Source organism: Medicago truncatula, chromosome 3, assembly GCF_003473485.1.
Source record: "Medicago truncatula cultivar Jemalong A17 chromosome 3, MtrunA17r5.0-ANR, whole genome shotgun sequence".
In the NCBI taxonomy this organism is placed as follows: domain Eukaryota; kingdom Viridiplantae; phylum Streptophyta; class Magnoliopsida; order Fabales; family Fabaceae; genus Medicago; species Medicago truncatula.
In genome coordinates this window covers 5,086,322-5,158,410 of record NC_053044.1, presented here as the reverse complement: position 1 = coordinate 5,158,410, position 72,089 = coordinate 5,086,322, and the positions used below count along the sequence as shown (strand labels likewise).

The 72,089-nt window shown below is 31.8% G+C and overlaps 5 protein-coding genes across 6 annotated transcripts; 2 read left to right on the top strand and 3 right to left on the bottom strand.

Annotated features, from left to right (window-relative positions):
- Nucleotides 1-12,401: 12,401 nt before the first annotated feature.
- LOC11424187 (probable ADP-ribosylation factor GTPase-activating protein AGD11) lies at nt 12,402-18,963 on the top strand. Of its 2 annotated transcripts, XM_003598578.4 has the most exons (11): nt 12,403-12,571; nt 12,667-12,726; nt 12,917-13,048; nt 14,152-14,241; nt 14,384-14,468; nt 15,415-15,490; nt 16,012-16,175; nt 16,301-16,538; nt 17,251-17,367; nt 17,454-17,549; nt 18,035-18,963. In XM_003598578.4, the coding sequence occupies exons 3-11, from the start codon at nt 12,994-12,996 to the stop codon at nt 18,314-18,316; spliced, it is 1,203 nt and encodes a 400-aa protein (XP_003598626.1). In that variant the 5' UTR covers nt 12,403-12,571; nt 12,667-12,726; nt 12,917-12,993; the 3' UTR covers nt 18,317-18,963. The 2 variants fall into 2 exon arrangements, with proteins under 2 accessions (XP_013458995.1, XP_003598626.1); XM_013603541.3 differs by lacking the exon at nt 14,152-14,241 and having other exon boundaries at nt 12,402-12,571.
- A 2,669-nt stretch (nt 18,964-21,632) lies between these two features.
- Nucleotides 21,633-24,193, bottom strand: LOC11419762 (uncharacterized protein At5g39865). The gene is made up of 2 exons (XM_003598577.4): nt 23,333-24,193; nt 21,633-22,292 (listed from the first exon to the last, which is right to left on the bottom strand). The coding sequence occupies exons 1-2, from the start codon at nt 23,822-23,824 to the stop codon at nt 21,933-21,935; spliced, it is 852 nt and encodes a 283-aa protein (XP_003598625.1). The 5' UTR covers nt 23,825-24,193; the 3' UTR covers nt 21,633-21,932.
- Nucleotides 24,194-29,143: 4,950 nt separating this feature from the next.
- LOC11419761 (protein SENSITIVITY TO RED LIGHT REDUCED 1) lies at nt 29,144-32,703 on the bottom strand. Its single transcript, XM_003598575.4, has 2 exons — nt 32,409-32,703; nt 29,144-30,229 (listed from the first exon to the last, which is right to left on the bottom strand). The coding sequence occupies exon 2, from the start codon at nt 30,175-30,177 to the stop codon at nt 29,344-29,346; it is 834 nt and encodes a 277-aa protein (XP_003598623.1). The 5' UTR covers nt 30,178-30,229; nt 32,409-32,703; the 3' UTR covers nt 29,144-29,343.
- A 4,740-nt stretch (nt 32,704-37,443) lies between these two features.
- LOC11430724 (uncharacterized) lies at nt 37,444-40,765 on the bottom strand. The gene is made up of 3 exons (XM_003598572.4): nt 40,594-40,765; nt 40,443-40,480; nt 37,444-37,769 (listed from the first exon to the last, which is right to left on the bottom strand). Exons 1-3 carry the CDS (start codon nt 40,664-40,666, stop codon nt 37,665-37,667), a joined length of 216 nt encoding a protein of 71 aa, XP_003598620.2. The 5' UTR covers nt 40,667-40,765; the 3' UTR covers nt 37,444-37,664.
- An 18,016-nt stretch (nt 40,766-58,781) lies between these two features.
- On the top strand, nt 58,782-65,632 carry LOC11424184 (F-box protein At3g54460). The gene is made up of 8 exons (XM_039831367.1): nt 58,782-59,375; nt 60,846-63,455; nt 63,568-63,781; nt 63,880-64,152; nt 64,259-64,318; nt 64,418-64,548; nt 64,937-65,051; nt 65,233-65,632. Exons 1-8 carry the CDS (start codon nt 58,909-58,911, stop codon nt 65,359-65,361), a joined length of 3,999 nt encoding a protein of 1,332 aa, XP_039687301.1. The 5' UTR covers nt 58,782-58,908; the 3' UTR covers nt 65,362-65,632.
- Nucleotides 65,633-72,089: the final 6,457 nt, after the last annotated feature.

The window sequence follows — 72,089 nt, the reverse complement described above, 5'->3', positions numbered from 1 at the left end:
GGAGACTTATTGTTCCGGTTGCCTGTTACACAATTAAATTAAAAGAATGACGTGGACCACTGTTTAAGCGTGTGACAGAAAGTGAGTGTCTAAGCGTTTGTTCTTAGCATCACTCTAGGTAACAAACCCATGATCACATAGCTATTCTAGCACACGTTAGCTGCATAATCCAACTCCCAATTCTCTCACAATTAATTAGTTGGTAATTAAATACGAGCTGCCACTCTTCTTTGATTTGGAGCATTTTACCTTTCACGTAAACGAGCCTTTATTTTCCAAATCTTAAACATTCCATTATTACTTTAATCCTTGTGCACTCAAATTTAGTTCTTCTAATAGATGATCATTATATCCCTCTTTGGTTTCTCGACATCACAAAGTTTCTCAGCCATATTCGTTCTCAAGCTACACAAATATCACCCATTATTCTCATCTCCCTCTTTGTAATTTCCTCACTCAGTGACACGACATTATTATATTCTATTGTCCTTTCAATTTATTCCATAAGCTAATAAAGCACTCCCTAGTGTCTTCTTTGTTCATAAATTTGGGTAAGTTCATAAGTCATTATGTTATTCTATTTCTATTTAATTCTTTGTTCAAATTTCCGAAACTCTAATAGTTCGACCCTTTTTCTTGAAGCTTTAGTTTTTCTCCTTTGTGAGTTACTCTTCACGATGATTTAGAGGTCGATAGGAAGTAAAGCGGCGTTTTCACTGTGGTTTAGTGGTTTCTAGGAAGTAAAGCGGTGTTCAAGGTAAGGGCTTTTTCCCCATACGTTCTTACTAAGTACTAGGATTATGTTATGAATTAGAGGTAGAGATTCTTGTCTTTTGAAAAGAACAAAACAACTAAAATATGAATTTATATGGTGAAATTTAACCTTTTATAAAAGTTATTAGTTTAATTATATTTTATATGATGTCTGTATGATAATGTTATGTGGAATGACATTTATTTTATTTTTCTATTCATATATGTTTTTGTGGTATTGTAAAGAAGTGTTAGACTTTGCTGATAAACTAAATAAATGAAAATACGAGTTTTACGAAAATATTTCAGTTTGGTCCATGTGGATGATGATGTGTTAATATCTTACTGTATTTGTCTATGAGTTTGCCTTAGTGGCGGGTTAATAATATATTTCTTTGTGGTGCCTTAGTGGCGGGATAACATCATATTGCATTATTGTGCCTTAGTGGCGGGTTTTAGTCTGCATTTTCATGATCATGCATGGCATATGCATCTGTGTGGTGCCTTAGTGGCGGGAATTGCAATTATATTCTCTGTGGATGCCTTAGTGGCGGGAATTGCAATTATATTTCTGTGTGGCGGGTTATATCCGGATCATGTAGTATTTAAGAGCATGCATTTTGCACATCATTGCATTGCATTGGGTCTATAATACATCTGTGTGTTGATAAATGATTAAACTGTTATGTATATACCAAGGAAATGTGTATGAACTTTACCTTAAAGACTTAAATGTATTTTTCTTATTTCTTTTTGATTGAGAAGTTTTGATACTATCTATTTTGTGGTATTGTTCTTGTGCTTTGAGTATGAACCAATTTGGATAAGGAAATTGACCCTTACACTAACATTTTAGGTACCAAATAAGAGATGATCTATGCTTTGAAGTTTTTGCTTGAAGTGCGTACGGGGGACGAAATTGGGTTTTTGATTGAATTGTAACTTTAGTAGAAATTTTTGAAGGATATTAGTTAAGAGTTTTAATTACATTATGTTAAAAATTTTGTATAGGTTTTGCTAGAATATAATATAGATGAAATAAATAAATAGTAGTGTTTTTTAGAAAAGGAAAATGATTTAGGCGTAAATGTCTTGGACCAAAATCCGGGGCGTTACACCTCCAGTTTCCATACAAATGTCTGACACAGAGTCTGTGTTCAACATGCTCACCAATAGCAGCAATGGTATTAACCAAACCCTTGAAAAAAACATACACTAAATTAGATTAATCATTGTAAATCAAATTAAATGAATTAAATTAATTAAATGAAATAAATGAATTAAATGTTACCTTTTGTTGGTCTGATATGAAAGACCATCTTTTGAATTCAATTCCATTCAAATCAGATAGAAGCAGCTCCATAAACCAATCCCAACTTTCTTTAGTTTCAGCTTCCACAACAGCAAAAGCTATGGGGATCATTTGATTGCTACCATCTTTACCAACAGCTGATAACAAATGTCCACCATACCTCCCTTTCAGAAAACAACCATCAAGTCCTATCAATGGCCTACAGTTACTCACAAAGGCCCTCTTGCAAGCATTGAAACAAACATACATTCTTTGAAAAAATAACCCCCCAACACCAGGCCTGGTTTGAATCTTAATACTACTCCCAGGATTTCTTCTGAGCAACTCTTCACTATAGTTTCTTAGATGAGCATATTGTTCTTCACTAGCACCATGAATCATTTCTAAAGCACTTAATTTTGCCCTATAAACCTGGAAAGAGCTCAACATCACATTCCACCTAAGCTTACAGTGATCTTTCAGAGCCTTAAGGGTCATAGTAGGTGTATGCTTAAGTAATGGAACTAGTTTTCTTGCCAACAACTTCCCATTTAACACTCTAATTTTACCAGTTGGAAAGCAATTGTGAACAGACTTCAAGCTAGCAAGAACATAATGACTTTGAGGAGGAACCCTACTAAATCTAATATGATATGGACATCCTGGAGAACACTTGACCACAATTCTTTTCTTCTCATTCTTCTCTAGGTACACATTCTTCTTGTTCTGCAAACCATACTCTTTCACATCAGTTTTAACTAAAGCCCCAGTGGCAAAGATCTGACCCTCCTCAAACACCACAGGTTCATCATTAGTACCCAACTTAAACCTATTCAGTTTCCTCTTTCTTAATCCCTCTTCTTCCTCAGATGAACCAAGACTTTCTAGCACATCTGAGTCTTCATTCTCATCTTCAAAGTCTTCCAAACCAGTCACTTCAGTGTTCCTAGATACTTCAACACCAACTAAAGATTGATTACCAAGGGTTGGGTTCACAGTCTGGCTAGGCAAAACAGTGGTCCAGTCCCATTCTTCATCAAAGTCACTGTCATCAACAGATACCCCATCTACACTTCCATCCTCATCTTCTAATTCATATTCAGGAACCTCTCCCTCCTCACCAACTGTGTAATCAGGATCAGACTCATCCCCTTCATCAGATCCAGCTGGTTGTTTCCCTTTGTCAACTACAACAACCTCTTCAACCTCACTATCATACCTACAATCTTCAATTTCAACATCTTTAGCTTCAACATAAAATTCAGCTCCTACTGCTTTTGTATGCTCATTTATGAACCTAACCACATCCTTATCAGTTTTCAACAACCTTAGACCATCAACTATGTCAAAACCTGGACAGATATACCACAGCTTGTACTCCCCTTCCACCCCAATCTCTCTGATCAGTTTGTCCAAATCTTTTAGGTTCACCTCATCAAGGTCCCACTCACCCCCATATTCATATATTTCACTCTTCTTATAAGATACAACAGGGTCACAAATGAAGTAACCTTTGTAGTGAAACCTTATCTTCAAGTAGTGGTCCTCATAAGACCTACAATGAATGAATAAATGTTGGGTGATTATTTAATTCAAAGTACAGTGTTATACAGTATACATAAGGTATATACATACTCTATACATACAGAATATACCATAGAGCATACACATACACATACACATACATACGATTTTACACATAAAAGAGAATCTACAGTTGGCATTTTCCCTTTTAGGTTTTAGGTTCCAAATTTAACACAGTCTTCAATACATCCATCAACCCTTTTTTATTCAAAAAAAAAAAAAAAACATGCATGTGCTTTCCAGCTATAAAACAAACGAAAAGCAACAAAAGGTCACTTACTTTGATAGATTGCTGTCAACACCAACCCTATTTGGCATGTTTCCCATAGTTCTTGTTGATTCAGCACTCTTCTTCGCTGTCGAACTCGTCTTCTCTGCTGCCATTGCCTTCTTTGAAATCGTCTTCTCCGAACTCGCAATCGCCTTCGACATTCCACTTTCCAGCCACTTCATTTTCAACGAAAAATTAAACACTGGAATTTGGATTTTGTTCTTCTTGTCAAGAATCAAGTTTGGTAGCTGATGAAGATTTGGATTTGGTAGAAAAATGGTTTGAGCGATTTTAGGGGGCCAAAAACGCAAACACAAAGTTACCCTAGAATTTGAAACATCTGAGAAACTCTCACGTGCCAAAGCAATTTGTATTTTCTTTTTTATTTTATTTTTTAATTCCATTAAAATCCGGCGTGGCTTAAAATTAAATAAAAAAATAAATATTTACCCACGTGGATTGTCATCGTGTGCCAAATCATCATTGACTGAGTCAAAATAGAGCAAAAGGACGAAATAAGCAATGGGGCTAATTCTTAGGGGGGGGGGGGAAATTGTGGTTTTGGTACTTAGGGGGCCAAAATTGCAAGATTTTGAAAGATAGGGGAGGAAAAGTGCACTTTAGCCTATTTTTTATTACTACTTAGGAGCCACAGTTAGTCATCCGAACCATTGCTATAACTAATTAAATTATAAGAACGATACTGCATTTCATGATATTTGAAATTAACTATTTGCAAAAGGATTACACTGATATCAAACAAATCCATTTATTTGCATATTAAAGATCAATACAGTTAAGGCTACATGTAAAGTTGAATGTTCAATAGCTTTAGTGACTTTGCCATTAACGGATGCCAAATAAAAAAAACGCCGTAGTTTAGAATGGAAAAGAAATTTGATACTTAATTAAACTGAAATTGTCTTTATGGAGTAACATAGTATAAAGCGTATGTCTTCATGGAGTTACATAGTATAAAGCGTATAAATAGCAAATTGCTTTAGTGACTTTGCCATTAACTGCATTGAATAACAATTTTACATACGACAATGACTCTCATTCAAATATTCGAAGTTGTAACCGTAACGAAACATATAGTTAGCAGCATAATTCGACAATCACCTAATTATCTAATATCAGCTTATAAAATATACATTATATATTGTTTGACGTGTGCGGTACAGAGATCCTTCTTGAAACTACGACATAGTTTCATCAATATCATACTGCATCAATTGTCTTCACATTCTCTAAATTATGATGATCGTAAATTTTTAAGTGTAATTCTTCTTTAAATCTAGAGTTTAAACCTTAAAAACCTCAATTCATTCCGTCTAAAACAATTAAGCATCAAGACATAGACAAAGTAAGCAGCAATATCAAATTACCATTAAATTGTTTCATAAGTTTTTAAAGGGAAAATTGTCTCCCACATTCATAGCTAATAAAATTGGCAGAGACTAATAACAATAAAGTCTGATGATAAACTATGCTGGATTTATTCGCAAAAGCTTTCGTGACTTTGCAATTAACAAATACCAAATAAAAAAAAACACCACAGTTTAGAATGTAAAAGAAATTTGATAAATGGAGATGAGTTCAAACTTATGAGAATATATGACAGTACCACACCTAATAATTTTGTGGAGCGGATTCGTAATATATTCCCTCAATGTATAAGTAGCATGAAATTATTTGAAACTCATTCTATCTTCACTTGTAATTGTGAATTCCAAATTAAGATGTAATTTAAACTATTAAAAACTGATAATTAGAAAACAATTGAATTTGTGACTATTAGTTCTTCTGTTATCATAGGACACAACAATAATAGTAAACAACACAGTGCAGAAAAACTTTTAAGTAAATGTTGTTATATATAAAGATTTCAAGAAACAAATTCATCAAACAAAACTGTAAAATAATCTCAATATATGTATATGTAACCATTAAAATAAAATATATCAAAACTATACATTAGTAGTTTGTCGGCCAATCTTTGCATTTCAAGCACACAATATGTCAAACAAACAGTAAAGTTAAATTGGTAACCCTTTATGTATAATGTTCTTTCCCTTCGTACATATTATCTCAACCATATTCATGGATCTGACTTCTGAGGACGGCCTTAAAGGATTCTAGTTATAGAGAAGATGTTTTGTTTATAATTATTCCATCAAACCCTCTTGTATCATTACTGGAACATAGTGATTATTTTTTCACCGGTGGGCATCAAGAAATACTTCTCTTCCAAAAATAAAGCCTCTTCTACAAAGTTAAAACAGAAAGGTATGCCAAAACTATGTTAAATTAAACAGATGAATATCCAGCATCTAAGACTGCATCATATTCCAACCTGACGAAATATTTGAAATAATTATGTTAGATGAATAAATATGGCCAATAAAAGAAAAAAAAAATGTAGAATTGTGTTTTTCATACCTGTAGTGCAGAATTGACACTAATAGAAACTCAATATTTGGTCATTTCATAAACTAAATGATCAATATATAAAATTTAACATGTAAATCAGTAAGTATCCATTATAACTCAAATCACATCCATAGCCCAGAATTCCATTAAGTGATCAAAACAGAAATTCTAGGGCAAATAGATATGAAAAAACAGACCAAATCAAAATGTTTAAAAATCTGGCCAAACATATGCAAAGTGCAGAATTTACAAAATCCAGGCCAAATAAAAAGATGATATTGACTTACTGTCTTAAAGTAGTGATTGCACCTATAACCAAATCAATAGAAAAATCGAATATGTAACAAAAAAAACTTTTAACAGGAAAACGATAAAATCTCACAATACTCAAGATTTTCAATCAGAAAGAAAGACCTTATCTCAAATTCATCTGACACTATTCATTAGGACAATTTCTATGGGCCTTGGGGAACCTAGCTTCTGTCTCATGTTGTCTGTATTTGGTAACGAAAATGAAGAGAAGAAATGGAAAACATAAGTTTTGGAAATGGCGAGGGGCAACAGCGGGAAGGTAGAACAAATAAAGGAGGAGAGTGGTCGGAGGTTGCGGTGTATCCTATCTTCTTCTCCTTCAACAGAAGTGTGTGTGAGAGAGTGGGACATAGCTGTGTACAGAGAGATAAATAAAGGATTTTAGAGATTCAAATTTAAAATTCAAAATAAGGAGAGTGAAGAGCGATGTATTGGGAAGATGTGAATTCTCATTGAGAACCAAACTATATGTTTTACATGGCATGACATTGAAAATAAGCGTATTCCAATAACACATGTATGGATATCCTCAATCAGTCGATCCATTAAAAGGTCTAATTAAAATGCCACCGATTTTTCACTTATTTTTAGGAAAAATTCAAACTGGCATGGATTTAGGAGGGAAATATTTTTAGAGTTAACCTAATTAGCATTTAATGCTGCCAAATTAGAGCCAAAATTTTAGGGTTTAGTGGTTGCACTTGCAAACCTAACAACTTTTAAGAATAAGGGATTTATTAATAAACATATATAAATAAATGTGTGCCGGCAAGACAAAGGTAGTTGAATGCAAGTATATTAACAATCAGGGGAAAGGTATTGATGCCAAGCACTCATCATCTTGGATGTGCGGTGGTAATAATGCTCAACCTTAGTCTCGAAATGCATAGATAACAATTGCATATATAATCATCAAATATAACAATTATATTTGAATAAAAGTTTAAACTAAACAAAATTTGAAAGGAAAAAAAAGGTAGAATCATCAGTGACATACAATCAATAATTCAGATGATTGAAATTGGGAAAGACATGCAAAGTTAAATGGAAGTTTTAAGGATTTAATTTAATGATGGAGGAGTTTTGTGGGAGGACAAAATTGAAATGAGGTGGCAACAAATGGAGATCAAAATAAACAAATTGGATATTAGGGTTTACATCACTATATTCCAATTTATAATAGTAGATAGATAGATAGATAGATAAATAGATAGATAGATGATACAACAACGTCATCATTCTTCTTCAGCAAACTGTTTAAAGAAAGTCAGGTGCTAACATGACACATGCTTCCTCTGACCTCCAATATAAGTAACAAAATAGTCATTTTGGGTTGTCTAAAATATAAGCTAATGTGTTTGTTCGTACCTTATTGATCGCTATTATTCCTAAATTACCTTTTAATTGGAGTGCTCTGTCAGTGTAAAGTATACTTTACACGGTCATCCAATAAAATTCAGCCACGTCATTCTTTAATAGAATTAAAAATTAATTTTAGAAACAAATTAGTGCAAACCATCCGGAACTTCACAAAACCGGCGATGCAAGGCACCCTTCATACAGATGTGAGATTTTGGAATTGGAGATGATGTATTATTATTTTTGGTTACATGATGAAATTGGGGGATAACACCCACCATGAGAGTTCAAAGACTGATGTGTGGGAAAGAAAGCCATGGATCTTCTACCTTTCTCTTCCAATATAATGAGGTCAATATCAACCACCGTCTTATTTTCTCTGTTTCAAGCAATCAACCACTCCTTCAATTACTTTGCCCTTTGTTCCTCTAATAACATTTTCTTTCTCATGGAACAAGTTCCCTTAAGAACAATTTAGGATACACAGATACTCTCTCGTTCACATAACCTACTTTGATTGTACCTGTTTTTTTGTTATTTTGAAGGATTGATCGTATCTTTTGACTATTATATAAAGACTTGTTAGTATATAATATGTTGTTAGCTTTGATCCAATGAGTATTTTTTAAAATATCAATTTTTTTATAATAGATATTTTAAGATATTAATGATCAAAATTTTGTCCTAACATATATGAAGTGATCAACCCTAACATGTAAAACCGAATGAAATGCTTATTAAATGAGTGCAACTACTTTTTTTTAAAGGCTTAAATATGATTTTCGTCCCTGTAATTTGGGCTCGTTTTGATTTTCGTCACTGTAAAAAAAAAGTTTGAAAAACATCCCTGTAAAAAAAAATTTGTTTGAAAAAGGTCCCTGACCCCACATTTGTGATGATATGGCATGGGTTTTGCCACGTGGCAGTCCACGTAATTAAAAAATTAAAATTATTTTTAAAGTTTTGAAAATTATTTTTTTAAATTAAAAAAATATGAAAATAAATCAAAAATCATTTAAAAAAATCGAAAAAAAAAACTGTTAAAATTAAATTTTCGACCATTAATTTTTTTTAATTTAAAAATTATATTTTTTTCTTCATATTTAAAAAAAAATTAAAAAAATCATTTCATTTTTTTTCAGAAATTTCAGATTTTATAATTTTAAAAAAAATATAATTTTTTTTGAAAATTATATGATAAAAATAATTTGAGAAAATTATTTTAATATTTTTGGGTCGTGGACCTTTTTCAAACAAATGTTTTTTTACAGGGATGTAATTCAAAAATTTTTTTTACAGGGACGAAATTCAAAACTGACCCAAATTACAGGAACTAATATCATATTTAAGCCTTTTTTAACTGGTTAAAAGAATTCGTGTTCTAGAAAGTTTTGTTCATTTTATTATCTCAAGTTGGATTATTGAGTAAATAAAATTGAGAATCCAAATCTCTCAAAAAAATAATAAGGGTAATAATTGAGAAACCAATATCACAAGTTATATTATAAGTGCCGTTCAAACAAACTCTTGTTCCCTTATCAAAATCTTGATAAAACAAAATCTCAACGACTAACATAGAAACGTGCAGACCTCAACCTTAGAAGATGTTAGTATGGATTATTTAAGATCCATGTTGGGGGACAAGAATGGTCTTTTACCAAGTTTGGTGAAGAACAATATTTTGTCGAACCACGTTTTTAAAACATCGCGCATGATTTTTGAAGTATACTACTTTTAGAGAATGACAAAGTATTGTTTTAATCCAGAAGTACACATGTAGAAGGAAGACTAAAACAATGTGTACTTCCAAAGTGAATCAGATCGTTGTTGATTTGGTTGCGTTGCTTCGCAAATAAAGTAAAAAATTCTAGATGATTGATTGTTCTTTAGGTCTCATGTGGTGTCCAAAACAGATAAAATATAGGAGTACTATAGGAAGATATCTTCCAATATATACAAAATGAGTAAAACAAATCTTTTGATAAATTTGAAGGGTTTCGCAGCAACATGGGAATCTAAAGAGTAATTATCAAATTCAAAACTGTGCAATTTTGAAAATAAGCTTTCAAACTGTGTAAGTTTAGCTGTGTAAGTTGTAACTTAAAATATTGAGTTTGAATTTTTTGGAGACGGTTGTAAAATAATCTCAAGTATCGACAAAATAAAGATAAATATTTTTCAATAATAATCTCAATAATCTGAAGAAAAAAAAATTTAACAAGCTAAAATGGAATATAATATAACACAAAGAGTGGTTCATCTCGCACAAGGCGTGCAAAAGAGAACCACCCACCAAAAAATACAGTTAGAATTCTGATGCCATACAATAGCACACCTGAAGAAAGACAACAAATAGAACTATATCAAAACACCCATGCAAGGTAGAGGGTGTCACCACCGGTCATTGTAACTGAAGGCAAAAGTAGACATATTTGCCTTTAGCCAAGAATAAGACATAAATTTTATGTTGTCTACTAAATGATCCAAAGTGTCAATCTTCTGATTAAAAATCATGTTGTTTCTTTCCTTCCAAATAACCCAGACAATAACCATCCAGATTACCGTCAGAAAAGAGTGTGTAGATCACGGTAGCCCCACCAAATGATCAAACTGATGAAGATAATCGCAAACGGATGCTGGGACAATAAATGAAATGCCTAGCCACTAATAAATATGATGCCACATCATACCAAAGTGATCACAACGAAAGAGGAGATGATCAGTGGTCTCGGAAGAACCGCACCCTCTTATACAAGAAGTGTTGTTGATGGGAATGATATGCCTACGAATAAGGTTGTCCTTAGTTGGGAGTCGATTGCGAAGGAGTCACCAAACAAATACAGAGACCTTAAGCGGAACTTGCTTATTCCACAAATCGTCAAACATACCACTCGCGGAAGGAATACTGGACGTCGTGAGATAATGTCCCCTTAACGGAATAACCATTAATGGGGTCAAGAATCCACTGCCACCTGTCAAGAATATGATCCTGCAAAACAACATTATGCAAGGCAGCCCCAAATACACAAAAGGGAGATTTCCCACACGGCAATTCAACACCAATGCGGCCTTATATAACCAAGAATCTGAAACATTGACACATGTTAGAAGACTTTTATTGAAATTCACCTTCAAACCACACACCTGTTCAAAAATCATCAACACATCCCGTATGGAACGCACATTGGACCAACTCTTCTCACCCGTAATATTATAAAATAGTATAAATAAAATTAACAATATGTACCAATATTTTGACATCTATTTAATCTGAGTATTGACAAAATAAAATCTAGGGTTAATTAAGTTTTTGGTCCCTATAAATATCTGCAGTTTTGTTTTTAGTCCCTATAAAAATAAATCACACTTTTTAGTCCATACAAAATTTTTCGTTAGTGTTTTTAGTCTCTATTAAATTAAAATTTGTTTAATTATGCTTAAAATTTTAAAATTTTTTAATGATTTTTTACATACTTGTTTAAAATATTATAAAAGGTTCCGCCACAATAAATTAGCTCAAAATTTTATTTTTAGGTCCAAATTTTCGTTAGTTTTATCTTTAATTTTTGGCGTTTTAAAAACATTATATTTAATTCATTACATGTTAAAAAATTCTAATTTTTTATAAAAGAGATTATTATAATGTTCTTAACATGTCTGTTAAAAATCATTTAAAAATATAAAAGTTTAAGTATAATTAAACAAATTTCAATTTAACAGGGACCAACACATACTTTTAGTCCTTGTAAAATTAAAATTTGCTTAATTGTGCTTAAACTTTTAAATTTATAACATATTTTTCACATACTTACTTAGAATATTATACAAAGTTCCTCTGCAAAAAAGTAACTTAAAATTTTATTATTAGGTCTAAATTTTCATTAATATAATCTTGAAAATTTGGCTTTTAGAAAAATTCATATTTAATTTATTACATGTTAAAAAAATTTACAAAAGAGTATCTGATGATGTTATGAACATGTATGTAAAAAATCTTTCAAAAATTTAGAAGTTTAAGCATAATTAAATAAATTTTAATTTAACAGGGACTAAAAACACTAACAAAAAATTTTGTAGAAACTAAAAAGTATGATTTATTTTTATAGAGACTAAAAACAAAACTGCAAATATTTACGGGAATAAAAACTTATCTTATGAGAGATAAAATCATATACTCTATTAATTAGAAAAAGTGTAGTAAAAGAAAAAGAAACTGAAAAATACTATTTATGGGTTATAGTTGAGAAATTGATGAAACCAAATTGTTAAATAAATACATGTCACTTTGTAATCTACAAAATTTAACACGCTCCCATGTAAGCGCGTTCAATCTTCCTTTGGTGAGTCAAACAAACATTGATCACAACAACAAAACAAAAGAAAAACACAAAATCAATAATATTTTATTTAATGCAATTCTCTCATTGACTTTTCATGCAACTCCAATCATTTCCATATCCTTCAAATCAAAATCATAAACTATATGCAATTTGTCAGAAATATATTCTTTGGATAATTCAATTCCCTCAGAGATTGATTTGGAAAAATTCTATCTTTTCTAGTACATTGTATGTTTTTTATTTTTATTGATTCATAAAAACCATGTTTTGATTTTGATATTTCTCTTTTGGATTTTGACAATAACTTTTTTTTGTTGTTGTAGAGAATAAGCTGGTATTGGCTCATGCCTAATTTCAAGTGGAGGATATAAATGATCTGATCTGTAAGATTTTTCTGTTGGAATATATATATTTTTTTAATTCAAACCTAATTGCCATTTTTCATGTTTTTTCCAATCTTGTATTATGACATTTTCATTGAAACCTTTGTGTTTTTTTGATGTTGAGTTGCATTTTTCAATTGCAAGATTATGAAGATAAAATATTTGATGTGTCCTTTTTATCTTCATGCAGAGAAAGGGTATATAAATACATGGCTGTCCTCAGATTATAGTGGTATTTCTTGATTTTGGTTTTAAATATTTGAGGATATGGAGATGATACATCAAGAAAAATCTGAAATCAATGGTATCAGCGGTATACCAGGTAAAAACTTTCTATACCTATTCCCTCATTCTTTCTTCCTCCCCATCAAAGTGATGTAAAATGGTTGATATTATGAACAACAAGAATAGAGTCATTGGAATATGATAGAACCTATGCAACACCGACACTTCAGATTGAAGACATGTATGTGTTGGTGTCCTACACAGACACCGACACAGGTGGTTATATTCGGTCATTTATATTTTCTTAAATTATTATCTATGTCTGTGTTTTAGTGTCAGTGTCGTGTCTGTGTCAATGCTTCATATGATAGAATCTGTGTTTTAGTGTCGGTGCCGCGTCCTTGTTGATGATTCATATCATAGATTATACCAAATTTATTCACATTTTCCTTTCCCCTCTTCTTCTTTGTTTTGGTTAAACATGTTTATGATAGACCAATCCATGGTTGAGAAGAGATGTTGCAATTTGCTTGCTCTCAAGTAACTACAAATTTATGACAAGTATTTTTGAATTTTAAGTTAATTAGGGATGTTACTACAATGGCACTATTGAGTTCCTTATAGATTAATAGGATAGTTTTTTAGTAAAATGTTTAATTTTTGTTTTGAATTTTGAGGGTGTATGAACAATAGATATTGTGCCTTGCACCATGTGGTAGTGACTAATGCAGACACTAGACACGATATTGACACATACTTGCCAGTAATATTTAAGAAAATGGAACTAATTGAATATAACTATACGTGTCAACGTCGGAGACCTGACACACCTTTAATTTGAAGTGACAGTGCTGCATACAAAGGGAGGAACCATCTGTCTCCTTTACTGTTTCTGCTTTACTAAAATGACTTTGAGAATTTAAACTTGAGGTTTCCTTATCAAAATAAAGTCGAGTTCCATTTGTTTTTAAGCATTTGTAAGTTGAGTTTTCAAGGGAATAAAAGAAAATCTTGACTTGCAAGAAGGTGAACCCTATTTATACATAAGTACTAAATTACTACTATAAGAGAAATGAAATATTTATTGAAATTTGTAATGATAAAAGTAACTTCAAAGAATGCTTTGTTACAATTTCACAAGTCAGAGTGTATAATGGTATTTTGATAGGCTAACTATAAAATTAAATGTCTCAATTGTAGGGTCAGGATCTTGTTGCCTTTATGATCTCTTTTGCACTGAAACACCAAGTTTAAATTCTCAAAGTCAAAGAGAGCGATGGATGTTATCTGGTATTTTTCCCTTTTAATTGTTACATTTATCAAATAACCAACATTATCCGGTCTCACAAGTGTTTATGTTAGTATATAAGTTAATCCAAACAGACTCTTAATCTTTGAGCTTACACTATTTCTGCATACTTCCAATCACTAGGTCCACAGGAAAGGTTAGACAATCTGATGCGTCAAGCAGGGAACAAGTTCTGTGCTGATTGTGGATCATCAGAGCCAAAATGGGTGTAAGTGTTCACTTTATTTTTAAATGAATTTGATCTATGTGCATTGCTAAGTGCTACATTGTTTGAATAACATTATCTTGGATCAAGAACTAGTTATTAATACAGTGTCTTTCTACATAAATCTTATTGTTCCTTGTCTAAGTTCTAACTGAGAAGCTAAAGATGCCTTAGGACCTATGAAACACGTATACGGACACGGACACCGAACACGACACGGAGACTGACACTCCGACACCGCTAATAGTTTGAGAAAATTACATAATTCAGTGTAATTACAAGTGTCGGCGTCGTGTTGGTATCAGACACGTGGACACGCCTAATCCGAGGAGTGTCCGTGCTTCATAGCTTAGGACCATGACCATCAGTTTCAATTTGCTTCTTATTTGCTTGCTATCTTTGTGAAACTGCAGCATGATTTGTATAGTTTTATGTTTTACTTGTAAGTTTTAAATTACACGAATCCAATTGAGTTCTGATAAATTTTGTGTAATACATTTACTTCTTAATTAGGCCACGCTTGGATAAAAAAAAAAAATTAAAACTAAGCGCTTATAGCATAAACTTTGTTTATGTATAAGTTATTTCTGTATCAAAGGATAAAATGAAGTCAAACTTTTTTCATATAAGTGCTTATGGACATAAGCTGAAAGCAACTGTTGGACATGTCATAAATTGTTGCCATAAGCTCTCACAAGTGCTAATGCCAGTAGTTCAGATCAAATAAGTCAATCCAAACAGTCCCTTAGTGTGGTTTATCTATCCTATTTGTAAGGTGCTCTTAGTAACATTGTCCTTGGACAAATTTTTTTATTTTGTATTTCTAGATCACAAGTTTAGAATGAGGAAGAACCTTGAAGACATGAAACTTTCTATTCAGAATTAATTGACAATTTACTTTTATCAGCATATCATTAGTTCATATTATTTGCATTTGTTTGAATATCAGGTCTTCAAGTCTTGGAGTATTTATTTGCATCAAGTGCTCTGGTATACACAGAAGCCTAGGAGTCCATATATCTAAGGTACGTTCGTAACATAATATGTAAAACACATGTTATTTGACAGTTCATTTATTTTGTCAAAAAGATATGTCCCTTTCCTCAGCTATATTTCTTCATGGACAAAAAGGAGAAGGTCGAGTGTTAAATTTGATAAAATTGCTTCTTCAATATAACTTAGTTATATTTCCTAGATTGTTTATTTGAGTGCATGTTTGGATTGACAGTGAGTGTAGTAGAATCATGGTGGATGATGTGTCATCGTAATTTTGCAAAAGCTACACTTAGAAGCTTCAAAAGAATTATGGTGGTACTGCGATTTCATCAAACTCACCTGTGATTCTAAACATGCAAATATAGTTTGTCTGTGTTTACATTCGTATAATCCATATTTCAGCTAAGGTTATCTTTTAACAAAAAAAGTAATTTAACAAACGTTCTTTAATATACTTTGTATTCTATAGCCCTGTTTGAGTTTCATTTTACTAGTGGCACACTTTGTTCGTAGATTATGAGAAGTTTAACATGATTTGACATGATTATAGGTTCTGTCACTGAATCTTGATGATTGGACAGACGAACAAGTTGATTCATTGGTCAACTTGGGTGGAAATACACTAATCAATAAGAAGTACGAAGCTTGCGTGCCAAGTTACGTAAAAAAACCAAAACCGAATTCTTCCATTGAGGAGCGTTCTGATTTCATTAGGTAATTAACTGGATGAAAAGCGTCACGAGTGCACAAACACACACGCACACAACAAATTCATATTTATCTTGAGATATAATACCATTGGGTTTCACATTTTTTATTTTTTTTATTTTATCATTCAGGAGAAAATATGAGCTCCAACAATTTTTGGATTCCGAGGAGAATTTGATTTGTCCCTTTATACCATCCCACTCAAGAACAACTTCATCCAGTCATAGCAGTTCCTCAAGCTACAATCCTCCACAAGAAAAAAAACGTTATGATAAACAAACAACTAGAAATCGTATTGGGCTATCGTTTCGAAACAGCTGGGGAAGAAAAGATTCTGAGAGTAAGAGTACAAAGAAGAGTAACTCGTTGGTAATGTTTCATTTCGTTACTTCTTTAAAGTTAGCCAATACAATAAATAATGCTATCTATGTCGAGAATTCTGATAGACTTAAATATGTTATTTGTCCCAGTAATATCCATCTTTAGGTTTTGTCGAAACGGTCCCTGTAATTTTTTTGTGCTATTATAGTCCCTATTTTTCCATTTTAGTCGATGTAACATTTGGTTTATCTTCTTCTGGTCCACATATGTTTGAAAACTCAGTATCCGGCTCAAGGACCGACTAATTAGAGAGACCAATCTTACAGTCCTCTAGTGGGGGCTCCCATTTAAAGCCAGAGTCAAAACCCTATATGTTAGAGACTCAAAACAAAAAATATATACTACAAGGAATAAAACAAAATATAAAAAAAAAATATATTATAACTTCATAAGTACTAAAACAAAATGTTACAAGGACTGGAAGAGAAAAAGAATAGCGATAAAGGTATATTACGGGGACGAAAAACATGTTTATATATAAGCATATGTGATACGACAAAAAATAACAGCTTATGCAAAATTAAGCTTTTAGAGCTTGTTTCATTCGGAATTCTATTTTCCCGTGTGCTTCAAAGCTTTACTGAGATTCATCTTGAGAATGGGAACATTCATGAAATTTTAAGCATGATAAGTATTGAAATATTACATTTTTCTTTGTTCTTGACTACTGAATATTGTTTCTCCCTATTTACTGTTATAGGCAGGTATGGTTGAATTTGTTGGATTGATTAAGGTTAATGTGGTTAAAGGCACTAACCTAGCTATCAGAGATATAGTGACTAGTGACCCTTATGTCATCCTTTCTCTTGGTCACCAGGTGAGTTTCTTCATGTCACAAATACTTAATACTTATCATAATGCTTGCAAAGGAAAATGTAACATTTTTAACATCTGATCTTGCAGTCGGTGAAGACGCGTGTTATAAAGAACAATTTAAATCCTGTTTGGAATGAAAGCCTAATGCTGTCAATCCCTGAGAACATCCCTCCTCTTAAAATAGTAAGTTGAATTGTTCACCATTTTTTGTGGGCCATCATTTGAAAAATAAGCATGAAATTGATCATTTGGTAACTGATACTTTAAATCTTACTTCTGAAATGATGTATGGTTCCACTTTTGAAGGAGCCAAAATTGATGCTAGAGGTGTAAATTGAGTATGCCTCTAGTGTTGCTTCTAGCTTGTAGCTAGAACTCGTAGCTTTTGCCTCTAGAATTCATTTGGAACATTGCATGAACGCATACAAACAAACGTCACTTTTTATTCGATTCACTTCTAGCTTTAATAGATTTTACACGATCATTTTATTCAAAGTCAATTTTTGTTACGGCAAAACCAAACACATGCACATGATTCAATTTTTGTTCATGACAGTCTGAGAAAAGAAAACAATAATATATAACTTCGGCCACATCTATTATTGTGATCGTTACTTTCCTGCAATCACAATGAATATTTATTCAATGTTGTTATCCCTTACATGCAGATTGTATACGACAAAGATTCATTCAAAAACGACGATTTTATGGGAGAGGCTGAAATAGACATTCAACCATTAGTATCAGCAGCAAAAGCATATGAGAAATCATCAATCATGGAGTCAATGCAGCTTGGAAAATGGGTAGCAAGTGGTGACAATACACTTGTCAAAGATGGAATAATTTCTCTTGAAGAAGGGAAAGTGAGACAAGAAATTTCATTGAGGCTACAAAATGTTGAGAGAGGTGTTCTTGAAATTCAGCTTGAATGCGTTCCTCTTACTCAATAGATGAGATAGGAGTTATGAAGCACGGATACGGATACAGACCTAGAACACTGACACGCCGACACAGCTAATAATTTGAAAAAATCACATAATTCAGTGTAATTACAAGTGTTGGTGACGTGTCGGTGTTGGACACGACACGTGTCCGACACCGGGACACGCCTAATCCGAGGAGTGTCCGTACTTCATTAGGAGTAAAAGGGTCATAATGTAAATTTGCAAAATTACATTTTTGAAGCATTTATTTATCAGTGTAGATTGTCCTGTCTCAGTCTCAGTTTTCACTTTGTATATTAATTCTGTGAGACTGTGACCATCCTTATGTAGTAGATTAAGAAAATATGAATTATCACTAAGGGTGTGTTTGGTTTGGAAGAGAAGTTGAGAAGAGAGAAGTAGGTAAGAGAGAGTATGAGAAGAGAGAAAAAGATGAGAAATAGAGTAGATTTGATGTATTGTTTAGTATAAAAAGAAAGAGAGAAGAGAGAAGTATAATTGTATTTTAAATTGACAATAGTATCCTTTAACTTGTAAAACAAAACAATTTTATATTATTTAATTTTTGTCTTATATGAGGCTTAAAATGGAAAACCATATGCTGGAGCTCTTTCTCCACGCTTTCTCTCCATCAATGGAGAGATTGATTTTTATGCGGGACCCATCAACTTTTAGCATTTCTCTCTTGTATCTCTCTTCTTCCAAACACAATGGCTTTACTCTCTCTCACATTGCTCTCTCTCTTCCATCTCTCTTGTTCCAAACACAGTGTAAGTGTTTTTTTGGAAGAGACCTTATTGATAAATTTCAACCTTTTTGCTTGTGAAAACAGACTTATATATTGAAATACTACTCGTTACTTTGTAGGACACTCTCAAATTACGTCCTTGATATGATGAATAGTTCAATTAAGTTTATGACTTTTTCAGTTGTTCTTCACTTTCATCGTTTTGTTAGTGTTGGTTGATTAACTCGGTTTCAATAAAAGACTTGTCCAATAAATGACACAGTAGTCCCTATATTTAGCTTCACGTTGTAAATTTGGTCGCTATAACGTTCAACTTACTATCAATATACCGCACATTATCATCGAATTTGCAAACTTATGAAAGGTCTATAGATGTCAAAATCAGTAGGATACGTGTAAAAACGATCCCGACATATTCAAAACAAAACCAGTAAAAAATCATATGCAACATAACAGTTAAGCTAATAAAACATGATGCAAGATGAACCAATAATTCACAGCTTCCACAACCTGACACAAGAATTTAGAGCTAATAAGAGCAACAAATAACAATGTGTTAAAATGGGGACATTAACATCATGCAAAAATATGGTAAGACACACTAACCTTAAAAATGAGACTGTTATTTTTTTAAACCTTTTTTATGACATAACAGTTGCCATAATCTCAAGGAATCTCACCGACAAAGTTCATTGTCAACAGTTAGGTTTGAAATTTGATTGAGACTTTGGAGCTCAAAATTTTCTACTTTCGGCAAGTAGTGTCCTATATTTACATTAAAATTACAAGAGTTTGTGCCGCAATTTAAACAAATTTTGATATACAATCAAGAATAAAATATCTTCTCAGTTTTCAATTTTATTTTTTTATCGGTCAATAAATTTCTTTCATTTTCTTTTGACGAGTACAAATGTCCTCAAAATGATAGATTATACTTACCTTACGACCAAACTTTGGATTATCAAAACTCTTCCCTTAAAAACCGGAGGATTAACACCGGAAAAAAATGCTCTCACAATCCTAATTATTTAATTCAGATACCTCACACTAGTTTCCTTTTCTTTCTTTTTTTTGACAAAAGCTCGCACTAGTTTCCTAAATACTATTTAAATGATGTTAGGATTTCTTAGGTAATATCTAGTTAATTTTTTTTATATAATTAATTTACATTTAGAGAAGCGTGCTCTTTGCAAATTCAATGAAAGTGTGTAGAACAAAATTTATCATATGACTTATCAGATGATAAATTTGTTTAAGTCTCGAGGGATTAGTCTCTACACTTATAAGCATATGATATCTCACACATGATCCATGAAAAAAATGCGAGTGAAATGTTTGGCCATCTATGTCTTTGTAGCCTTTAATCATTTTTTTTTTTTGGTAGTGAGCCTTTAATCATTTAATATTATTATTGGAGCTTAATTAATTAATTTTTATAACCCGAGCTTAATTTGTTTAATTATAAGGAGTGAGCCAGACACTTGAATCACTTAGATACTTTAATCACTTCATTATAAATATGAAGAAACGCCTAATTGTGGTGATATTTGTTCATTAAATTCGATTTGAAACCTTCTAAAGGGTGACTTATCATCTAACCCTTAACTTGCTAAACACTTAAGAAACTGATAGCATATAATTCTACCACTATATATGAAAATTGCATTACAAATTACCCATGATTGTGTCAAAACCACGTTTATTTTACGACAAACAAAATGCTAACAACACTCATCAAATATATCAACCTTTTATTTTTGACAAAACCTATATTATGTACAACCTTAATAATGGCCCAAATTAAACCATTGACTAATGAAAGAGGAACAGAACCGTATAACCATCAACAAACACAAAAAATGACAAGTTAAATTTATAAAATCTTCAACAACAAAAGAAGAAGAGTTTAATGGACATACACCAATGTAAAATAGTTTTAGTGTGTGTTTGGTATGGCGGTGGGGAGAATTGATTTTGATATAATTGAATTTGAGAAAATTGATTTTGGTTAAAAGTGAGTTAGATGTGAATTGATTTATGTTTGGATACACTCGTTTAAAAGTGATTCTTATGCATTAATTTTGTTTGTATATTTTCAACAAAAAATCATATCAATGTACATGTTATACAACTAATTTCAAAATATCTTTGTGATTTGACGGATAATAAGATATTTATCAGATGTCAATGTAAAACTATTTTACATGTCGGTTCATCTTTTATTTTCTCAAAACAAAATTATAAAAAGTTTTATTATAAAATGAACAACCCATTTCAAGAATTTTAGCTAGTTTTTTTATTTATAAAAAGGCAGAATAATATGTGGAATCACTTGAAGCTTATGGGCATGGAAAGAATAATAACAAATGTTCTTTTCTTCATTCCTTCTTTCTTTCTTATGCTCTATGAATTCACAATATCTACTTATAAAATAACATCAGGCTCATCAACATTAGTAATAGAAAAAAAAACATTATTATTCAATAATTACAAAAAAAAAAAAAAAAAAAAAAAGTCCAAGTCGCAATTTTATTCATAAACAAACAAGAGTAAAGTAAACACAACATCAGAGAATAGGAGGAAAAAGGGAATAAGACATTCCATTCTTTATCATTACATTATCTATAGATGTTTGCATAATCTTATACATCATTTGATATTTACATATACACATTATGATACCATTTTTGCAGTTATGTTTAATGTTAAAGTAAAAAAAAAACGCACTTGAACAAAACAAAACCATGTTCAAGGCGCAAAAAACACCGCTGTCATGGTTTTAAATTCCGGACTGCAACCATAATCGCTTCTGTAATATAATGATTTTGAAGTCTCTGCAACAGCATCGCAGTTTCGACTAGATTTTGCCACATTTTACAGTATAAAGGATCGGTACACACCATCGCCTTCATTTTCATAATCGCAGAACATCATTCCAGAACAGGCGCAACAAGGACACCTAACAAGTCCATTCTCATTGCACTCCAAGCATCTTTTCGACAACCCTTCGTCCTCATCGAATAATTTCCTACTACCACTGCAATTCTCACAAGGTATAAACCTAGCATCGCCACAACTCTCGCAAACAAAGCCAGGCTTCATCCTGGGAAAACCTTCAAGAATCCTTTTCAATTCACCAGTTTCAAATAGAGACTTAATCACATCAGCGCCACCAATGTACTTTCCTCTAACGAACACTTGAGGTAGTGTCACGTTTTCCTCACCCATCACAGACTGCAGCAACAATTGATCGACAAAATTAACAAAACAAACTAGTGCATATTACAACAAAACATGGACATAGGTTAAAATTGTACAGAGTATGCTATATAAAATTATGTTCTATATTGGATATTAAATGTATATTAACAAACATGATATCATGAAAAAGAAAATATTAACAAGCTTTCAGAAAAGATCAACGATCGCAATTAAAAATTTGCTGCAACTGTATGGATCCAGTTTTCCAGCTGTTAATTTGATATCAGACATTACACGATAACCAAATCAGTTTTAAATTATCACTATCATTGATTTAGATCAGAGTCTAGCTAGATTGAAAACTGTGTGACATAATTACAACACCAAATCAATTTCCAAAATTCATAGCTTTTTTATTTGAATTCAACCAATCACGCAATCCTCGATATGAACATTGTCATATTCGATCAAGATTAGACAACTCAAGGCTGGGTTTCAAAATGCAGTCAAATTCAGCAAAATCTAACCATCAAGACAACTTTAAATGCAGAATTTAGAGGACTAAAACCTTTATTATGCATCAACAATCACCACCACAAGAACAATTTAAAACCCCGTCTACTAAAATCAAAACGCAAGACCAAAAAAAACTGGGACAATTTTTTTTACCAAAATTTAAATAAAAAAAAGGAAATTTCAGAATTTCATATCCTTCATTTTTAACCATACGTTAAAAAAATTGTAACCATCTTTAAATCATTAAAAATTTAAACAGTAAAGATAACATCAATATTTCTACACCAGACCAAAAACAAATCATGGGTATGTATGTCAGAATCACGATGAGTCAACTCAACCTGATTATACAAACGAGTCAACATAATCATACAAAATAACAGCCACTCTGACATATCTATCGTAATATCAAACATGCATTAAATTATGGACGAGACAATGTGTCAACATGATCATACAAAATCACGGTGACTGACATATCTATCGTAATATCAAACATGCATTAAATATTTCTGGACTTGTCATAAAAAAGAACAAGAAGAAAGAAGGTTTAGTACCTGCAATTCTTTTCTGAAAGCACGATCCATAGAAACATCTCTTTCATCAACCCAAACCCTAAACCCTTTCAAAATCATCTTAACCGCATTACAATCCTCAAACGTTCTTCTTATCCCTCTCAAACTCGTCAAATACACAACAATCCGATCATCAGCATCCGCCAACCGGAACAACATCCCCGCTTCATCTTTTTCCGGACCAGAACGCGGCTTCTGACCTAACTTCGAAGCCGCACGTGGTTCGGAAGAAGGTTTTAAATTCGACGACGATGATGATAATTCTTTTGTGGTCGTCGTCGTTGGTGATTCGAATAAAGTGCAGATCTTCTTCACCATTCTTCCACGTAGAGATGATTTCATTGACTCCATTGAACCGTAGAATTTGCTTAACGAACCGGACCGGTCTAGAAATTCGTTGAATGGTTTCTGTGATTGTTCTTTTGATGACGTGTGCATCGTGTTCGATCGGTTGAAGAATTGAAACCTCGACATCTTTGAAAATTCTTCGAAAAATTCGATAATTCAACTTTTTTTTCTTGTTCTTTTCTGAAAATCACAAAGAAACACAAAGATTCTCAATTTTTCAGAAAAAAAATGTTCTGGCGACGACGGAGGAAGAAAAAGCGACGGAAATGTTTTTTTTTCTTTTTTGTTTTCAATATTTATTTTTTTTGTTTTTGTTTTTGTTTATGGCTATGGAAAATTTTGTTTCTGTTGAGGTTGTTTTTTTTTTTGGTTGGTTAATTGGTTTTTTTGTGTTGTTGAAGAAAAGTTGTTTGAAATGTGTGGAGGATTTGAAAGAAAGAAGTTGGATTTTCTGTTTCTGTTGTTTGTTGTTTATGTAGTTGGCTTTGAGACAGATAGAAAGAAAGAGATAAGACTTTTGAAGAAGACTTTTTTTTTTTTTTTTTTTACAGAATGGGAAAGTTGAAAATTGTTTAAAGGTATTTTAATTATAAATGGAAATTTAATTAATTTATTTAAATGTTAAAAAAAGGAAAAAATATTTCTTTTATTCTTTTTTGTGGTACATAGTGAGAAGGGAAAAAACTTTGTGTGTTGTTGTTTTGTTGCTTGGATTTAAGGGAGGTGAAGACTTTGATGATTGATATTTATAAAAATAGGCTTACGTGTATATTCATATAATTCAATATATCATTAATTATGTTTGATTATTGGTTAATTTTAACATAATTTGTGTTCAAATATTCATATAAAAAGTTCTGGTCAATTTGAACACATAAAATTTGTATTTAATAAAACTCAAAATCATAATTAATTTTTTATACTTTTTTTTTTGTCAAGTAGCCTAATAGATATAGCTCACACATATAAATATGGAGAAGTCAGGTATCCGAGTTTGAATTGACCCCTGCATATAACATGTAATATCTCTACCATTGATCATTTGAGTTAAGCTTGCGATGATATTTTTTTTATACTCTGACCACGTTTATAAACAACTTTTACTTTTTCAAATTCATTAAATAATTTATGTATCTAAACTTTATTATAGTCAAGATACATCAATTATTCAATTAATCTGAAAAAGAATGTTTTCTCATTTATGAGAAAACTTTTCTTTATAATTTTACTTAAAATTAATTTTCTCTCTCATTAAGTTTTACATTTTTCTTGATATATGTGAAATAAGCAAATAACTCATTAATCTGGGACGAAGGGAGCACTCCATTTGGTTTTACATTTTTCTTGATATATGTGAAATAAGTAAATAACTCACTTAATCCGGGACGAGGGAGCACTCCATTTGGTCACATTTATGAGAAAACATTTTTTTCTTCTTCGGATTAATTGAATAATTGATGTATCTTTACTATAATAAAGTTTAGATACATAAATCTTCCGATCGCAAATATAAGCAAAATGTGAATTTTAGATTTAGATTCATATTTATTGTAGACAACATATAACATACACCCTCCGGTCATATAACGTACAATAATAATGTATGTAGTCTTTATAAGCAAAAAATAAGCAAAAATTCATATTTTAGATTCATTCAATAAATGATGTATGTAGTCTTTATTATAGACAACATATATCATTTATTGAATGAATCTAAAATATGAATTTTTGCTTATATTTATGACTAGAGGATGTATCTTTTACACAAATGGTTTATTCAGATAACACACCCCGTGTCAAAAAATTGCTAGTTGAACAATATCTTATCAATGATAAACAAATTTTTAATATTGGATTCATTGAATCAAACATAGTTAATGATATATTGGATTTATGAATATACACCTAGTAAAAGAAATAATTCATTTTTTAGATTCATTGAATAACTGGTGTATTTAATTTATAATATATGAGAGATACATCATTTATTCAACGGATCTGAAATGTAAACTATTTATTATGATAAGGATCGCAGGGAGTAAAATATGTCCAATACATGATAAGATCATTAATTATTTCTTTTTTAAAAAAAATCATTAATTACTCCCTCTTTTTCTACATGTAAGCACTTTTTACCTTTTTTTTCCCATATTTTTTAAGAAAAGTAGTTAGTGCAATTAATGTTTCTATTTTTTTGTGTTAATATTACCAAAATTTAATTTGTTTATATGTATAAAATTTGACTTTTTATATTTCAAAATAAAGTTAGTAGTACTTCCTCCGTTTCTAAATATAAGCAAAATTAACTTTTTAGGTTCATTAAATTAAGGATGTATGTTGTTCATATTATGGACCACATATATCGTTAATTGAATTAACATAAAAAGTCAATTTTGCTTATATTTAGAAACGGATGAAGTATTAATTAAGGATATGTTAAGGAAAAGATAATAAATGTATTTAGTAATTTGAAAAGAGGTTTACATTTAGGTACAATTTTTTATTCAAATAAATCCTTATATATATATAGTGACGGAGAGAGTAGCAACATAAGAAAATTAATTAATTAATTAACTAACCAATTAACTAATAAAATTAATTGTACCAAAAAAACTAATAAAAATTAAATTGGACAATTTTTAAAAATTGATTTTGACTAAATTTATTTTGCGAAATCGATTTTGAATAAAAGTGAGTTGAATATAAAATGAATTATATCTTGATGTATTTATGCAAACATAAATTTAACAGCTCCTCTCAAATAGATAATTAAGTTAAACACTTGAAAAAAAAATCAACCCTAGAAGACAAAAAATATGTATTCTAATTTCAAGTAAATTCAATTCTATAAGAACAATCAATTGACATTTAAATCATTCAACCATATTAAAAACAATTTTACAATCTCTCAAATAATTTTTATTTTTTGACTCTCCAAAATTGAAACAAATATAGCTAAGAAAAAGTATAAAAAAAGAGGAGGGGAAAAATCTTTTATTTTTGGTGGCAAGATAGCATAGCATGCAATAGCCCACTTTTGTCGTGTATTGTATTTAGGCAGTAGGGTGGGAGTAAGCTAAAATCAGCCCCACCGGCTGTCAGTCAATCTTTGAAACAAAGGACACGCTTAGCTTCTACATCACGACTTATCTTGTTGACCAATAAAATATTATTTTAAATTATACTTGTATTTTTAAACAATTATGATGTTTATTTATAAAAGTAATTATACTATTTTTAATAAATGAAAGTTTAAATGCATCTGTGATGATTAGGATTAGTTTGTCATGGCTAAGACGGACTGTTTCTCTCCTCTTATGTTGATGTTGGCGAGGTTGTTAGACTTCATACAGAGCTACAATAGATGTCTGATCTTCATTCTGACAATGTTAATTTTGTTTTGGATTCCAAATATGTTGTTTGAACGTTTTAATTCAAACCTAGGTGATAATAGTAAACTAGGTTGTATTATTCTGGCTTGTAGGCACTTGTTCGGTTATAATTTTCAGAACTCTCATGTCGAGTTTAATATGAGACAAGCCAATGAGGTCGTTCATGAATTAGCTAGCGTAGCCACATCTCATGCTAACTCGCGCATTTATGATGACGTACCGTCATATATCCGAGACTTGATGGCTAATGAAAAGGAATGAATTTTTTCCTTAAAAAAAATTAATAAATGAAAGTTTACAATAAAGGAGGCAAATCTCTAAAATACACGACCTGGCTCTCAAAAGTGAATGTAAAAGTCACAACGGTGAAACTCATTTATGATTTAATGATAATTTTTATGCGGTCAAAAGATTTTAGATACACCATTTTAGAAAATAATTAAATAATTTATGTTTTTTTAAAATAATAATAAGATACTCTATATATTTGTATGTTCAAATCTTGACCTCAAAAGTTTTCGTCTAATTAAATAAATATTTTTCTGATTTACTTACATACTAGTTTTTGTGTTCTCATGAGCTTATCCATTGAAAATTATTGAATTTAAATCACTTTTTTTATATAATTTTAAATCACTGTTGAACATTAAATACATTTTTTTTGAAGGCAAAAATGTATTTAATGTTCAACAGTGATTTAAAATTATATACATGTATATGCTTTTTTTTAATTGAAATTCAAACCTTAGATTATTACGCTGTGGAAGTTTAATCCTGGTCGCTAGACCTAAAAAAACCATTTAATGTTTTTATAATTAATTTCTATGATCATCATCTAATTTTTCTTGTCTACAATTCAAAATATCGAGTAAGAAGTCAAAATAATTTTGCTATTCGCTAAAATGTGGAGTAGTAAATTTTCAGATTGAAGTTAATTAAAAGCAAAATGAAATTTATGCAAACTATGAGATTCTTTATTTGAAGGAACCGTATGAGATTCTTCTCTTTTTTTAATATAATTTCAGACCAACCTAAGTAGATAATTTTTTATTTTTTTTTAAGAAATGAAACAATTATTGTGTGCCAAAATACATTTTTTTTAGCAAACAAAATACATTTTATAAAAGAATAATATTAGGTAACTTGGAATAGTCTTGTATGTCATGCTTGTGCATTTGTATTGACTTATTGACTAATATTATAATTGAAGATTTTTTTTTTTGGTTAAATGGTTCAACAATGTTGCACGGGTACCCGAATCAATAAATAAAGTACTAAATCGAATCCTGACCAAAAAAAAAATGTACTAAATCGAATCTTAAATAATGTGGACCAGAGCCTTTTTTTTTTCATTTAAATTAAATCTAAAATCAAAATCCGCCTAATTATTTAATGACTCCAAAAATTGGATGAAACGCATGATAATTGTGTTTTGTGTTTCATCTCCCATATGTATTTTTAAATTTAAATAAAGAAACATTAAAATTCAATGAATATATACTATCGGATTTTCTATTGTGTGCATTCTTACAGACGTTCGAGAGAACACTATATAAATAATATTTTTCTTTTCTCAAATAAAAAATAATAATATTTTTCTCTTTTTTAAAAGAAACTTTGTTTTCTAATTGTTGAAATTTTTTTTAAATTAGAGGTACAAAAGGACCTTGGATGAAGGGGTGACATGGAACAATCACACAATTTAATTTGGTTTAAACTAATCTGCAATAAGGACTTACACTAATTTAGTGCAGAATTCTTAACTGAAAATGAGAGTAAATAAAATAAAAAATTATCCAGAAGTCCTAGCTCAACTGGCAAAATGCCAAAATTGTTAGGCCGGATGCCATGACCGGGGTTCGAACCCCGGTACCTCCACTTGTGTGTGTTAGTTTATAATGGCTTTGCCATTTCGTCTATCTACCATAAATAAATAAATAAAATAAAAAATTAATGACATCTTACACTTTTTTTTTTTTTTTTGGAGAGAACATCTAACATTTCAAGTTAATAGAAACAAAATTTATCCTTCCATAAGGACAGATAAAAAGAGTAAGAGAGAATAATGGAGGTTTCAAGAATATAGACCAGACCTATCATTTCACACATTGTTTTACATTATCCCTTTGGCATAAGAATCAAATTTCAAAGATTTCGGAGAAAAAGAATAAAAATGTAAGAGTTCTAACATTTTCTAGAACAACAATATACCAAAGTGGTGTACAACAGAATATTGATTGAGTTAAAACTCCATCAAGAATTGATAAGTTGCAGCTCTGTCTCATGGACAGGGCTGAAAAAGTGCCAACTTGAATCATGGAATGCATTGTAATAATCATCAGAAACTGTTTCGATTTTGACTTCGTTTGTGAAACTTCGGGCAGCCAAGATATGCCCTACCAAGTACATAACAGGTGAGGTCTTACATAAGGACACATGCTGCTCGTATGCTTCAAAGCTGTTCCCGAATAATACCATGTTTTTTAAGAGATTCGGCTTCCAATTCGCCCGCAACAGATTGCAATATAACTCTGCTTCGCAGTGAGGCATGAAGAACATTGTTGGCTTTAGAGCTTCTCGCTTACCGTGCTCGTTTATGGACATGACGGAACAACCAAGAGCTTCCAAAACATGTGACTCGGTTACAGAGATAATAGGGTCAAACACCTCAATGCTTCCAATCCAATTAAAATCTCTTTTCATCAACATTGCAATGCTAAGTTGCAAACATGGGGGTTCATACAATTCAATGCTGCCAATACCATAAATGACCATTTGCATAGTTGTCTCTGATCCTAAAACCTTAGGGATGTAATCTAAAACTGATGTTTCAACCTGATCTCTGAAAGTTTGATAGAACTGAGAATTCTCAATCTTACTAATATGTCTTTCCATTTTCTGCATTAATGCTGTTTCTCTGCCTGGATCTGTCTGAGAATCTGTCGGAGCCCACGGTTCTTGTTTTTCTTCTAAAATTTTAACCTCGGGAGCTTTTCTCTTTTGTCTTCCACGACGGGGTAAAACAACTGTCCAGTCTTCATCCGTTGTGCAATTACTATTTGTGAGAGTTTTTGCTGAAGATGCCATTTAGATACAAAATATCTCTTTATTTTTCTTCGCTGATTTACTGCTTCAAAATCTGAATGCAACACAGAAAATTATGGATTAAACTACATGGTATTAGTGTTGGGGTTCCCATGCTTAGTAATACGAAAGAAACAGTTAAATGAATCCATATTACCAGTAACTAGTTTTGTCAATATCATGTAAAAGAGCAGTTTATTCAAATTTTACTACACTACATGCTACAGGGCTGTTACAGACGCTATCTGACAGCACTTTATACTGAATAGTCTATTGCGGAAAAGTAGAGATTTGTTCAAATTTTGTTCTGCTATAGCCACTATTTGATGGCACTGTCCCAATAGACTACTTGCCATTCAAGATAAAGATTAAATTTGTGAATGCAGACTATGAAGTGGGCAAAAACAACATGTGTATATTATTCAAATTTGATAATAACGATGTCACAAGGCAAACCAACATACCGCTGGTCGGGGTCCATATCTCAATCTAGCCAGATGTATTAAATTCCATATTCATATATGAAAGGTAGCTTAGTTCCATTAGCGAGAAAGCCAAAAAATGTAATTAACAATATACGGGAGTTGAAAAAGTAATTGAAGTCGCAAAGAACAACTTCAGCTAATGTGCCAATGCCACTAGCCTGTTTGTATTAAACTTTCTAATATCTGACAGAAGCTAGTTTAGAAGGAGAAAATGTATATTACAGCAGCAAAAAGAGTCCAACAAGCTCTTAGAGGGTGCTGCTTCCTCCGTAATATTCTCCTTTTTTTAAAAAATCTTTCACAGTGCAGTGCCTCTCCTTTTATTCATCTTCTAACAGAAACTACCTACCACCCCCAACGAATTTCTGTGTTTCTCACTATCACAAAGACAACTACTTTACATGCTCAGTTCTCCCTAACACCACCCAAGCCTGAGTTTTTTTCAACACTACCCGTGTACTGATCTCTTACGCTAAGTAACACCCAAGGTTGTCATTTACAAAATCGTAGAAAATAGCAGTTTGTTCAAATTCTTCTAATATATAATGTTTTGATGCTCCTATAGCCACTATTCGACAATACGTTGTACTGGATTGAGCTTATGAAAAAGAGCTTATGCAAATAAATAAGCTTTTATGTTAATTCATAAGATTTTACCAACAAATATTGTATATTCATAACTTGTTTTTTCATAAACTACCTTAGCAAGTTTATAAATAATACATTAGTGCTTATTTATTTGCATAAGCTGCTTTGCATAAGCTCTAAAATAAGCCAATCCAAACGGACCCTAAATCACAGAACAACACCAGCTTGTTAAAATTCCATTATGCTATAGTTGTTATTTGACATCACAGCTAGCACCAACACATCAGATTGAAGGTGTGTCCAGTGTCTGACACAGACACGACATCACACATCTCACTTTTATTTTTTCAAGTTATTACCTTTCTTCTAGGGTACTGCTTCCTCCCTTATTCTCTCTTTTTAGAAAATATTTCACAAAATGCATTTTATTAATCTCATAACAGAAACTACTTACCACCCCAATACATTCCTACTTTTCTACCCCACCAAAGTGAGTTGTTTTCAACACTATCATAACACTGATTTCTTAAGTTATGTAGCACCCAGTGTTGTCAATAAAAAAAAAAAACATGATAGCCATGTATATTGTATGAGCTAATTACTAATTGTTGCAGTTATCTTATTACATGTATAAATAAAGATTGTATGAATGAAAATATAATCAACTTCTCCTTATAATATCTAGTTTCTTCCTCTAAATTCTGAAGTCTGACCCTACTCGAATTTCGTCATATCAAAACAAAAATAATAATTACTAATATTGTTTGATGCAATTGTACAAAGAAACCACAATGCACAATAAGCAATTCTGAACAATAAGCAATTATAATATACAGACAATTTTCCAAACTCTATAAAAATGATTTTTTTTTTTTTTAACAACTTATAATATTAATGAAACAAAACAAACAAGGTCATGGCAGTGGAAAAACAAACAAAGAATCCAAATATGAGCTTATTATTTTTTATTTTTTTTACAAATTATATTTTTAATAAAACAAAACAAACAAAGCCATGGCATTGACGGTAGCAAAAAATTAACAATTCTCAATCCCCATTCCCCAATTCTAAAACCCTAAAAAAATTCCCAACTCTCACTTCTAAAACCCTAAAACAAGCAATTGGAAAATGAATGAGAAATTAGAGAATTAATTGGCTTACCTTGACTAAGAGTGAGTGAGAACTGTGAGAGAGATACTGGGTTTGAGGAAGAGAGAAGAAGAAGATGCTGCTGAGTGGAGAAGAGAGAGTCATTGACTGGGTTTGTTGTTGTTGTTGTGAGAAGAAGTTTGCAATTTGTTTGCGAGAAGAGTCAGAAGAAGAAGGTGGCGATTTGTTTGTGAGAAGAGGAGAAGGTGACGCGATTTGTGTTTCTCAGAGGAGAGAATAGCAGTCAGCAGCAATGTTCAGCAAAGTTTTGACGAGTTTGATGGAGTTTGCAGGGACATATATTCAGTTTACGCATTTTTAAAAAATAAAATAAATATTATACGTTGATTCATATAACATCTATACATAATTGCAAATATTCTCCAATTAATTTTGAATAATTGCAACTTTTAAAAAAAAAAAAAAAAAAAAAACTTGGTATCCAATCCAACTGATCCGAGGGTAAAAATTGCATTATGTTTAAAAAAAAAAATGGTATTTGATTCAAGTTCCGAGTAATCCTAGAGTATTAATCAGAACATTTTACATAAGATAAGAGTATTTACAAGCTCAATTTATCAAAACTCAGCGGAGATCTCCATCCACATCTTAGCACCATCCTTGGAGAACTTTCTCCTTTTCCGTGGATCTCCAAATGGAGACGTCGCCACAACATCAATACGATTACTTGCAAAATACAAATCGTATAACCACAAGTGGCAAATGAACCAAACCCTAATGGTTCTCATGACGAAAACAAAACCCTAAAAAAATGAACGTGTCCCTAAAATAAACTTAAATAAAAAAATAAAATGCAAGAGAACGAAGCATATCCTTAAATCTTTGCTAATAGAGAATAGAATTTCTTGGATTAAATTAATCATTGCTACAAAATACAAATCAAGCACTCAGAAGTGTCAAAAACTGTGACACTTCATGTCCAAACTAAAACCCTAAAATCTCAAATGTTGTCAAAAATTGATTAGTACCTACAAGAAACATATCATTGTTTGTTTCTTGATTCTTGATGATGAGGTTAGAGAGCACGAGCTATGTCATCAGCCACCCAAAAACAAAGAGCAGCCCATTCTGCTAATATTATCCAGCATTTGTATGCAACTCGAAAAGGCATCATTGATATCATATTCAATTTTGGTTTTGAAACCAAAAGAACAGAAAAATTACTCTGCAAATTAGCAATTGAAGGAGCTAAATAAATTTTCTTGGAAGGTTTTTTGTGTAGTGTTTCACATATATAAATAGTGTAGTAAACATAGTGAGTCAGCACCGTAATCTTTGATTAATTGTGGTTATCTTGATTACCAAAATTATAATAATTTTATAAAGAAGGTTTTATCCAAAACAAATTTTTAAAAAAGATTAAAATATTTTTTGTCCGTTTAATCATTTAAAAATTAAAAGCGCATTAAATGTCCATAATTACGAAAAAAAATAGAAAAATATTTGAATTGATTTGATCCAAATATTTGCTTGATTCTTTATCTCTTTTTTTGGCAAGGAATTATTTCTCTTATTACACGAGATGAATAAATATTTAGAAAAAAAAATATTAGAACCAACAATGAAATTGTACATGATTTTTTGCATACGAAAAAAGTTCACCTTGTGTTTCATATGTTTTTCAACGAAGGATATTTGATTAATCATTGCTAACTCATGGTGGAATCTTGGTACGTATTATATGGTAATCAGAAAAAAAAAATAACCTCTTAGTTTTTTTTTTAAGGTAGCTACCTCTTAGTTATTCATTTATTAATTAAAGCATATTGCTTTTTTTTTTTTTTTTTTTTTTTTATGGTTCGTCAGCAAGGACTTGCAAGGAGCAGAGGCATGATATCAAAAGCTGGAGAATCTCGCTTTTGCTCTAGTCATCATCACAACACATAAGCTGCAACATTTCTTTCTTTCTCATCCTATTATTCTGAAGACTGGTTTCCCCATCATGAAGATCATTCAAAAGACCAAATTGTCAGGGCAGATGGTTACGCGGTCCATAGAACTCATAATTTTAAATTGATTTCCCACCTCAAAAAGAAGTCAAATCGCAAGTACTCGATGACTTTTTGTTTGAGCTACGCATGTTAACATGCACTAGTGCAAATTACAAAGTAACTTAACATACATCGCGTGACCAGGGCCGGCCCATAGCCCGTCGAGGCTGGGCGACGACACCGGGCCTCCAATTTTTTGGGGTCAAATTTTTTTTTTTTTTTTTTATATGTAAGCCACGAAAATAATGGTTATATATCTATTAAAAGCAAATTAATTCAATTTGTATAGCTTGCTTTAGTGGCATGGTTACTTTTTGATGAGTGTGAGGTCATGTGTTCAAGACCCACAAAAGTTTGATTTTTAATATATTTTTTTTTAAATAACTTATTTATTTTTTTGGTGCCCAGATTTTTTTTTTTTTTTGCTTCCCTTATAAAATTAAAACCGAACCTATGAATTTGTTAAGACGCCCTGCGCATGACTTAACTCACGCTAGTACAAAATGTAAAGCAATTTAAGCCACGTTGCGTGACTTAAACCACGCTAGGCATGAAACTGGTACAAAGCAAGTATCGAAACAAAATTTAAGTCACGCTGAAAAAATCACATTGAATTAAAAGTGAGTTAACTCACGTTGGTTTCTTTCATTTACTTTCCAGTCATAACTTGTTTATTGAAGGTTTATGGGTTGTATAATTTTGTGATGCATGGTGTATCTAATTATAGGTTTTATCCAAAACATATTATGTGATGCATGGTTTATCTTTTCTAGTATGTACTGTATACGTAATTTTTGTTTGTGCTAAATTTTGTATTCATTTCTATGGTAAAGTTGTTTTTTCCTAGGTGTTGTCTTAGTATATTTGCTGAGTTGGATAAATATAAATATTAACAACATTTTAATAAAAAAAAATTAAATACTGCTGCACCTCCCTTCATTTTACCTTCTTTTAAAACATGAAAATGTTGACAATTCATCAAGACATGGCAAGCTTAGGAAATTGGGCGATTGATCTCTAAAGAATTGATTGAGTATCCATATTGAAGATATAGTAAAGGCTACTGATAAAATAAATATTTAAATTCTTGTTTTAAAAGATCAATAGTTGCAAGTATAAGTTGTCAGAAGAAGGTAAGATGAAGGGAGGTGCAGCTAAGTTTCAAACAAGTGCTCATAATATTAGACTCACGAGCCTTTAAAACTTAAATATTTATTCAACCATACAAGTGCCGTTTAATGCAATGTCTTATATTTGTTGCCCATTGGCCATGAAAACTCACGTTGGGATTTTAATGTGATTTTTGCAGAATTATAACTAACGTGAGTTAATTCACACAACGTAACTTAACTCACGTAGCGCAAGTTAACTCACGTAGGGGTATTTTCGACTTTTACTTTGGGAATGAGCGGAACCATTTGGGTAATGAGCAGAATTCTAATTTAAATGGGAGTGGAGCAAGAATCATTTTGGAAGGGCCAAATAGTCTCAACATACATTAGGCCCTAAGGTTCAACTTCAAAAGCAATAATAATCAAGAAGAGTACAAAGCGTTGATCGTTGGTCTTCAACTCACATCAGACGTAAGAGTTTCTCGTTTACATATCAACAACAACCCACAACTCGTGGTTAATCATATCAACGGTGAATGTCATGCAAAGGAAGAAGTTCTAACCCGATATATGAAATAGGTAAAGTCGCCTATGATCAAGTTCATTGAAGTATACTTTAAGCACATTCATCGAGGTCAAAACATTGAAACAAACACTATCTTAGTTAGCAAGTCTGAAATCTTCTTGACAACACAAGTCAGTTGTTATTCAAAACCTTGAAGTCCCGCCCATATATGAGATAGATGTTAATCTTTCAAATCAAACGATTCTAGAATAGGAGGAGCAAGCTCGAAAGATCAAACAAGTTGCGCCACATTATACAATTATCACTAAGAAGCCTTATAGAAGAGGCTTCTCTCAACCCCTATTATGATGCCTAAAAGAATAGGAAGCAGAGTATGTCATGAAAGAAATCCATGAAGGAATTTATGGGAGCCATTGTGGAGCTCGGACGTTAGTAGCTAAGGTCTTGATATCTTGGTTTGTTGATCTACCAACATGAAGATTGCAAGGATGTTATCTAGAAGTGTGACAAATGCCAACGATTTGTAAACTATCTCTCCATCAAATCATCACAACATGGCCCTCAAAACTTAGGGTTGGACATCCTTGGACCCTTTCCTCAAGTCAGCTAAAGTTTATCGTTGTCGCAATCAACTACTTCTCAAAGTAGATCGAAGTGGAATCTTTGTCAACTATCACGACAAAAAGAATGTGCAAGTTCGTATCGAGGAACACCATATGTCGTCACAGACTACCTCACACTATCATAACATGCAATGAGACTCAATTCTCCAATCAAATATTCACATAATTCTCTAATAAACTTTGAATCAAATTACGGCTTGCATCAATCACGACTACTTATCTTTTTACCTCTTGGTCTTAGAGCTTAAGGGAGAAGTAGGAATGTGTTATTAAATGTTTTTTTTTTTTTTTTTTTTGTGATCGGAGTTTGGATCTCGGACCTTAACCCCTACCAACTGAGTTAAACTCACAAGGACATTTTAAGCCTAATGTTGATGGTGTGTTAGTGCGCTTCTTTTATTGTATTATGCAGTTATTTTTATCAATAGTCATGTTTTTTTTTCAAGAAACTAAGGTTGTTTTACTACGTAAAATAAAACAGTCAATTATTAATCATGTGTGTGGACATTTTGAAATGATGAAAGTAGGTGTAAATTAGTGAGATGGGTGTAAACAATTTGAAAAAACTTCTAAAAATGAGTGTAAATAATCAAGTGAGTGTAGGTTGGGTGAATGTAGCTTGCTAATTTACACCTTAGTGTTTTTAAATGAGGGTAAATTGGCCCCATAGATATTAATTGAAGAAATTGAAGTATTAGTCTAAGAAATTAATTTTAACACACGGTCGATCAATCACAAACAATCATATTTATTAACTATGATTTTGGTCAAATATTTTAATAATTCAACGGCTATGATTTCTTTAAAAATGGGCAGAATCTATAGAGAAACCTCTTTGACCCAGCAAATAAAAGTCTAATAATTATTGCAGAAAAACTATGCAGCAACATAGTAGTTTCGTTCAGACACCAAAAAGACTACATTCTATAAGGTTAAACAACACAACAATTGAAGAAAACTCATCACCACAACTACACAATCTAATATAAGACAAGCTAGTGAGAACGTATCAAGGTTCCTGCTGCAAGGAACAGACTAAATACAGCTGCACTTCCTATAGTGGCCTGCCCAATATGCCTAATCTTGAGGGCTCCGGGAACCTGCAAGGTTTCAACATCAAACTGAGTATCAAAAAAGAAGGAATCTAATAGTATTCAGCAAAGTATCATATTGAGAACCCTGAATACTAAAGAATAGCCATTGCACTCCAAAACAACATGATGTATAAATGGTTCTGTATCCAAGTCATGCACAGTTGCACACAACACAATCCTTAATTTCCTTTAAATGTGTTTCATAAATGGATCAATTTTAGTATGTTAGTTGTTATGTTAACATATTATTCTTCTTATGATTATATAATTTCAGTACTAGTTGATGTTTCACAGTTGCCACATAAACGCACGTGGATACTGCACTTATCTCAAGTGTTTTAAAATATCCGTCATCCATTATATTTTAGCTTCTTGGTTGTGCTACAATATGTCCTCTGCTCTGTCCCCCGTGTTAGTGTTGTGTTATATTTATTGTGTCTTAGAAAAGATAAGCTTCCAAGTCTAAATAAAGCTTTTCTTGATTGCTCATGAAAACCATTCAAGCAATGGGACAGAATTTAAAAAATATATCCAAAATTCCAAACCAATAGACAAGGGAGGCATCAGTATCACTAATAATTTGTCCAAACAGTAACAAGCACTAAGATACAAGGCATCGGTCACCATATATGAAATTCCCAATATAACCCATACCCCATGGCCATCATGGGTCAGCCCACTCATTTTTCTTTTTTATGATAATTTTGTTTAACACTCTCTCAATAGCAAAACTTAACTCCTCTTTTTCCTTTAATTTCTCCACAATCAAACACAGCAGCTACTGCATTTTGAATGTCAAGGATTGAGAGTAAGATTGGAGGAATACATTTGAGAGCAAGATCAACAGCATACAGCTCTATAATTTTTTTATCTGATCATCCCATATACATGATTTAGTATAGAGAACCGGGGAATCATCATTTAGTCAAGAGGAGTATGGAGATAACAAAACAGGCAGCCAAACAACTCCATCAAGGGCAACAAATGGGGCCTGTTGTATTCTTGACCCTATCTCAGCTTTCCTGAGCTCTGCCTTGAACCAATCATCTTTTAGTAAAATGGATCGTAGAATTCCAGGCACAAGCTAGAAGATTGAGGACAAGAGATCTCATTTATTCAACTTCAACTTGATAATGGAGATTAACGTGACATCCTTACAAGATGGTAATTAGTACGGATATTTAGTCTACTAAGTTGATACTTCATTAAAATCAATTTATACTTCAAGTCCTATAACTTATAATTAGGTCTATATTAGAGACCACTTGTAACTAGAAAAGGGAGATGAGAAGTTAGTGACGGCAGTTATTGATTGATTATGAAAGGAAGGAAGGCCTGAGGTGAGTCCAGTTCACTCAAACACATCCCGGAGTCTGTACCATCTTGTATCCACATTCCTCCTGTCCACTATTGTATCTCTCTGATACAGGTAAAGAGATGGAGGGTTTTGGTCAACGAATGTTCCGTTTTTACCTCTATTGTAATCCACTTCACTTCTTAGTCATAGGGGTAATTAGTAATATCTATCACTATGTATAGGATATATCTGTTTTTGAAGGTTTTCCTTAGTTCGCTTCAATTATTCGGATAATCTTTCATGTTCATCAGAGGCAGGTTATTTAACTCTGACTTTAAGTGGCGGGCTACTCAATCTCCGACTTTTCATTGATTACATTTAAAGAATGAATTCAGCTATCAACCAATCAATTAAAATTTGCTTTCTTCCAAAGAAACCATAACCACCAAGATGTAGCCAGTCTTGGCTAAGAAGAAATACAAAACTTAGGTTTTCCTTGCCTTTTCTTTTTTGATCAGAAACCTAAAATAACTAAGTTTCAGAAGTCGTAAACTGTTCTCCAAAATATTTTCCTACATTGGAACTAGGCACATTCATTTATTGTGGGTTCCCTTCACATTCACAGCCCTTGAAAAATCCTTCAGACCTCACACGTTAAAGTATAAAAAATCTCGTCTTTTGTTACTTGATACATTCGGATCAGAACAACTACCCATCAGGCTAAACTTAAGGCTTACTTCTACATCCAATCAAAGTTAAGAAATACTGATCTCCTCAAAATTTAAGGGGTTACATATCAGTAACTAGCAATTCAACAATTATGCACCCCACAAAAACAATACGAATTTCATTATGACCAGATTAAATATTACTACTTATTCTTGTTCAATTTATGGAAGTCGGACAGTGATCTTAGACACTAGCTGCAGCTGTGCTAGAAATTCACTAGTCTGAACAGATTATATAAATGTTTATCCTAATTACAATATTATGGTCGGAGCTTTGTGCACTATCCACCGGGATTTGTCTTCTATCCTTAGAACTTACATTTTCCCCTTATTTTCATACCCTGAAGCTCTAGGAGTTAAAACAAACAATTGAGAATCCACATTCTTATTTACGAGGCTACAATTGCAATCAGTAACACATTTGATTTCTTCGTAATTAAGCTTTGAAATCTAAACCAACCCCATTATGATTTCCACTACACAAACCATAACTATCTTAGTTTCATTCTTCAATAATAAAAAAAACCCATTTTAATACACAATTTCAAATTCAAACATAGCAAAGATAACTCCAACACAACAAAAACATGCATTCTCAATAATCATTGAAATTAAAAAAAAAAAAAAAAAAATTGGAATCAGAAAAATACATACCTTATACCTAATTGCATCATAAGTTCCATATACAGCACCTACATGCAACAACAAAAATATCCAAAAAAAAATAAAAAATTAACATCGTTAACCTAAGAACAAAATTTGGTTCAGTGAAAATGACGCAATAAATAAGATGGTGAAAATTTACCGACGGCGCCACCGATAGCACCACCAACGGCGGCTCCGGCAGCCACGCGATTGAGTAAGCTGTCTCTCTTCATTTTTCTTTTTCTTGTTTGTTTCTTCTCTTCTTCTCTTTCCGACTTGTGTGTGTTTTAGGTTTGAGGATTTTAATTAAAAAGGTTTTTGAGTGAAATAAAAGATTTTAATTAAAAAGGTTTTTGAGTGAAATAAAAGAATTTGCGAAGTGGTGTGAATTATGAAGTTAATAAAGTGTTGGTCACGAAATTAAAAATTTAAAAAGTGTTGGACACATAACCAAAAACTTCTTTTTTTAGTAACGAAACCATAAACTTTATTTTTTTTATTTAGAAATCATATATAGGATCTGTTTGGGTTGAACTTGTTTTGAGCTTAAGAAAAAGAATTTATGTAAATAATTAGACATTTATGTTGATTCGTAAGATTTTATTAACGAAAATATTGAACTAAATTATCAGTCATACTTTTTTTAACGTAATTATGAGTCATACTACTAGTCTGTTTGTTATTGATTAAAATAAAAATGATTTTGATATTGAATAATTTAAAGATTATTTTTTTTATAGATTTTATAAAAAAAAATCATAACCTCATTTGAAGGTGTTTTAAATTTTTTTAAATTCTAATTTTCTTAAAATTAAAAAGATGTAACAAACAGATTTAATTTTCTTAAAAGTGATTATTTAAAAATAAAAAAGAAAACTAGTTAAAATTTGTGCTTCACATGAGTTACATTTTTAATAAGCGCGGTATACTCCAGGTCGCGGATGCTAGGTGTGTTTCAGGGTGTGATACTGATGAGTCGGCTTCCCATCTGTTTCTTCATTGCGAGGTTTTTGGTTCTTTATGGCAGCATATCAGATCATGGATTGGTGTAAACGGTGTAGACCCTCAAAATATTACACAACATTTTTATCAATTCACTCATTATACATGTCATTCTAAAGCTCGCATGTCGTTCTTACAGTTAATTTGGATTCTTTGTGTGTGACTGGTTTGGAATGAACGAAACAGCAGGTTGTTTAATAACATTGAAACACCAATTATACAACTCTTAGAAAAAGTTAGATTTCATTCGCTTTGTGGTTAAAAGCAAAGAATACTACTTTTGTGTACGGTTCTCAGAGATGGTGGTCGGACCCTTTACTTTGTCTGGGTATCGACTGACCTTTTGATGTAATAACTTTGATTGTTTGCTTGCTTTTCGGGGTGTTTTCTCTGGTACACCTTATACTTAGGAGTTTTTTGGTTACATATTTAGGAGTTTACACCGCCGCTGTTAATATATCCCATTTTGATTTCTTAAAAAAAAAAAAAAAATCATCAAGTTATTAATATATGGAAAATCTATTTTGGTAATTAATTTATTTATCGGCAATAAATGTGGAGGTTATAATCTGAATTCAATTGATCAATTGAGGTAATAATATGACAAACAGGCTCTAACAATTGTTTTAAGGGTGTTGCCTAAAACAATTTGTCTCGAAAATGCAAGTTAGACATACGAAAAACTAATAATTACACAATTTTTTCTTTAAAAAGAAAATTACACAATTGTATATGCATAAATTACTCATTTTGATTGGTTAACAATGTATGAAGGCCACTTGTTTGCATTTTCTATTAATTGTTCATAATAAATATTTGGAGAAAAGGGATTGCGTGCATTGCCAGTGTGAACTAATTTTTCATGGAGGTCTAATAAAAGGTGGTGTTTAGGATAAACCATCAACTAAGTAGTTATGGTGAACCATGAATAAGAAGAGTCCTCAGATTTAGTAGTTCTACCCATTTCATCTTTTTAACAGAATTGATTTTTGTCAAAATTTGGTTATCTATTTTACCTTGCTCGTAATTCTTATAGTGTATTGACCATCTTTAGAAATAAGAAATAATCAGTAGATTTGTTGATCTTCTTAATGAAAAAAAATCATTGAATATTTGTATCTTTCATTATCTTAATTTTTGTGTTTAACATCATCATTTACATTCATTTTCATAAGAATGTCGACTACTTATAATCTCACAATTATTTTTCTCTAAAGAACTTGTTTTCATCTAACGAAAAACATAGGTAGCTATTCGTCCCCTATGGATATGATCTAACAACATGGTGGTCAATTCAAGGGATTCTTGAGGTCAAATATCCAATTGAAGGTTCAACAATGTATAATTAAAGACTTGAAGATTTTGGGGATTAAAGTTCTTAGCTCAAGGAATTGGTTATTGATTGTGTTGATGGCAATGTTCCGCAAATTGAGCGTTAACTCTCTAAGTTTATCGAGTTTACGTTTTTAGGTATCAAAATCGTGTTAACTTGGAGGTAAACTCGATTTCAAGTAAAATCGAAAGGTTTGACGAGTTTGACCGAGTTAACACTCGGTAAACTCATGTAAACTCGACCGAGTTTATCGAGTTTTATGAGTTTACATCTAAAAATAATATAAAAAAAAGGCCCTTTTTTAGGACCATTTTTTTCAAAACCCAATTCTTTTTCTACAAGCCCAAAAACTGAAACGTTTACTGAATAGTTACCTTTATAGTAACACGTTGTTCCTAAAATGAAAGTTTCTTTTTCTTCTTCTCTGAGTTCTCAAACCATGAACAGGGGAGCACATATCAGTTAGGGCTGCGATTCAGACGGTGGAAATTCATGTTTCGACATCGATGATTGCGACGTTGGTTAGGGTTGCGGTGGTGGTGTTTGTTAACCTTTTGAAGAAATTAACTAGTTTATTTTTTAGATAGTTTTATTGACAACTTTAGGAACTTGTGAAACTTGCTTTTTTGGATGGTTTTATGGAAGGCTTAAACTTAGAGACTTGTGAAACTTATGATTTTGTGCGTTAATTTTTGTATTTTGATGCTAAGTTGAACATAACATTTTATTACGGTAGTTTGGTATAATTTATCTTGGTAATTAAGTCATATTTTGCATTATTGACCTATTTACAATATTATATTAGCTTATATATGTCATGCATATAATAAATTTTATATAATTTTAATTTTAGGTAAACTCGTCAAGTTCTCGAGTCGAGTTTACCTAGGCAAACAAGTTGAGGTAAACTCTAGAGTTGCAAAACCTTGGTTGGTGGAAATTGAAATTAGTGGTGGTCAATGAATTTTCTCGATTGTAATTTTATTTGCTTCAATCAATTAAGGCCAGGGGAAGAACTATGTCCCTCAGTTGTGGGTTTCCTAACTACTTCAGTAGAGTGATATGTACGATTGCTTCTGGGTTTTGAGTTCCACTAAAATATGTATAAATAAAAGGAGAAAGATAATGGGATAAATTTATGAAAAGAAGCTGGTTTAATTGATTGGATGTTGTAGTTACAGTGTATGAATAGAGTATTTATAGTGTAACTATTATATATTATCCAAACATCATGGCCTAAAATGTGTAACCCCTATTTGACTAATTTTCATGGGTATCGTGTGATAACTTCCATGGTAGTGGGATCATAGTGCCCCACGCTCAACTTCAATCTCCTCTCCCTGGCATGATCCGTTGACAAGGTTGTTTTATGCGCATATCCATAAAAGAGAGTGTCATGTCTCTTCCTCATAACAATTATTGACATGAGAGAATAAATTGTGGTAATGCATTATTATTTAATACCACTATATCTTTGAATTGGTTTATCCTTTGAAGACCCACATTATGAGTTAGCGACCTTGAGAAAGAATCAACTTCCTCGCTCGGCAGATCGAACATCGCCTATCATTTACACAGGTGAAGGGCTTCCTCGTCTAATTGATCAGACGCTTATTTGTTGAATTCAGCTAATATAATATTTATTTTAGGTGTTAAATAATTCCCACAATGTGTTTATCATTGGTTAATCCTTGAGAAATAAGATAATGTAACACAATTAACTGCAGGTGCACGTGAACAATATCGTCATTACACCATAAAGTTGAAAATCAAATTGTCTTATGTCATCTTTAATTCGGCCAAACAAGTGTCACATTTACTTGTTCTTAATGTTTTTATGTGTTTATGAATGTTTGTAAATCTATGTATGTGTTGGATGATTATTAGCCATAATTTTTTATACGTGATCTATGACAGTTGTTCGAATGATAATAGTTTTAGACATATTGTATTACCAATTTCGTGACATTTAAGTTAATGTTCTTCAAAACCTTTAACGACCACTAATTCACATAAGACACACTACACCATTTTTGACTTTATGAAACGAAACTTTAGGTCAGGGTTGGTAAACCGTCGCTTAAATGGGTTATAGGCCATGGAATTTCATATGTTGACAAGTTTCTGACCATTGTTTAATACCTTGTTGAAAACCGTTGTATACACATCTTATGCCACGGTTATGTAAGTGTAGAATTAACATAGTCGTTGTATGTTCCTTATAAGCAAGAGTTTGTAGTCGTTGGTATTTAAACCTTAATTTATAACTGTGGCTTTTCCTTAAATAATAGACAACATGGAGAAAATAGTGGCTTATGCCGTTTCTTCCCATGGTTTCAAAATATTGTAGGCCACCATTTGATAACAGTTGTTGTTAATAATTGCAAATCGTGGACTAAAACATTTTAGAGCCTGCCAATTCTCACACTTCTTTTTTGAGATTCCTTCTCTATTTTTATAATGACATATTTATAATAATATAATAGTTATGAAAAAAAATCCACCACTAAACAACACTCAGAAGCATAAACAGACATGTAAGTTCCCTTCATTTCTTTATTTCATGGCCAAGCTTTCGACCACTGCCCTGGAAGCATAAACAAACACGTAAGTTTCCGTCGGAGAAGCTTTCTTCATATTGATGCATCATCACCACTTGTGCTTTCGACCAACATCATCACCATCTTCGTTTAGTCCTTCTTCTCTCATCAAACATAATTTTCCTTCATCCTCTTCTTCTTCTTCTTCATTTGAGTACCCACACTTGGATTCTAGTGTTATTATTTCAATTTGTGAAATTGATGTGTACTCTAACTACTTTATAGTTGTATTTGATGTTTATTGCATCAATTTTATATGTAAATTCCATATTTCCTCTTTTGACATAAGCCCTAATTTTTTAAATTTGATAAAATTGATTGTTTGAATCTCAAATTGGTAGTATATGTGTTTCTATTTGTTGGTATTAAAAGAGTTGATATGTTGTTAGTTTAATGAGTGAAGTTGATATCCCATTCCTTTGCTTGAATGTATGATTGGGTCATATTTGTAATGATTGTAGTCGCCGCTTTTTTACATTAATAACTTGTATTAAAATATGAAGAATTGCTACTTGTAAATTGGTAATCTTCTATACATTTTATATCTATCATACCTCATAATTATCTACATTTAGTATCATTTGTTGTAGATGGATCACTACTCACTACTAATAAAAGGATTTTTCGTACTTTTGTTTCTTAAAATTGTTTCATGGGTTTACTAGTACAACCTTAGTTAGAAAAAATGAATGAGGTGTTTTGTCCTTCTAATTTAGTTTGGTCAATGTTTTCCATATGGTTTTGTTTTTCAAAGTTTATTTTTAATTTTTTTTGAGAAATTGTTTTTCAAAGTTTATCCCTTAAAAAAATGTGTTTCTCATATGGGTTTGTTTTTCATATAGGTTTATATTTTTTTCATCTAATACTTATAACCACAAGTATGAGGAAAATTGGATATGTATGATACATCATTGAATTATAAATAAACAGAGTAGTAATTTGACAATTTTTCTTAGGCAACATTGCACTTGTGTGAATTGATGTTCGAATTAAATCTATATAGAATTGCCCAATTTGTTAGTGGATTTTATCTCATTTAATCAAAAAAAATCATGTTGGCCTGCTGGTTTTTTTCCTATTGTTATGTTACTGTCAGTTGTTGTTCGACTATTTGTACAATGCAGCAATTGTGTTTTTCCCTGCACTTTTTTGTGGGGTGTTAATGTGGGTGCGATGTCGCTTATATAGAGCACCGTTGTATTTTTTGTTATGGTTTTTCATGTATGTCTTATGCGGGGAACTCATATAATATATATGATGTTTTCAAAGAAATATATAGGGGGTGATTACTTCAACATAATCACAATATACTAAGTTTGTAGTTTTGGTGACTAGAAGGGTAGTTCTTTAATTCGATTGTGACAACACTTTTTGGTGTTAGTCATAGCAGGTTGTTTTAATTTTGGTGTTTAAAAAAAGGGCGAGTAATTAGCCCATAACATGTTAGCTGTATATGTCATTTAATTGTCGCAATAACACAACACCAAAACCATAATTTTCTTGTGATGCAATTGGTATTCGTCTTTTTTTAATTTCTATGCCCTTTAATTTTTTATTCAATAGGATGGTTAGTAAAACATTTTATTAGTTAACAAAATTTTATGAACACATTTTCTAATTGCATCATGAGAACCATTGTTGTGTTGGACAACTAGAATCACTTTTACAGTTGTACCTAAAAAAAAATTAACAATAGATTTTAATGAAACTATATAAACTCATATAACTAATTTTATCATTAATTAATTAATTACAGAGATGATTCATGATTTTTGTCTTTAATTTGGGTTGGTCATTCAATTTTTACTAGTATTGTGCATACTACTACATATAGGTTTCCTTTGAAAAAAAAATTGTATAAATATATGTTATTAATAAAGTAGCTTGATCAGGGCTAAGACACTGCTTCTTTGTTGGAGGAGTGGTGCAACAACATCAGCATGAGTTTCAGGGAAATTGAGCTTAGTCTTGTCGTCGTGTATGCACCTAGCTACGACATCATAAATTATGGCGGCTTCTTCAACTGTTGAGAAAGTACCAAGCCAAACACGAACACCTTGTTGTGGGTCCCTTATTTCTACAGCCCATTTGACCCATGGCATCTTCCTGATTCCTCAGTAAACATTCTTACGAGCTCTTTTCTCTCCAGTGCTCTTCTTACCCTTCTCTACAGTTACCAAGCTTTGTTTCTTTTCAGCATTGTCACATGTAGGGGTGGGAATGAACCGGGTCGAGTCGGGATTTGCTTAAATAGGCCGAGCTTAGATGAAAAAATTAAAGTCTAAGCCTGACCTATTAGTCTGTCAAAGGCTTTATTTTAAGCCTAGCCTGACCTTTATAAAAGTCCGGCTTGGCTTATTAGACCGTCTAAAAGTCTAATTTGCACTAAAATTTTTAAAAAGGCTAATAAACATATATATTTTTTTAATAGTTTAATATGTCAATAAAATTTTGTAAAGCATGTACATTCATTTTCCCCCCACTTTATATATATATATATTTATTGCATGTATTTCCAATAAAATTTTGTAGAATTAACACATCCATTTTGTAGAGGCTCATACGCGTGTATTATATAATGTAGTATATATATAATTACACATCTATGGGTCGGCCTGATAGGCCTAGTAGGCTTTTCTATAAGCCTTAGCCTAGCCTATTTAAATTAACGAACTTTTTAAAAAGCTTAAGCCTTACCTATTTAATAAACGAACTAGGCCGAGCCGGAATTTTAGTAGGCCGGGTCATAGACTACTGATGAGCGGCCTAACCTATTCCCACCCCAAGTCACATGCCACTAATGTATCACACAAATTGTATAGTACTTTATTGCGTTATCATCACGTGACACCGCAAAAATACTTTACACTAGATAAATACACATTTCATTTTTCTTTAACTGAAAATACAAATTTATTTCCTAAAAAAAAAATATAGAAAAAAATAAAAGGTTTCTCGTTTTTCATCTTTTTTATGTAAGTAGGTGGCTCTACTGACATTTTTTTTTTTGTATCTTCAGTTACAACGCAACTGATAGGATCATTGGATCAAATCATTGATATTATCAAATATGTATTATATTTTTTTAGTATAAATTTGTACAAAATTCACATTTTTTAACCTTTTCATTTTAAATAACATATGAAAACGTGACCAAAACAAAATTGACACCTCTGTTAATTTTTAATGTCAAAAAATTTATTTAAAGTGTCATTTTTTTTTTGTTGTCTAATTGTGAAAGGAGCATAATATTACAAGTGGTTGATGATTATTTCACTTTGTTATTATTTCTTTCATATTTGTAGGTTAGAAACAAAGATGCTGATCAAGATGATAATCCTCATAATGAGTCCTAATTTGATTAGATAAAGTTAATTATTAACTATAACGCTTTGATGTATTTTGAAAGTCGACATTAACATTTTGTACAAATCATGTTATTAATATTTTGAATGTATTAAGATATCATTGTCAAGTACTTGAAGATATATGAACATATTATGAGAATTATCTAATTGATAATATTGAATAACGTATGATTTCATACCTCTCTATAAATGAAAAAAAGTATAAAGAGTATGACCGTAGTTGTATATATAATTATAGCAGATTTAAGGGTGTCAATGGAGATTTTTCAGAGCGGGTCCTGAGGGGATTATTTCTTCCCGTCCGCCATTTTTGAGGGGAGAAATAATCCCCTTTAGCGGTGTTCGGGGAAGTATCCCCCGCCCTGCGGATCCCCCGACCCCATGAAAAATATTGTAATACCCTTATGTTTTAAAAAAGACTTAATACTTTCCACTGGTTTTTTAAACTTTTCATATGGTTTAATAAAATAAAAAATAGAAAAAATGTAAAATATGTCAGAGGTTTAGTTGTTATTATCAGATAATAGTATCACAATCTCATGGGTTTGGAACCCTAGCTACGCCTCCAATCTCCATTTTAATGTCACCTTCCTTATCAAATTCAAACCCTAAGCTTCACTAATCCACTATTGATCTCACATCTCCATCTCAAACTCAAACCCTAAGCTTCACTCTCGATCTCAATCTCCAATCTTCTCTCTTAGATTATGTTGCTTCTCTTTTCCAATCTTCTCTTTCAGATTCTTCTGCTGCTCCTGTACCTCAAATTTTGTAAGTTTTCCTCTCAATCTCAAATTTAATCTTATAGTTTTGTTAAAAATATGTAGTGCTGTTAAAATTATAATTCTTTTTTAATCTGCGAATTTTTCTGCTAAGATTTATAATGGTTTTAGATCAAACATATAAAATAGGTGTTCAGTTTTGTTAAAACAGATTTTTCCTGTGAATTTAATATGTTTTCTGCTAAGATTTATAATAGTTCTGTTAAAATTATACAGTGTTGTTAAAATGTGTAATATTAAAAAGTGCATTCAGTTCTGTTTTTTTTATTACTCACTATCTGTTTGATGAAATGCCAACTATTACTTTTGTATGATAATAACCTATTTTCTAATGAGAAGTTTAGTATATCTTTTATGCTTTGAAAGACGTTTAACTATCTGTTTGATGAAATTTTAATATTTTGATAAAATGTCAAAATTATCTGATGAAAATTCAATTATTGCTCACTATATGTTTGATGAAATGCCCAATTTTTGATAATTATGGTTTATGTTTATGTTTGTAGATTCCATTTAACTTTTGTTTTTTCCTTTTATGTGTGTATGTGAAGGTTTTTATCAAAAAATGGCTAACGAAGAAGTTCAATTATCCAATGTTTTTGCCTTTTGATAATTATGGGATGAATGTCAAAAGTTAAGATCCTGAAGCCGTTCGTAAGTCCTAACAAAAGAGGACTCAAATCAACTGTTTGACCTCATTGCAAAAGGCAGAGGTTTGACGACATGTTTAAGGCCGTATGAAAATATTGTGGGAATAACCTTGGTAGTGAGATAACAAATGTAACTACTCATTTAAGGACCATCTTCGCATTTGTGCAGCTCACAATAAAATAAGTCCAACACAAGTCTTGCTTAAAGTTTCTGAAGTGCCGGGAAAGGGTAAAAAATCATTTGTGGTTGGAACTTACACTTTTAATCAAGATCTTTCTAGGACTAGGACTGAACTTGCAAAGATGATTATTCTTCATGAATACTCGATCATGATGGTTAACCATGTTTGTTTTAGAAGTTTTATACATTCTCTTATACCTTTGTTGAAGATACCTTCTCACAATACCATGAAGACTAACACCATGAAGTTGTATGAAAGTGAGAGGATGAAGCAAATGAACTCACTTAGCAAGAATAAAAGTCGTGTTGCGATAAATACTGATATGTGGACTTCTAGCAATCAAAACAAAGGGTATATGACTGTCACAACTCATTTTATTGATGAACATCAGAATTTGCACAATTGAATCATAAGGTAAATATTATAATTTAACATGGTTATTTTATGTGATGTTTACTTCTGCATTTCCTTGTTTGATGTTTAATTTATACTACAATTTAAATTCATTATGTCTATATTTTAGGTTCATTTATGTGCCTGCACCACATACTGTTGAAGGGATTGGTGATTATTTGTCAAAATGTTTGTTTGAATGGAATGTTGATAGAAAATTGTCAACAATAACTCTTGATAATTGTAGCACCAATGATGCTTTGATTGATTATATGATTATTAGTCTTTTGTTTTGAATGGTGAATTGTTTCATTTGCGCTGTTGTGCGCATATCTTAAACTTGATAGTTAAATATGGTATGCAAATAATTTATAGTTCAATTGAAAAGATTAGTGAAAATATTAGTTATTGGGTTGAAAGCACCTAAGAGGGAGGATAAATTTAAAGATACTCATCAATAATTGAGTATGACCTATAAAAAGAAGCTTGCACAAGACTGTGGAACAAGATGGAACTTTACTTATTTAATGTTTGCTTCTACATTTCCTTACGAAAAAGTTTTTCAACGTTGTGTTATACGTTACAGTCGTTATAAATCCTTACCAAGTGAAAAATATTGAAAAGTTGCAAGAGAAATTTGTGCCCACTTGAAATTGTTTTATAGTGTCATCGAGTTTTTTTTTTCAGGTACAAAGTATTCAATTTCAAACCATTATTTTTCAAAATTTGTGAAATAAGGTTGGCTTTAAGAGAGTGGCAAAGTTCTTCTAGTGATAATGTAACATCCCGATTTTTAGTTTATTATTATTTTAATTACTGGAATTTATTTGTTTATTTGATGTGGTTAAATTGAGGGGTTGGTAGATTTTTATTAGAATTGAGGAGCAAATGGTATTTTTGATATTTATGAGAGAAATGTGATTTTTGTGATGATATTAGAAAATAAGAGCATAAGAGTGTATGAGTAAAATGGATGTTTAAGTGAAGCAATTGTGTAGCGTTTTCTTTATGAAGAATGAATAGAGACTAAGTCCATTAAGAGAGTACTTTAGTATGAGAAAGGAAAAAAATAAAGAATTGAAAAATGAAAGAGTAATAAATGGTATAATATAAAAAGAATCATTAATGATTTATTGGTAATGTACACTAACATAAAAAATGGAGAACAACATATAATTTGTGGTTAATATGATTTATAGGTTAATTCACTACCAAATAAAAAAGAACAAAATATAATTTGCGACAGAGGGAGTATAAAAGTGGCATAAAAAGTAATTATATTTGATTTCTATGTTTTATATTAAATTATTGTTAAGTATGATTTATTTTTTATGAAGTTATTATATATGGTTTTAGTCTCTATAAATATCTCAAATTTGAATTGTAATTATAAATGATAAGCACTATAAACATTCATTTTTTTTTTCTTGTGAGTTATTCGTTTCTTATTTGCTAAGAAAATGAATTGTTTTGACAAAAAAACTAAAGGCTTAACTGTTTATTTGGTCACTTAAATATTTATTTGGTATCGTTTTGGTCCCATAAGTAATAAAAAGTCTGTTTAAGTCCCTTAACTTTATTTAAAGTGTCGGTTTGGTCCTTTCCGTTAACTTAATTCAAAAAAACGTTAAGTTTAGAGACCAAACTAATACTAATTAAATAAGTTAAGGGATCAAACTAATACTAATTAAATAATTTAAGGGGCCAAAATTTAACATATTTTTTAATTAAATTAACAGAAGGGACCAAACCATTACTTTAAATAAAGTTAAGGGACCAAATTGGACCTTTTATTACTTAAGGGACCAAAGCGATACCAAATAAATCCTTAAGGGACCAAAAGAGCATTTAAGCCAAAACTAAACAAGAAAATAGATTGTTTTGACAAAAAAAAATTAATTTTAAATTTATATTCTTTTTCTTAAATTGAATTTTTTTTTTTGTCAAAACAATCTATTTTTATTTTTTTTTGAACAGGAACAATCTATTTTCTTATTTAGTTTTTTGGTCAAAACAATTAATTTTCTTAGTAAATAAGAAATGAATAACTCACAAGAGAAAAATAATATGAATGTTGATAATACTTATAATTTATAAGTACAACTCAAATTTGAGATATTTCTAAGGACTAAAATCATATCTAATAACTTCATAGAAAATAAATCATACTTAACAATAATTTAATATAAAATATAGAAACCAAATATAATTACGTTTCATAGTCCCTCCACCTCAAATTATATGTTTTTTTTTTGTGTAGTGAATTAACCTATGAATCATATTAACCACAAATTATACGTGTTTCTCCATTTTTTATGTTAGTCTACATTACCAATATGAATTTGAATTATATATTTTCATAATTTTTTTTTTAGAAAATACCTTTCCAAAGAGGTTGCTCGAATCATCATTCATCTCATTTACAAGCTTGACTAACTTACCGCTTTCATGCAAGAGGGATATATTTAGAAAAGATATATACTCTCAATCACACTTTTCCAAGATACACACATACCTCATAAAATCAGTAGAGTTGGTCACGACATTTGTCCACTCCAGTCGTCATGTGAATGCAGCTTGCTATAAAATTGAAACAATTATAAACATACATTCAAGATCACACTACTTAGTACACACTTTAGAGATCTTTTAGGGTTGTAACGTGACTTAGGTTAATGATGTGAAGTATCAATAAACGTCACAAGAAAGGGGGGTTTGAATTGTGACCCTTTTAAAAATGATTCCTAAAAGTTAAGTTTAGATTTATATACTCAAGAATGTTCTTAGTGTATGTTAGTTCAATAAGATTATTGTATATAACAATTAATTGATTAGACCAGAATGTTCTGGATAATGATTATAAGCAGAATGAGAAAAATGATGTTAAGTTAAAATATAAGATTCTTTTAACAAGGACCAGAATGTTCTGGAGAATGATTAATATATGACAAAATGATAAAACAATATTATATGCTGAATTTGAACTTTAGTTAAATATTTAAGCAATTGTTTTATCTTGGACCAAAATGTTCTAGAGGTAGTCTAATATAAAGCAACAATATTAATGATTGATTAGGGACCAGAGCACTCTCGATTAATTTGATAATGATTAATTAGGACCAGAATATTTTGGAGATTAATATAAGTGTGATAACGTGTGTGTGATGTGTTATTTCAAATAAAAAGAGAGAGATAAGAATAACACATGAGAGTTATCTTGGTTCACCAAACTCGACTACTTCAAGTCCTCACACCTCGTGTGAGATTATCCACTATATTTGTCTTGCTAACAGAAATTTCTGACTAGCACTACAAGGTATTGGTCACACCAGATCAGTCTGTTACACCTGTATTATCAACCTCAACAGCCTTCTACAATTCTTTACACACTAGCAAAAGAAAGGTTGAAATTTTCTATCTCAAACTATTAAGCCAAATAGACATGAGAAATACAACACATTGTACAATGAGATTTGGTTTGGATCAAATAAATACTCAACACTTTGTTTGAGATTTTACAATAGCAAATTCGAAAGAGAAGATCCAAGAGACATAGTGAGAGAACTTGGAATTTGCTTTGTTTGCAAAGAGTTTTGTTTGTAGTGGTGATTTTCACTTGAGAGAATATTTACTTGCAAAACTTCTATCTTTAACCTTCAAAACCACTTGTATTTATAGGTGAGGAGTGTCTTGGTGATCAAGGGAGAAACTAGAGTTGTTGGACACGTTTTTGATAACTGTCTAAAGTCTCAATTGATTTCTCTTTTCTTCTTAAAAATAGGAAGAACGTTCTCATAATGTTATGTCTGATTTGCATAGCTTTGCTTGCACTATAGCTTGCTTGTGAGTGAGAGAATTAACTATAATGAGCTGTTTATTTGTTGCTCAATATTTGATTATGTCATGTCCTTTTGCTTTAGTGATGTCATACCTTAATAAGCCATGTGCTCTTATCCATGAGTGAGATATTTTAGTTTTTATGAGCCTTTTGCATCCAAATGGGTTGAATTCTTTTCTTAAGGCCCAAAAGACATCTTTTCAAATAAGAAAATTGATTTTTTGACATAAAAACTTCATAAAGACACAAGTAAAATACTTAAATGCCCTCAATGGTAGTTAACTGTCGTTGCAATGTTAGTGATATGAACGCAGAAACTTCAAGTTCTGGTTCCAGAACACATGCAACATAAACATCAAATTTTAATCAAATTCACCCAAATTTTCATTTTGCACGAAAATCATCCAATTTGCTTCAAGTAAATCACAAGTAAGTTATTTTCTTTCTATTTACATGCAAGGTAGTTTGTTTAGGGTGTTATTTTCATAATTTTAGCAAAACGTTAGTGTTTAGGTTAGGTTTAAAAATTGCAAATTATGTTAGAATTTGATGTTATAATGTAGGGTTTTTGTTGACATTGTTGTTTAGAGTAGGTTTAGGTACAATGTAGTTGAATTAACAATAATTGTGCTAGTACTTTAAAATGCACTTAAGGTGTTTGATGAAATACCTAAGAGAAATAATCTTGCTTTTTTTGTGATTTTTTTTCCAAATATGTTAAATTTTATAATGTATATATGTTATAAATATTATAAGGTTGGATTTTGACATTTTTTGGAAAGTTTAAGAATGACATAATGTTATACGATACATATATTTTTTTTTTTATGAAATGCCTAATTTGTTTTTGGTCCCTGCAAAATTTTTTGTTTTTGAAAATAGGCCCTGACCCCACTTTTGTGATGATTTGCATACGTGGCACATTATAACTGAACCAATTTTGTAGTTTTTGGTCCCTGCAAAATATTTTGTTTTTAAAAAAGGTCCCTGGAGGGACTATTTTCAAAAACAAAAAATTTTGCAAGGACCAAAAACAAATTTTTTTTTACAGGGACTAAAACCAAAACGAGGCATATTTGCAGGGACTAAAACCATATTTTAGCCTTTTTATGATATAATGTTACATGTTACATAATGTTTGAATTTTTATGTCTTCTTTTAATTTGTTTTTGTACAGATATGGCTGGGGAGGAGGATGTGCGGGAGTGGTGTATTAGAGAGGGCGCAAAGGTAAACCTGCTATGACAAATAGTGCTTGAAAGGAGATGGAGGCTGAACACTCGTATATTCCAAAGGCCCGGAGACGTAGGGACTTGAGGATAGGTGGAGCAGAGGGGTCGGGTTCACAGTCACAGATAGATAACTCTTCTCATGTGATTGATGCGACACCAACGCATGATAATGTTGTGTATGAGGAGGGTTTTGTTGGATATGATCGGATGGAGAAGGATATAATGTTTTATCAGCCGCATGACGAGGCAGAGGATGAGGAGGTGCCAGTACCGGACCAATTATTTGCGTGATACGTCCTAGATTTTTTTTTCAAGTCCAAAAACCTCAGTATCTGAAGTGATAGGAGTTAGTCTCATATTTAAATATATCCGTTTTTTTTTTTGAAAAAAAAATTGAAATCAAGAAAAAAATGTTTGATAACAAAGCAAGTTGATCAGTTAATTTAATTAATATTAAACATTAATTAATATTTAATAAGAAATGTAAGTTAATAATCGATTTTCTTGGTACCACCCAACCAATTCAATTTCAATGAATGGATTTTTAAAGTCAACTCAATCATTATGAAGGGGATATAACGAGGCAGAGGATGAGGAGGTGCCAGAGGATGTTGTGGCAGATTATCTTGAGGCAGAGAATGTTGTTCCTGAGGGTGAGCCTGAGCCTCAGACTCAGCGACGACGACGTCGTGTTCCGCTGATACCGCCATATTCTGTTGGAGGGCCTCCTTTTCTTGGAGGACCTGAGACCACGTCATTGTTGTCCGACTACGCGAGGCACGTGACGAACCCTCTTTGGGTGAACCATCATAATGTAAGTGTTTAAATTATTTAAATGAATATAGCGTAAGTGTTTTAACTATTTAAAATAATGTAGCGTAAGTGTTTTAATTATTTAAAATAATTTAGCGTAAATGTTTTAATTATTTATAACGACAATGTCTTAATTAATTTGAATTTCAGATGTGGTATGATGAAGTGGAGTACAAGTGTATAAATGCAGGGAGAAAGCTGAGAGAACTTGGTAAGTGGGAGGAGGGTTTGAGATGGTTTTGGGATCCTCTGGAGGCGTCTGGCCTACATGATTTGATATATACGGGGTATTCTACTGTGACCCATGCCATGATACGTGCTATGTGCGAGAGGTGACATGTAACACTCCTATTTCTATTAAAGCAATTAAACATGTGAATAATACATTTATTCAAGAAATAGAGGCTACGCCACATTCAAAATTCAAAAACCGATAAACATGTATATAAACCTCAACAGTTGCAACGGAATATAAACCAGAGTAATCAGAATATGTACATGTCGTGAATCAAATAATCACATCACATAAATGCATCTCAAAAATCCCAAACAAAACGGGTAATCTCCAACAAAACAAAATTCAAAGTAAAAGATAATCTAGATTGACACAACGAAGCCTAGATTAGAGCCGACGAAACATCTAAAAACCGATATCTAGTGGTTAAGATGAATGGTACACCGGTGAGGGACTTAATTACACTCTCATCCTAGAATTCACCTAAATTTGGTGTAGTTTATTGAGATATATTTGCAAGATAAAAATATTTAATTTTGCGAAGATAAAAACTCAATGAAATTAACATGGAAGAGGTCAGCTGCATAAAAAAACAAAATAAATTGTAATATGTTAAGTTTTAATTAAGAATAAACAAAAGATTTTATTGAAAATATATGTTAAATTAAAAGTATAAACTAAAAAAATAGTTATATTATAATGAAATTTATGTGAATTTTGTTTAGATGTTTATGCTATTTAATTTTTTTTTGAAGAGGCTAAAATAAAATATATTGCTAAATCAAAAGTGTCATTTCTAACACAAGGTGTACCTGGAATAGAACAACAAAGTCTGATTAATATCAAATTAATATATTAAATAAAATAATTAAAACATTAAATAAAATATTTAGTGGATAATATCAAATTAATATATATATATATATATATATATATATATATATATATATATATATATATATTTGTCCTTGTGAGTTTAGCTTAGTTGGTAGGAACAAATGCATAAAATATGTAAGGTCTGGGGTTTGAACCCCGACCACCACAAAAAAAAATTAATATATGTATTTTTGTGAGATATTTATGCTAAATATAAAATAATTTTTTAAACATAGAAAAAGTTAAAATAAAATTAATATGGGAACGACACGTACATAAAATCACAATAAGTAAAATTTTTATTTAAATTTTAATTATGACTAAATAATTAACTTTATTAAAGGAATATGTTAAAATCCCCTAAAAAAATACTAGGTTTAATTGCACTTTCCCCCTTATTTTTTTGTTAATAGTGCGATTTTGCACTCTTTTTTTTTGAGCGATTTTGCACATATCTTTTGCCAATTGTGTTTTGTTCAAAATCGTCATAGAAATAGGGGAAAGAGGGCAAAAAATAGGGTGCAAAATCGCCCAAAAAAAGAAGAGGGAGTGCAAAATCGCACAATTGGCAAAAAGATAGAGGGCAAAAGTGCAATTGAGCACAAAAAGTCCATCTAACTAGAAAGGAGCAAAAAGATGGGGTGCAAAATTGCTCGAAAAAAAATAGAGAGGGTGCAAAATCGCACAATTAACAAAAAATAGGGGTGAAAAGTGCAATTAGCCAAAATAATATGTTAAAATAAAATAAATATTTTATTGAAAATATACCAATGAGATATTTATGTTTCATAAGAAAATGGAAATTATTATTTTTATTTGATTTAAATATTGAAAATTAATTAAAAAAATGAAATAAAATATTTTGTAGATAACCGCGGTTAAATTATACAGCTCAGTCCAGTAAAATCTCCCATTATAAATCCAACGATTCTAATTTTTAACACGATTAATTAACCATTAACTAACCCTAGAAAATACAAACCTCAACGCTAATCCACTTCACATTCTCGCAGTTAATTTCGCTTCCTCCATTAACTAACCTTCCATTTTCTTTAACCCTATTTCTTAATCTTTTTCCTTCTTCGGTTAAAATATTCATTCTCTTTCGATAATCAAAAACTATATTCACAAAATCAAAACGGCGTCGTTTTAGTTTTCCGTTTCTCCACCAATGTCCACCACCACGAACGACCCTTTCTCAAACCACAAACTCTGTGGTTTTCTCTCAACCGTTCTCACAGTAACCCCACAGCATCAAAACGACACGCGTTTTAACGACCGATGCGAATTCTTCAACGACAACAATGCAATCGCGTTTCGGACTCAAAACGGTGTCGTTTTGAATCCAATTATCGATTCAACGCAATGCGGCGAGAGTTCGAATTTGAGTTCGAGCGCGAGGAAGGTGAAGAAGGTTGGGATGGTGAATGGGAGTTTCAGTGTTGTGAACCAGCTTCATGCGTTGGTTTTGAGGAAATGTTTGGATATTGATGCACATGTTTTGTGTGTTGCGGAGGTTGATTCTAGGGTTAGGGTTGTTGTGATTGTTGATGTTTATCTTCCGGTTTTGGTTTGGAGTAGTGGTTGGCAGTTTCCGAAATCGGGGTCTGTTGCTGGTGCTGTTTTCCGACATTTAAGGTTTGTTTCTGTTCTTTTTGGTTTGATTTTTGTTTTGGAATTCTATGATGTTTGTACCACAAACACCAATACTGACACGTCTACTCCCATACTATTTTAAGAAAATGATATAATTGAATGTAATCACATGTGTCTGTGTTGGACACACAATGGACACTTCACTGACATGCCGAGTTTGACAGTAGGTTTAAGTGACATAATTCAATGTAGTCACATGTGTGTCTGGCATGAGCAGGCCTTCAGTCAGAGGTGTCAGACATTACCATCGGAAATTGACAGGACAATCTAATGTTAGGAGAGAAACAGATAGACATTTGAATTTGAGAAAATTTGTAATGTTGGTAGCCGACCCGGACACCACACTGACATGTCGACATCGCCAATCATTTAAGAAAGTGACATAATTGAATCTAATCATAATATCATATGTATCATACTCCCTCCGTCCCACCATAGATGACGTATTTGAGAATTTGCAATTTTGACCTAACTTACTTTGACCATATTTTTCTACTAATATACATAGATAAATAATATCATATAAGATATCGTTAGATTCATCTCGATGAGTATTTTCAAAATATCAAATTTTCATGATTTTTTCTAACATATTATTCAAGATATTTAAGCTCAAAATTATGCATTGGAATGCGTGATGGAGTCAATTGTGTCATGTATTAAGGGACGGAGGGAGTAATATCATATGTGTCTGTGTCGTGTCAGACACACACCTTCGATGAAAAATGTTGGTGCTGCATAGTTTATAACTTACTAATATTATGAATTGGCATGACAATCTCATGTTAGAAGAGAGAGAGATTTGAGAAAATTTATAATGAATATATAATTATATGAATTACACTAGCAAGACACTCTAATATACTATTCTGTCAATCCAAAACACACACCCTTCTATATGTTGATTTTTATGAGTGTTGTCAATCCCAGATTCTTTGAGAACAGCGGCAACTTTAAATTCTGTTACACAATAGTGCTATGGCATTGCTTTAGTCTCTATCTGGTTGAATTTTGTACTAGTTAAGCTAAAAGATCATTAGTCGGACTTGGATCAACTGCAAATGGACAGTCTTAGTACCACATTCTTGGAACTTGTGATCTGAAGTGTAAATGCTTTCATTAAGGCTTAAAGATTATATATTGACAAGTTTACAGAGTATATGTTTACCGATTCTCATCATATCAATTTTCTAGTCAAAGCTTTGGAGGGAAGTTTAAAAAAAAATATATTCTTAAGGAGGTTCACTTATACAAAATGTATAATTCAATCAAACTTGATTCCACCTCTAACTTGGTTATACTAGTGGTGTTCTAGCTAGGTGCTCACCAGTAATATTCTCAGAAGTGTTCTGTAATAATATAAATTGACTGATCTGCTGTGTCATTTTCATTTGTGAATATACTTTATAGCCTTGGCTGTCATAGTTTTCTAACAGTTTAGAGCTTATGCAGCTGTGATTGGAATGAGAGAAGTTCAATGCTTTCTGATCCAGACTACTGTAGAAAGATACATGGAGAAAATGAGTGCATTTGGAACCTTTCTGATTGTCATGTACTTGGTTGCAAGCTCCATTCTTCTGTGAGCGGTTCTTCAAGGGAAAGGCTATTTGAACTTCATGAAATTTTTAAGACAGTACCTTCACCTTGTGTAGGAAATCAGCATAACTTTAATATTTCCAAGATAATACCTATGGACAACACTGGCAGATCTGGGATTTGGGATATCTCTGATGATATTTTAATTAAAATTCTATATTCCCTGGGCCCACTGGACCTCAATAGGGTTTCTGCAACGTGTCATCATCTAAGATCCTTGGCTGCTTCGGTAATTCCTTGCACAAAGTTAAATCTGTTTCCTCATCAGCAGGCAGCAGTTGAATGGATGTTGCAACGTGAACGAAATGCTGAACTTCTGCCACATCCTTTATATGTTGCTCTTTCAACTGATGATGGCTTTAGTTTCCACGTAAATACTGTATCTGGTGATATAGTCATTGGGGAAACTCCCACTATCAAAGATTTTCGTGGAGGAATGTTTTGTGACGAGCCTGGCTTGGGTAAGACTGTAACAGCTCTTTCTCTTATCACAAAGACACAAGGTACATTGGCGGATCCACCAGATGGGTCACCAGTAGTCTGGTGTCAACATAGCACTAACAAAAAATGTGGCTATTATGAGATCAGTGGTAATAACACGACTGGTGGTTATACTATTATGGGTAAGAGGGATGTGAGCCAAGATTCAGGTAGAAGTAATGAGAACCACGATTTCTCCTCCGAAAGAGCCAAATTGTTAAATCCTGATCAGGAAATCACTAAACCTCATGATTCATGTTCTGTAGGAGAAGACACATCACCTCCTGATGCTTGCTCTGAGGAATATTCTCCTGCTAGTCGGTGCACTAGAAGCTTGAGTCGCGTAAAGAAAAATTTATATTTCACATATGACGAGGAAGCTATGATTTCCAACGGTAGAAGAGTTGGCAAAAGATCAATTAAAACAAAACATGCATCAGATGTTGCATCCCATGTGTCTCAAAACAAGCTTGTTGATACTTCATACGGTTCTAGACAGAGTTACAAGTTGCATGGGAAGCGTAAAGTTGATTGTTTGGAGTACAGTGATACGTGGATTCAGTGTGATGCTTGTCACAAATGGCGAAAGCTTGCGGATAACAGTATGGCTAATTCCAATGCAGCATGGTTTTGTAGTATGAACACTGACCCTTTGTATCAGAGTTGTAGAGTTCCAGAACAGTCTTTTAAGAACAGCTCTAAGATAACTTACTTACCAGGATTTCACTTGAAAGGAACTCCTGGTGGTGTGAAACAAAATGTTTCATTTTTCACTAGTGTACTTAAGGAGCACTACTCATTGGTAAATTCTCGGACGAAGGAGGCTCTGACTTGGTTGGCCAGAATTTCTATTGACAAGCTTGCAGAAATGGAGACAAATGGAATACGGAGTCCTATTTTAAACAACTGCACTTTGTCTAACGGGACTGTGAATCCATACCACAAAGTATTTCAAGCATTTGGCCTCAAAAAGAAAGTAGAGAAAGGTGTATACAGGTGGTTCTACCCAAAAAATCTTAAAAATTTGACTTTTGATGTGGCTGCCCTTGGCATGGCTCTCTGTGAGCCATTAGATTTGGTTAGGTTATACTTGTCAAGAGCAACCCTGGTAGTTGTACCAGCAAATTTGGTCGATCATTGGAAAGCACAAATAGAAAAGCATGTGAGGCCTGGTCAATTGCAGGTTTATGTTTGGAACGATCATCGGAAACCATCTGCGCACTCGCTTGCTTGGGATTATGATGTTGTCATCACTACATTTAGCCGTTTGAGTGCGGAGTGGGGCCCACGTAAGAAGAGTGCTCTAATGCAAGTGCACTGGTTTAGGATAATTTTAGATGAAGGGCATACTCTTGGCTCAAGCCTGAGCTTAACAAACAAGTTGCAAATGACTATTTCATTGGTTGCTTCAAATCGGTGGATACTAACTGGAACTCCAACACCGAACACTCCTAACAGCCAACTTACACATCTACAACCATTGCTAAGGTTCCTTCATGAAGAAGCTTATGGACTGAATCAAAAATCATGGGATGCTGGCGTGCTTAGGCCATTCGAGGCAGAGATGGAAGAAGGTCGGTCTCGTCTGTTGCATTTACTTCAGAAATGCATGATTAGTGCTAGAAAGGAAGATTTGCAAAGTATTCCACCATGCATCAAGAAAGTTGTTTTACTAGATTTTAATGAGGAACATGCTAGAAGTTACAATGAGTTGGTACTCACTGTTCGGCGTAATATATTGATGGCTGATTGGAATGATCCTTCGCATGTGGAAAGTCTACTGAATCCAAAACAGTGGAAATTTCGTAGTGGAGCTATAAACAATGTGAGGCTTTCATGCTGTGTTGCTGGACATATTAAAGTTACACATGCTGGAGAAGATATTCAGGAAACAATGGATATGTTAGTGAAAAATGGTCTAGATTCTACTTCAGGGGAGTATACCTCCATAAGATACAGTCTCCTGTTTGGTGGCCACTGTGTCAGGTAATATACTTTGATTTTGATATTTCATGTTGCTTTAATTTTCTTTATGTCATAGTTTCTTATCGTCATCATCTTCATCATCATCATCATCATCATTTAATGAATTTCGTAGGTGCAAGGCATGGTGCCGACTACCTCTCATTACGCCATGTCGACATATGTTGTGCCTTGATTGTGTTTCCATTGACAAGACAAAGTGTACATATCCTGGCTGTGATAACTTGTATGAGATGCAGAGTCCTGATTCAATGGCACGGCCAGAAAATCCTAACCCAAAGTGGTCTGTACCCCAAGATCTTATTGAGTTACAACCTTCTTATGCGCAGGCATGGATTTTAATTGAGAAATCAGTTCGCACTCAATTGTATCTTTTTTATTTTTGTTTTTATTTTTGAAGTTTTCATTGTGATTGTTGAATGAACAGGATAATTGGGATCCTGATTGGCAATCAACATCTAGTAGTAAAGTTGCATATCTCGTCCAGAGGTTGAAAGCTTTGCAGGGAACCAATGAAGAGATGAGTTCATATACTGGCAATAGCAATGCGATGTATATTGAAAATAGTTTTCCTTTGCACACAAGTCATTCCTCATCATCATTCCAGGAATGTTCAAGTAGCATCAGTACCAACGTAGTCCCTGAAAAAGTTTTGATATTTACTCAGTTTCTTGAGCATATACATGTCATTGAACAGCAGGTGCTTTATCAGTGACCTTTTGTAAATCTATTATATTTTATTCGTGGCCATCTGCATATCCTGTTGCAAATGATTAAACTATTAAATTAAATTTTTGTTTTTCCAGTTGGCTGCCAACGATATCAAATATACTGGAATGTATACCCCAATGCATTCTAGTAATAAGGTATAATGCTCGAATTCTCACAATCTTATTTTCTGTTTCTGAAAATATAAATTTACTTTTGGTTTCTGATCTTTGGTTAATTTACTCTTCTCTTAACAGAAGAAGTCGTTAGCCAAGTTCCAGCATGATTCCAGTTGTATGGCACTTCTAATGGATGGGAGTGCTGCATTGGGTCTTGACTTAAGTTTTGTTACCCATGTATTTTTAATGGAGCCAATTTGGGACAGAAGGTAAATACATTAAACCAATTCATGTACAAACGATGATATAAAATTAATCTGTTTTGCTTGGCTTAGGGATAGATGAATTTTGAAAACTTATATCTCGTTAAAATTTTCTTCTGTAGCGGTAAGCCCAATAAAATTTTCTGTAAAGATTGTGTCATGCAAATCCTTGGCATATAGAATTATGTAGCATGGGTAGCCTAACACCATCTGTCAATATTTGTCTTTCAATATATCTGTTGCTTTTGAATGTGTAAACTGGAACTGTGTTGTTGAATAAAGTGACTGTTAGTGGATCCTCTGTTTGCCCAATTTGGTGGATGCTCCTACTTTGATTAAAATTTTCACTCGTGTCCGATTTAATTTTCTTCTAACTCGAGTAAAACCTTGTCAGTATGGAGGAGCAAGTAATTAGTCGTGCTCATCGTATGGGTGCTTCCCGTCCTATTCATGTGGAAACATTAGCAATGCGTGGTACAATTGAAGAGCAAATGCTAGCATTTTTACAGGTGAATCTCTCTTACTTGAATTACTTAATACCATCCTAAATTTAGTTTAACAAGTGATGCTCGGTTTCTTTGATTGGCTTGTTGTTTGGAAACTTTATCATTCAATTATTTTCTTGCTCTTCCCTGCTATCCTTTTTTTTGTCCTAATAATTCATGCTTCTATTTCTTGACGTTCAACAAGGATGCTGACAAACGTAGAAGATTTCATAATAAAGATGTCGTCAAATCTGAAGATGGTGGGGGACGAGGGTGTCGATCGGTGCATGATTTTGCTGAAAACAATTATCTACTGGAACTTAAATTTGTATAAACTAGTTCAGAAATTCCAGAAGGTTTGTATGTGGCAGTTTTTCTCGTTTCTAGCTTTGCCAGGAATCGCAAACTCGTAGGGACAACGAGTTATGTTGCATTTGGAGAATAATAGCTGCAATGCAAGTGATTTTTATTGACAATTACTTTATAACTTTTTATTTGGATTTTTGTCAAAAAGAAAAAGTAAAAAGGGTATGTTTTTGGAAGTGATAAAGATGGTGAATATTACTGTGATTTCTGTCTAGCAAAACAAAAATCAGCCTAGTGCTAACTCGATCTAAATTTTGTAGCATTGATAGATAACTATGATTCCCAGACATCATTGTTCATGATATGAATGAACTTGTTTTTTCAACGTTCAACCTTGAATCTTCTTCAATGTAGTTAAGTTGAAAATAGTCGACTTGAAACAAATATGTTGTTGACATTAGGCATTTGGCATCACGATCTGTTTAGCACTTTACAAGTCGTAACACATATAGGGAATTTTGTTATGGGAAACAAAAATGCTTATTGATCATCCGATCTTTTAAAATTATTTGTTTCAAATTGGTCTTATAACTATTAAAATTTGAAAATTGTAACCCTAAATCTAAGGTGAATAAACATTGTAGATGTCTACGGTAGATAATTGAGGTCTATTGTGTATACCTTAGAGTACACCGCTAACTCCCTTTTTTTTTGTTACTTTTCTTCATGTTCTTTCCTTCATTTTCTTCTTCATCAACATCCTAATTTATAAAAAGGGAGCTTCTACATGAAATTGACTTTTTTGAAAAAATTAATTTTGATCTTAATGTTCGATTCATTTTTAAATTGTTGATTTCTGATTAATGATCAATAGTAATTCATCGAGCAATGCTTGCATCATCTTGGACTTACACAGATACTATTTTATTGTCGGAATCTTTAACATGTAAACAAAGTTGATAATATTATGTGATAGTGTTACATTTTGTGAGGTGTTACATTTATAACAAGGTAGGATAAAATTAGATTAAATGTAGTTTTGTTAATCTGATGAGTTGATGATACTATGATGACTGAACTTTTGATGCCAATGTACAAACAGTGGGGTGTTACTCATGTTATAGTGTTAACTTCATCAAAAAAATCATTCTCATAACTTCACCATAAAAATTTCCTTATAAAAAACCCAAACAATTTAAAAATAAAATAAAAAAACAGAAAGTCAACTCCATCTTTTCCCTTCCTCCATTTGCTTCCTCACTTTTCAACTTTTCCACCTCTAAACTCAAATTCCCTCATTTTCCACTCTCTCCCTCAATTTGTCAAACGATTTCCTCTCTCTCTCTCTCTCTCTCTCTCTCTCTCTCTCTCTCTCTCTCTCTCTCTCTCTCTCTCTCTCTCTCTCTCTCTCTCTCTCTCTCTCTCTCTCTCTCTCTCACCCGTTTGTCCCCCAAATCGATTTCACTTTCATATTTGTTATTTGGGGATTTGAAAAATTAATGACTTATATCATGAATCTACGTTTCTGCATTTTTTCTTGTTTGTTGATAATTGACTTTGATTTGTATTCTTTGTGATATGTTGGAGTATGATATGTTTTTGAATTTTCCTTGTTAGATGTTGAAATTGGATGCCAAAGAGATAGAGAAAGCGAGAGAAATAGGGAGTTTTTTCATTGTTTTTATTCCTCTAGGTTGGATGTATACTGGTTATGAAGGTGGACGATGAAGATGTTGAGTAGCATGATGAAAGAAGATGAAGAAAGGGAAAAAAAATTAGGTGGTGATAGTGCACTATTACATACAATAGACCTCAAAGGTTCAATCGTGTGGATGACGAAGATGACAAATAACATGATTGAATAAGATGAAGAAAGGGAAAAAAATTAGGTGGTGATAGTGCACTATTAAATACAATATACCTCAAAGTTCCAATCATATATTTTTTGACAAATAGATCAAACCGTTAAGATTAAAAATGAATGAGGTGTATGATAGACCATATATAATGTTGATCCACCTACGAGATTGGAGGTTCCCCTTGACGAAAGACACCAAATAGTGTAACAGATGTACACATACTTAAAGGACTTAAACATACTAAAAATTAATTATGGGATCAAAGTGGTACCAAAAAATAGTAAAGAGACGAAAAGAACAATTTAAGCTAAAAAAAAAATCCTATAACTTTAGAACATTTTTCTTAATCATATTTATAAATATAAGGATATTATGGAACTTATCATTTGTTGTGCCGGTAGCAGTATGTGTGATTAGTAGGAACATATTCTTTCCATATGTGACTGTAATTATTAATTGGTTTCCTTATGCTCTCACAAACACCATTGGATAATGAACATGAGAGAGAACAAAATACATGGGCAAGAGACGATCCCCGAAGAAAAAAATATTGGGCAAGTGACGACCTATTTCCCTGTCTTTTGTATGATTCAATGAATTGAATACATAAATTTTAAGATAAAATTTTCACTTTAAACTTTTTATCAAGTATCCGCAGACACTTTTTAGCATTTTCTTTTAAAAAGACAAGCAGCAGTACATGTAGGGAGAAAGAGCCAATAACACTAAATCGTCTTGTTGTGTGGAAAATTAAAGGATTGGTACTTACCATCCAGTTTTCCAAATACATATTTTTTTTCTTCCAAATACATTGTTGAATAATTTACACCACATTTTGATATTTAATAAATGACTTAGATTGAGCATACACTCACATTGAGTCTCTAACTAGTTAAGAGACGAAAAGAACAATTTAAGCTAAAAAAAATCCTATAACTTTAGAACATTTTTCTTAATCATATTTATAAATATAAGGATATTATGGAACTTATCATTTGTTGTGCCGGTAGTAGTATGTGTGATTAGTAGGAACGTATTCTTTCCATATGTGATTGTAATTATTAATTGGTTTCCTTATGTTCTCACAAACATCATTCGATAAGGAACATGAGAGAGAATAAAATACATGGGCAAGAGACGATCCTAAAAAAAAAAAAAAAATATTGGGCAAGTGACGACCTATTTCCCTGTATACACTATTAATGTCATTTACCACAATTATTGATATATAACAATAACCACATACCAAATATTTTTTCTAAAGGAATTAGATCGTCTCCTATATCCATGTATTATGTTGTCTCTACCTGTTCTTTATTCAATGGTGGCTATCAATGTATATAAATTATAGCGATAAAATTATACTATATACTGCTAATTAAAAGTTTTTTGTTTTAATATTCAAGGGGTGGCTAATTAAAAGTAATTATCACATATATTATGTCTATAAAATTTATTATAAATCTTTAATAAAAAAACATTATTAATCTAAAATCATTTGATAATTTATTAACGTCAAAATAACTAATATCCTATATAAATAATTTTAAAATATATTTATTTATTTTTTAATTAAATTATAAATTTTTTTAAATTATGGGCTTTGGTCTATTACATCAAAAATAAATAATTTAATATCAATTTTTTTTATGAGAACGTCAAGTATTAATTTCATCAATTGACAATACTGCTAAACAGTTTATCAATTTTTTATTTTTTTTAATAAAATACTTGATTTAAGTAAGGAGTTTGATGTTATAACTAATTATAAGAAAGACAAGAAGTTGGGGAGATGGAGCCAATAACACGAAATGGTCTTGTTGTGTGGAAAATTAAAGGATTGGTGCTTTTTCCAAATACATGGGACCTATGAATGTAACATTGTTGAATAATTTACACCAAATTTAGATATTTAGTAAATGACTTTGATTCACCATACACTCACATTGAGCCTCTAACTAGTATAAAACCAGATAACTCTATGTCTTATACACCAACACTAATAATAATATCACTTCTTAAAAATGGCTAATTCCTTTTTCTTTTCCATACTAATGTTGTTCCTTGTTGCCCTTATGTTTGTTCCTCAAGGTTTTGCTAATACTGTTTATTTCAAGACCACCCCAACTGGAAGATCCCAATATACACCAAGAACTCCTGCCTGCGACCCGAACAACCGGGCATATTCTTGTCTACGTGGTCCACCAAGAAGAACTCCTACCTGCGAGCGGAACAGCCGGGCATATCCTTGTCGACGTGGTGGTCCACCGACACATTTGTAAAACATGAACGCTACAAGGCATATCAATATCTACTAAATAAGTGGTCCTAGATACCATGTGTAATAATTTGTATATCTTGTGTATAATTTGGCTTGGAGGTTTTCAATCTTATTCTACCTCCGAAAACATGTTTTACATTATCGATTAAACCTCGAATGTTTGGCCATATGAGAGAAAATCATGATATGTGTGCTCCAGATTTGCAAATCAATAAAGTTGATGATTTTGTGATTGTTATGGTATTGAATCATTGATCGATCATTTAAAAAATACATTCTAAGAAACTGAAATTTGAAATTTTTGTTAATCTGTAGAAAACTCAAAATAAGTTTTTCTAGTTCTAAAAAAGAAATCGTAAGTTTTGCATCTCGTTCCTATCATTTTTTTATTTCTTTCTCTAAGATGTCTATTCCAGAAAACTCAATTTAAGTATTTAAAAAGTAAAAAAAACAAAATCTGATTTTAATTGAAGTTCTTAAAATACTCAAAATTTGACAAATTGTGAGTATTAGAATAATCTACTACTGGAACTTAAATTTGTATAAACTAGTTCAGAAACTCCAGAAGGTTTGCATGTAGCAGTTTTTTCCCGATTCTAGCTTTGCCAGGAAACACAATTTTGTACGTAGAAGTGTTTCCCTATTTTATTTTTGCGAGGATAAATAATTCTTTTTGTTATTCTATTTTGCCAGGAAACACAAATTCCTAGGGACAAACGAGTCATGTTGCATGTTAAGAGTCCCACTAGGACATGACCTGACAATGTGTTTATAAGTGGGGGCAATCGTCACCTTACAAGCAAGTTTTGTGGGGTTGTGTTAGACCCATCCACGATTTCTAAGATTGCATTCGGAGAATGTTTTTGGAAGTGATAAAAATGGTGAAATATTACTGTGACTTCTGTCTTGTAAAACAAAAATCAGCGTGTTAGAACTTCATTGATTGGATTTACTTTTTATAAACCGATCTAATATCAATTGGCAGAGATTACATAATTTTTTCAGAAGGTCATTAGTTGTGATTCCTAGACATGAATGTTCATGATATCAACTTGTTTTTTAACGTTCATCCTTGAATCTTCTTCAATGTAGTGAAGTTAAAAATTAGTCGACTTGAAAACAAATATAATTGTTTCTTCCTCAACATTATAGGCATTTTGCATTACGATCTAGTGTTTAGCACTTTACAAGTTGTCGCACATATTGGGAATTATTTTATGAGAAACCAAAAGCTTTCATTGATCATTCGGTTTTTAACTTAATTTTTTTTTAAAATTGTTCTTATATTAAAATTTGCAAATTGGTTCCTTATCTAAATTGCTGTTAAACATATTGGTTATCGTTGTTCATTTTTAACCATATATAAGGTGGACAAACATATTGGTTATCGTTGTTCATTTTTGTTGCTTTTCTTCATATTCTTTCCTTCATTTTCTTCTTTATCAACATCTAGTGCATATTTATAGAAACCCAAAAAATAAAAAATAAAATAAAGGCTTAAATGTGTGTTTAATCCCTGCACTTTTGTCCAGTTTTGGCATTGGTCCCTACGCTTTTTTTTGTTTGACATTGATCCCTACACTTTCTAAAACTTTTGGCTTTAGTCCTTCTGTTAAAAAAAAAAAACCAAAACTAATGGTGTGCCACGTGGCCCAATCATGACACTCCACGTGGCACAATAAAAAACAAAAAAAAATCAATTTTTAATTATTATTTTATTCACTATTTTTTTACTTAAAAATATCATTAGTCCCTGCACTTTTAGCATTTTTTGATATTAGTCCCTGCACTTTGGTATTAGTCCTTGAACTTTTAAAAAAAAAAAAAAATACTTTCAATGAAATTATTATGTTTTAATTATTGTTTTGTTCATTATTTTTATTGAGAATAATAAAAAAAATAAAAATAAAAAAATCTATGAAATTGAGCATGATATAGTCATAAATAAGATCAGAAGAGTAATCACAAATTCACAATTGCTACGATGAAAAGTGTTGAAGAATTTAAAGAAGTAATGATGGTTCTAGACAACGATTCAGATTTGCTAATGGTTCATTACATCTCTATGTTTTTAATTTCTCATTTTGTTTGAGTGAATTATCTATAACTTTTCAATTTTTCAATGGATACACTATGATAAAATCATGAGTAATTTTTTAACAAAGATTTTTTGATTTTATTTTTTTTATGATTATTCTTAATAAAAATAATGAACAAAACAATAATTAAAACATAATAATTTTATTGAAAGTATTTAAAAAAAGAAAAGTTCAAGGACTAATACCAAAATGCAGGGACTAATATACAAAAATGTTGAAAGTGCAGGCAGGGATTAATGATATTTTTAAGTAAAAAAATAATGAATAAAATAATAATTAAAAATTGATTTTTTTTTAGTGTGCCACGTGGCGTGTCATGATTGGGCCACGTGGCACACCGTTAGTTTTGTTTTTTTTTTTTTTAACGAAAGTTAACGGAAGCCAAAAGTTTTAGAAAGTGCAGGGACCAATACAAAACAAAAAAAAGTGTAGGGACCAATGCCAAAATTAGACGAAAGTGCATGGACTAAAAACACATTTAACCTAAAATAAAAAACATAAACTAAATCCATCTATT

What these genes read in the sequence shown, in the direction of transcription:
- LOC11424187 (XM_003598578.4), top strand. Translation starts at nt 12,994, where the DNA reads ATGGAGATGATACATCAAGAAAAATCTGAAATCAATGGTATCAGCGGT. An exon ending in TCATCAGAGCCAAAATGGGT is followed by an intron (nt 14,469 to 15,414) that starts GTAAGTGTTCAC and finishes TTTGAATATCAG; the next exon opens with GTCTTCAAGTCTTGGAGTAT. An exon ending in TCCTTTCTCTTGGTCACCAG is followed by an intron (nt 17,368 to 17,453) that starts GTGAGTTTCTTC and finishes CTGATCTTGCAG; the next exon opens with TCGGTGAAGACGCGTGTTAT.
- LOC11419762 (XM_003598577.4), bottom strand. Translation starts at nt 23,824, where the DNA reads ATGTCGAGGTTTCAATTCTTCAACCGATCGAACACGATGCACACGTCA. An exon ending in CTTTCAGAAAAGAATTGCAG is followed by an intron (nt 22,293 to 23,332) that starts GTACTAAACCTT and finishes TTGTTGCTGCAG; the next exon opens with TCTGTGATGGGTGAGGAAAA.
- LOC11419761 (XM_003598575.4), bottom strand. Translation starts at nt 30,177, where the DNA reads ATGGCATCTTCAGCAAAAACTCTCACAAATAGTAATTGCACAACGGAT.
- LOC11430724 (XM_003598572.4), bottom strand. Translation starts at nt 40,666, where the DNA reads ATGAAGAGAGACAGCTTACTCAATCGCGTGGCTGCCGGAGCCGCCGTT. An exon ending in TGCTATCGGTGGCGCCGTCG is followed by an intron (nt 40,481 to 40,593) that starts GTAAATTTTCAC and finishes TGTTGCATGTAG; the next exon opens with GTGCTGTATATGGAACTTAT. An exon ending in ATGATGCAATTAGGTATAAG is followed by an intron (nt 37,770 to 40,442) that starts GTATGTATTTTT and finishes GAAACCTTGCAG; the next exon opens with GTTCCCGGAGCCCTCAAGAT.
- LOC11424184 (XM_039831367.1), top strand. Translation starts at nt 58,909, where the DNA reads ATGTCCACCACCACGAACGACCCTTTCTCAAACCACAAACTCTGTGGT. An exon ending in TACAACCTTCTTATGCGCAG is followed by an intron (nt 63,782 to 63,879) that starts GCATGGATTTTA and finishes TTGAATGAACAG; the next exon opens with GATAATTGGGATCCTGATTG. An exon ending in CAATGCATTCTAGTAATAAG is followed by an intron (nt 64,319 to 64,417) that starts GTATAATGCTCG and finishes TTCTCTTAACAG; the next exon opens with AAGAAGTCGTTAGCCAAGTT.